This window comes from Ascidia mentula, chromosome 5 (assembly GCF_947561715.1).
Source record: "Ascidia mentula chromosome 5, kaAscMent1.1, whole genome shotgun sequence".
In the NCBI taxonomy this organism is placed as follows: domain Eukaryota; kingdom Metazoa; phylum Chordata; class Ascidiacea; order Phlebobranchia; family Ascidiidae; genus Ascidia; species Ascidia mentula.
In genome coordinates this window covers 12,478,339-12,550,427 of record NC_138570.1, presented here as the reverse complement: position 1 = coordinate 12,550,427, position 72,089 = coordinate 12,478,339, and the positions used below count along the sequence as shown (strand labels likewise).

At 40.2% G+C, this 72,089-nt stretch overlaps 7 protein-coding genes and 1 pseudogene across 8 annotated transcripts; 4 read left to right on the top strand and 4 right to left on the bottom strand.

Moving 5' to 3' along the window:
- Positions 1-2,383: 2,383 nt before the first annotated feature.
- On the top strand, positions 2,384-4,018 carry LOC145902928 (uncharacterized). The gene has a single exon (XM_082991017.1). The coding sequence runs from the start codon at positions 2,384-2,386 to the stop codon at positions 4,016-4,018; it is 1,635 nt and encodes a 544-aa protein (XP_082847143.1).
- Positions 4,019-4,050: 32 nt separating this feature from the next.
- On the top strand, positions 4,051-4,623 carry LOC145902927 (uncharacterized). The gene has a single exon (XM_082991016.1). It carries the CDS (start codon positions 4,051-4,053, stop codon positions 4,621-4,623), a length of 573 nt encoding a protein of 190 aa, XP_082847142.1.
- Positions 4,624-8,322: 3,699 nt separating this feature from the next.
- On the bottom strand, positions 8,323-10,353 carry LOC145902926 (52 kDa repressor of the inhibitor of the protein kinase-like; annotated as a pseudogene).
- A 6,183-nt stretch (positions 10,354-16,536) lies between these two features.
- LOC145902739 (uncharacterized) lies at positions 16,537-32,334 on the top strand. 2 transcript variants are annotated; one of them, XM_082990837.1, is made up of 14 exons: positions 16,537-16,731; positions 17,617-17,737; positions 19,665-19,767; positions 19,824-19,911; positions 20,094-20,188; positions 24,186-24,235; positions 27,022-27,135; positions 27,195-27,376; positions 27,491-27,598; positions 27,657-27,702; positions 28,478-28,533; positions 28,590-28,699; positions 29,812-29,973; positions 32,124-32,334. In XM_082990837.1, exons 1-14 carry the CDS (start codon positions 16,647-16,649, stop codon positions 32,313-32,315), a joined length of 1,512 nt encoding a protein of 503 aa, XP_082846963.1. In that variant the 5' UTR covers positions 16,537-16,646; the 3' UTR covers positions 32,316-32,334. The 2 variants fall into 2 exon arrangements, with proteins under 2 accessions (XP_082846963.1, XP_082846962.1); XM_082990836.1 differs by lacking the exon at positions 16,537-16,731 and having other exon boundaries at positions 16,738-17,737.
- A 1,711-nt stretch (positions 32,335-34,045) lies between these two features.
- LOC145902925 (uncharacterized) lies at positions 34,046-35,950 on the bottom strand. Its single transcript, XM_082991014.1, has one exon. The coding sequence runs from the start codon at positions 35,948-35,950 to the stop codon at positions 34,046-34,048; it is 1,905 nt and encodes a 634-aa protein (XP_082847140.1).
- Positions 35,951-37,786: 1,836 nt separating this feature from the next.
- Positions 37,787-39,778, bottom strand: LOC145902924 (uncharacterized). Its single transcript, XM_082991013.1, has one exon. It carries the CDS (start codon positions 39,776-39,778, stop codon positions 37,787-37,789), a length of 1,992 nt encoding a protein of 663 aa, XP_082847139.1.
- A 1,941-nt stretch (positions 39,779-41,719) lies between these two features.
- On the bottom strand, positions 41,720-42,667 carry LOC145902923 (uncharacterized). Its single transcript, XM_082991012.1, has one exon. It carries the CDS (start codon positions 42,665-42,667, stop codon positions 41,720-41,722), a length of 948 nt encoding a protein of 315 aa, XP_082847138.1.
- An 8,215-nt stretch (positions 42,668-50,882) lies between these two features.
- Positions 50,883-51,656, top strand: LOC145902922 (uncharacterized). The gene has a single exon (XM_082991011.1). It carries the CDS (start codon positions 50,883-50,885, stop codon positions 51,654-51,656), a length of 774 nt encoding a protein of 257 aa, XP_082847137.1.
- Positions 51,657-72,089: the final 20,433 nt, after the last annotated feature.

Genomic DNA, 72,089 nt, shown 5'->3' with positions numbered 1-72,089 from the left:
CTGGGAGCGTAAGATCTTCTTGGAGCTCGACATACAGTATTAAGTTAAAGGAAAGTCGTGTGAAGCTAAACCTTGCTCGATTAGCACGCAAGCAAGATGAAAAAAGAAAATTGGAAGCTAAACGAGAACTAGAAGAAAGAAAATTGGAAGCTGAACGAGAACTAGCTAAACGAAAATTGGAAGCTGAAATCGCTGATCGCGAATCTCAACGGAAGTTAGAATTAGCAGAAGCCGAACTGATCGCATGGGACGAAGTTGGGAGTGTTTGTTCGTTAAAATACGAACCCCGAAAAGACACAGTGTGTCCCAAGAATCCTGAAGAATTATTGATCGAAGATCCTAAACCAAATGAAATAAAGCTCAAGGAATTCGAACGTCCTAGTCGCCAAAAGGTACCACGTGATAACATTTACTCGCCACATGACGGACATACCTCTACGACACAGTTTAGACCTCATTATACGGAGGTTGGTGAACGTTTTCTGCCAAAACCACAAATAACAAAGTTTGATGGCGACCCTATGGACTATTGGTCATTTGCAAATCGATACAAAATTCATATTGTTAGCAGATTGGACTGTTAAGACTTACATACTTGCTGCAACATTGCACGCCGAGTGTCAATGAAAAGCTGAGACACCCTACGTCATCCTCAAACCCTGCAGTCAGCTACGAACTTGCTTGGAAAGAATTGTACGAACGCTATGGTCAACCACATATCATCGCTCGTTGCTGCGAAAGGAAGTTGCAAGAAAGTCCAAAGATTGGACGAAACGACCCTGACGGTTTGGAAAAGTTGGCCGTCCTCCTTAAGAGATGCTGCGTATCATTGGAGGAAATCACTGGTATGTCTACTGTTGATTCCGTCGGTTTTATTGTTGCTATTGCCAGCAAGCTACCTGTGGAGATGCAATATAAATGGGTTTCTGCATCTGTTGCATTGCAAAGGGAAACGGGTAGAGTCGCGCGTTTCGTGGATTTTGCGAATTTCGTTGTAAAGCAGAGTGAGAAAGCCAACTCTATATATGGGAAAGGTCTCTTTCCTTCAGGCCCCGAAAAGAATCAAGGTATCAAACGACAAAAGGCGACGTCATACAACGCCATTTCTTCTACTGGTGCACAGAAATCGGTGCAGAACGAACAACAGTCTACACAACGAAAGAAACCGTGTCCTTGTTGTGCAAAGCCGCATGACCTCGTCGTCTGCTATGCGTTTAAACGAAAATCGCATCGTGAGCGACGACAATTTGTGCGAGCGAAAGGTTTGTGTTTCCGGTGTCTTGAAGTGGGACACATGGTTGTCGATTGTAGCAGTAAGACGGTTTGCCACGAGGAAGGTTGTGGAAGTGCATACCATCATGCGCCACTGCACAATCCGGCGAGACCCCGACCGACGGACGCATCTTCGGAGGACAAAAATGGAAATGACTCGGCTTCTTTGACGCAGGGTAGTTGCTTGAATACCGTGGGCTGTCATGGTAGCAACTCATTGTCCGCTTGGTTAGACATTGTTCCTGTTCGAGTCCGCGTTGGGGACAAGGAAATTGCAACATATGCTCTGCTGGACACTGGTTCGGACAAAACCTTCTGTGAGAAACGGCTGATCGACATGTTGGATGTTGAGGTAGAAGGCGAACCAGTTCGTATGCAGCTCGGGTCGATAAATGGTGCAAAGGAGCTGAACAACATGAAAATCTCCATGTCAGTACTGCCCTTGATGGGAGGAGAGGAGTTCAATTTACCGGAAGTGACGTTACTTGACGAAATCCCTGTTCCGCCTGAGCATGTCCCAAAGTTTGGAACACCTGTTCGTCCCAAGCATCTGAAGGGAGTACATTTACCGCAAATCAAAGGTGGGTCTGTCACATTACTTATTGGTACAGACAACTAATTAGTTCATCGATGTTTGGAGAGTCGGTTCTCTCCTGATCCGGAGTACCCGGACGCTGTCAAAACGCCTCTAGGTTGGTTGCTAAGAGGTTATGCTCCACAGAAAACCTCCTGGGGCTGTAGTTTTCTGTTGCAAGGAATTGAACGTTTTAATTCCTTTAATAACATCGATGACGTCATCGTGACCGATGATGGTGAAACTTACCCCATGCGAAGTGGTGATTTGGGGGATGCCGAATCCTTCCTCCAGTGGCTCCGGAGCAACAGGGAAGCAATGGAGTTTGGATTGAAGTTTTCGGCAGAAGACGTCATTGCATATGACATCATGGCCAAGCAAGTGGAACACAAAGATGGACATTACCAGTTACCGCTGTTGTGGCGAAATTCGGCAGATGTTCTTCCCAATACTTTGAAATTGGCACAGAAACGACTGTCTGGTCTTAGGAAGCGTTTGTCACGTGATGCAAGTTTAAGTCAAAAGTATGTTTAGCAGATGCAAATCCTTTTGGAAAAGGGTTATGCCGAACGGGTACCAGAAGAAGAAATTAGTACTGATGGTCGGAAGTGGTACCTTACTCAACACCCCGTGGTAAACCCAAAGAAGCCGGATAAGCTTCGAATCGTTTTTGACTGTGCCGCAAAGTGCGACGGTAACTCTATCAACGATCACTTGATGAAAGGACCAGACTTAATGAACTCGCTAGTTGGAGTGCTTCTGAGATTCCGCAAAGAAGCGGTGGCTTTGGTTGCGGACATAGAAGCCATGTTCCATCAAGTACGCGTCACGCAGCAGGATCGTGACGCCCTCAGATTCTTGTGGTGGCCAGGAGGCGACACACTGAAGGATCCTGTGCCTCACCGAATGACTGTTCATTTATTTGGCGCGAAGTCGTCCCCAAGCTGCGCCACATTCTGCCTACGTGAAACCGCACGTGAATTTGGGAAGTTTTTTGATCCTCGTGTTGCCGAGGTGGTGAGAAAAAACTTTTATGTGGACGATTGTTTATTATCAATCCCCACAGAAACAATGGGCATTAAAATGGTGGAAAATTTGAGAAGTCTACTGTCCATGGGAGGTTTCAGGCTGGCAAAATGGTTGTCATCGAGTGATGCTGTGATGACCTCTGTTCCTAACGGAGAAAGGTCCAAATTAATCCAGAACATTCCGCTTGGCGGAGAGGTACAGGAACGTGTTCTGGGAATCAGCTGGCGTCTGCCGGAGGACGAGTTTGGATTTAATATCGTCCTGCCGGACAAACCGATTACGCTACGTGGAATGCTCTCCGTGACAAACTCCCTGTTTGACCCCCTTGGACTCGTTGCACCCGTGGTCATAGAAGCCAGATTGATCTACAGGGACGATGTCGTGCCGACCACGGATCAAGCCAGGTGGCGAAAATGGCGAGAAAGCCTCTGTGACCTTTGTGAGGTAAGAATACCTCGTTTTTATCGAATGACCACCAATGCGTCCAAAGTACAGTTACATGTTTTTGCTGACGCTTCGTCAGAAGCACGAGGTTGTGCTTGTTACCTGAGGTCAGTGGATGGCCGCTCGAACGTTACGTGCTCTCTGGTGATGGGCAAATCACTGCTTTCCGGTTCAGGAAGGCAAACCATACCACGACTGGAACTGGTCGCTGCTTTGGATGCAGTAAAAATGTCACGAACAGTGAAGGAGGAACTTGATTACTGGATAGTGAACGCCCGAGCGAATGTTCGTCGGGTTATACGCCATTGCTTCTTTTGCCGACGAAGAAATGCCAAGCCAGGCCAGCAGGTGATGGCTGACCTGCCTCCGTCCAGATTGCAGGTTGTCGAACCACCATTTTCACACGTCGGTGTGGACTATTTTGGACCTTTGCTGTTCAGACAACGCAGATGCGAAATAAAAAGGTACGGATGTCTGTTTACGTGTATGACGACACGTGCTGTTCATTTAGAAGTTGCTGCCGACCTAACTACAGACGCTTTTTTGAATGTCTTGAGGCGATTTCTTGCACGACGTGGTCCAATATCACACATTTACTCGGATAACGGAACCAATTTCGTCGGTGCTAACCGCGTTATGAAGGAAGACGTGGAAAAATGGAACCAAAATTTTGCGACTACTTGCGCCAGCGGAAGGTGAAGTGGTCCTTCAACCCACCAGGAGCAAGCCACATGGGTGGAGTGTGGGAACGGATGATCAGAACCGTCCGAAGAATTATGATGGCGATTTATCCTGAGGGAAAACTAGACGATGACGCCCTACACACGTTGCTGTTGGAGGTGGAGAACATCATAAATTCACGACCTCTAACTGAAGTTTCCCTGGAAGTTGGTGAAGACATGCCCTTGACGCCAAACCACCTATTAAGAATTAACCCATCGGTGGGATTGCCGCCGACGATGACCTACCCGAGCGATTGCTACGCCAGACGCCGATACCGCCTGGTTCAGCATGTTGCTGATGAGTTTTGGCAACAATGGCTGATGGAGTACCCCCGGACAATCATCTCCAGACAAAAATGGCACACCAGGAGAAGTAATTTTTCCAAAGGTGATGTTGTGCTACTCGTCGATGATTCTGCTCCACGATGTCGATGGCCTCTTGGAAAAGTCACCGAACTATTCCATGATAAACACCAGGTGGTGAGGAGCGTTGCAGTGAAGACGGCCGGCGGTTTCCTCAGGAGACCCATCACTAAGCTCTGCGTGGTGATCCCCGTGCAGGAGAATGAGACTGAGTTGTGAATCTTTGTGTCGATGTAAAATTGGTACAATGCCCAATTTTCGGGGGGAGGATGTAGATTCCCAAACCCAATTTCGTTAATTCTTTCACGTTATGTTTGGCACAACTCTCGTTATTTTGTGACAAAGGCTGCGCAGTAGACGTGCGCGTGCAGACCGCATGATTATGTTTTTCATTGCTAGTTGTGTTGCCAGTTATTGTGGTACATATAATAATACTGATTCTATTTGAATAAGGTTTTAGTTGCAAAACGCGAAATAGTTTGTTGACTGCTTTGCAACAATTGAAAAGTTTACTGGATTACTAATGCAACTGAAAGATGTGTTGTCACTACTGATAATTTACGGAATAAGATCGGTCACAAAACAGTTCGGTAAGTGCGATTGAATTTGCCATAGTGTGAATTTGTCTATATATTGAATGTACAATTGTGTTTCTTTAACTAGAAACCGTTCCATTTCTGGCGCGTTGTTGTGCCGGTCGTTCCTGTATCGAATACAAGTGTCTGTTGTGTTTCGCGGGCTCGGCTACCTAGAAGATTGGATGGGACGCGTTTGGGCTAAAGGCCAAAAAACTGATGTGTAGCGTGTAGCGCCGCCGATCCTCAGAAAAAGCACGTTACAATTACGAACCACCTTTCGAAAAGCGGCACATTTGTTTCACTCAGTCTATTAAAGATTTAGTAATTATGAAATAACAAACAAATCTTTGGAAATGAAAGCCAAAGCTAAAATGCTGTTATACATTAGTAAACGTTTCGAACACTAACTGCGTTCATCATCAGTACTACAATGAGTGCATGCAAGAAAAGCGTCGGAGTAAGCGGGAAAAGCAGGATATTACAGTGGCCCGTAAGGGAAACGCACGAAAAAGTTTAAAACACAAACAAAGAAACATTTCACGTCTTTCTGTATTTCGACAAAAACGATGAAAAGCGCAATAAAGGTCGCCTCAGCATGATTTGTACAAGTCAAAATGGCATAATACACAAACATAGAAACATTTACCGTCTTTCCTGTTTTCGACAAAAACGATGAAAAGTGCAATAAAGGTCGCCTTGGCATGATTTGTACAAGTAATAACGACACAATACACAGACAAAGAAACATTTCCCGTCTTTCCTGTTTTCGGTAATTCGACAAAAACGATGAAAAGTGCAATAAAGGTCGCCTTGGCATGATTTGTACAAGTAATAACGACAAAATACACAAACAAAGAAACATTTCCCGTCTTTCCTGTTTTCGACAAAATCGATGAAAAGTGAATAAACATCGCCTTGGCATGATTTGTACAAGTTAAAATGGCATAATACACAAACATAGAAACATTTACCGTCTTTCCTGTTTTCGACAAAAACGATGAAAAGTGCAATAAAGGTCGCCTTGGCATGATTTGTACAAGTAATAACGACACAATACACAGACAAAGAAACATTTCCCGTCTTTCCTGTTTTCGGTAATTCGACAAAAACGATGAAAAGCGCAATAAAGGTCGCCTTGGCATGATTTGTACAAGTAATAACGACACAATACACAAACAAAGAAACATTTCCCGTCTTTCCTGTTTTCGACAAAATCGATGAAAAGTGCAATAAACATCGCCTTGGCATGATTTGTACAAGTTAAAATGGCATAATACACAAACATAGAAACATTTCCCGTCTTTCCTGTTTTTCTGTATTTTGACAAAAACGATGAAAAGCGCAATAAAGGTCGCCTTGGCATGATTTGTACAAGTAATAACGACACAATACACAAACAAAGAAACATTTCCCGTCTTTCCTGTTTTCGACAAAAACGATGAAAAGTGCAATAAAGGTCGCCTTGGCATGATTTGTACAAGTAATAACGACACAATTCACAAACAAAGAAACATTTCCCGTCTTTCCTGTTTTCGACAAAATCGATGAAAAGTGCAATAAACATCGCCTTGGCATGATTTGTACAAGTTATAACGACACAATACACAAACAAAGAAACATTTCCCGTCTTTCCTGTTTTCGACAAAATCGATGAAAAGTGCAATAAACATCGCCTTGGCATGATTTGTACAAGTTAAAATGGCATAATACACAAACAAAGAAACATTTCCCGTCTTTCCTGTTTTTCTGTATTTTGACAAAAACGATGAAAAGTGCAATAAAGATCGCCTTGGCATGATTTGGACAAGTTATAACGGCATAAAACACGACATCTCAATATTTAGACAGGTTGGAAAATTTCACGCTTTTCCCGTTTTTTTTTTAATTCTGCATTTCCCTTTTTTAGAAATGCACAAAATTTCCCTTTTCCCGCTATTCCTGTTTTTCCTGCTTTTAGTGTTGATTTCCTGCTTTTCCCGCTTTTCCGTTTTCTGCTTTTAGTGTAATCCTTTGTGTACCACTTCTACACATTCCTCATAAAGAAAATTTGCAAAAGACTTTCATGTTTCAACTAAAAAGCAGCTCTGCGACAAATAGTTCACAATCAAGTCAGAGTTTAAAGCATTACTGCTATGATATTACAATTCAGAAACGTTAATTAATAACTGAAACAAACATACTACACACACAAAAATTATTAAACTTGTGTTTCATTATTCATTTAATGTAGCCTATACTACATTTAAAATGAGCAAACAAAAGATACAAATGTAGAAATGAGTGTTGTTTGATGTTTGAATTGCGTGTTCAACTGCGATATGCGTTTCCCTGACTCCTAACTCCTCTTCGTAACTAACCAAACTTGTGTTAGTTTGTTTTATTCACCAAAGACGAAAGATATATGTGTAGAATACAACTGAGCCCCATAGTAGAATATACAGACAGCGATTCTACGCTAAAGGCGAACCAAAATGTAGAACAGAATGGTGAAACTACACTAGGCCAAAGCCCAGCGCAGAGTAGGCGATTCCACGATGTGGAATGAATTCGGGCCACAGAAACCAGAGATTTATAGACAATTCATATTAACCAGTTATGCGGCTTGCGTGAGAACCGCGATACATAATTACATGTTACGAGCGATCTCCTGTGTCGTTCCAGAACTGTGGTATTTATCTGGGCGGTACAAAACTGCAAGTCACTCTCATTACGTCACGGCCTAAACATTACACAAACAAGAAAATTGATAGCACAAAAAACACTCTTGATATATCTAAACAGTTACTTTAAGTGAGCCTTACTTATAATCAAATAAATTAATCAATGGCAAAATGAACCAATTTGTTGTAGAAGAGCCATAAATCAAGGGCGTATCCTTTTGTCAAATACCTTTATTAATTTAGGTATCTAATTAAAGGTTCTCTACGATATCAAAACATTTTTTCTTGCGAAAACAAACGAAATCTTTTACGTAGCACGACAGGTGCTTTGACGCACAAGCGTCATTGTTTTGAAACACATTGCATTGTTTGGTAATTAGGGCACATAACTTTTTTGATTTTCCACTGGCCACGTTTTGGTTATGAAACCAGTTTTGTTGCAATAAAAATGTAACAGGTACAATGAGGGACAGCGGTCAACTTCGACAGAAACAGTCAGGGCGTATAAATAACAGGTAAGATGAGGGTCAGCGGTCAACCTCGACAGAAACAGTCAAGGCGTGTAAATAACAGGTACAATGAGGGACAGCGGTCAACCTCGGCAGAAACAGACAATGGCACAATGTTTAACCGCCGAGGTTTTGCCTCAGCAAAAGCCTCAATGACACTTTCGGTTTCCACTAGAATGTCTCTGTGTAGCCTACGGCAAGTAATGCCAGCCCGTTCAGGCGATCCTCAGCCATTGTGTTGCGCAAATAGGTTTTGATGCGCCGTAAGGTGGAAAATGACCTCTCTGCTGTTGCTGTAGTGACAGGAAGAGTTGATATCATCTGTAAATCATTTTATTTATATGTGTGTTGGTGTTTTATTTGTTAATTGTCTTTGTTTTTGTACCTTAAGAGCTGTCTTTAAATTTGGAAAAATATCACCGTCTGCACTCAGATAAGCACCAAGTGCTGTATCAGGCCTTTCAGTTTTTTGTACCCCCTCCCATTTTCTGTGCCAAAGTTGGACTTCGGCGTGAACAATGGCTGGGCTTCCAAGGTCTTGACCATACATTGCCATGAATTCGGTGATGTTCACCTCATTAAGATTTTCTGAAAAATGGTGAATGTTGATAGTTTCTCGCTTGCTTTTGCAACGAAATTCAGATTTGAGTAACTTACCTATAGAAAATACGGAATAAGTCCATGAAATGTTACGACGGTATTAACTGAAGAGGTAAACCTTGCGCAAAGTTCATCATGCATGGATTTGATGAATGGAACTTAGACTTTCTCAATAAAGTATGTTTCTGGTGCCGCGTGGTCCGAATTTCGTTTGCGGCAGGTGGTACAGACAGATTAATACCGTGCTCATTTCCAATCTTTGTCAGTTCAACAAATATTTTGTTGAATTGAACACTTGCGTTTTGGAGCATATCTTGCATTGTATCTTTTACAATACCGACCAGCTTTATGCATTTCACCAAGTCACACGACTTTGCTTGAAGGGCTTGTGAAAGACCGTGAGTAACAGCCAGGCCAACTTCCGCTACCTTAATGGAAACAAATACTGAAGGGCAGCGTAAGTTTGCCTTCAACTCGGCGGCTTTGTCCTTCACAGACGACGGAAAGGTTTCCTCAATGGTGGACAAAGCGTGAAAAATGACTAGGAGAAATTAGTTTACAGAAGACCAGCACAGCGTCGTGTCGTTCGACCCACCGGGTTTCACACAAGATTTTCAGTCTTCTGTGCGAGGATTGAGGCAAAATAGCCTCTATTGCATTTGAAAAAGCAGCTTGCCGTTTGGGCCTTCCTTTAAAAAACACAATGACATTGGACAGGTGTTTCATTACCCGACGCACAAAGTCCACTTTGCTTGAATGAGACAAAACTAGATTCAGCCGATGCGGGGAACAATGGGTGTAAGTGGCCATAGGGTACTGCTGGCGTATGAACGCCTGAGCACCATTCATAGCACCAGACATGGATGCCGCGCCATCATACCCTTGACCTATCAATCCGCATAAATTAATGCGCCAGGAAGCCAGTTGCTGTAGAATGGTGTTGCCAAGACCTCGGCCGGTCAAATCTGTTATGTTAACAAAACCTAAAAAGTCCTCTCTTAGAATTGGAACATCAGCAACATCGTCGACATATCGTGCACTAATTGACATTTGCTCGTTGTCAGAAATATCTGTGGTTTCATCTGGCAATACCGAGAAAAACCCTGCATTATTGACCCTACTAACTATTGCTGAGTTAACATTTTCCCCTATAATGTTTACCAATTCATTTTGTATCAAACTGCTGGTGTACATGGCATTGTGAGCTCCCGTTTCCAAGTGCTGTTTGAGGTCATCATCACCAGAGGCCGCACGAAATCTAAGCAATGTTCGAAAATTTCCCTCATTGCGAGAGGTTTCGAATTGCTGCACATTTTCGAAAGAATCATAGTCTACGGAACCCCGTAAAGATATGTTTTGACGCCCACAAACTTTTATCGCGTCAATGATGGAGGCCAGAACTTTCCGATTTTGGGTTGCCTGGGTCTTTCGACCGACTATCATCAAGTCGTTTACAGATGTGCCAGCCATTTCCAGAAAGGAAGCGGCCTTCGCTGCCGAAAAACCGTGGTAGGATGTCAGGGCATGATTTTTGAAACTGTCTAATGCCTTCTTCTAATTTTGATAAGGGGTATCCACAAAGGAGCCCAAGTGTGTTCCACCAGCTTGATGAGGGGCAAAACAGCAACAAAACTTGCAAAAAGCACCGTCATGAAGATTGCTGTAGGCCAGCCACGGAAATTTTTCCAGCCAAGATGCCTGGAAACTTAATTTTCCCGCTGACTAATTTGGTGCTTTTGGGAAAATTAAACCCCGTTGGCGGCACCCACACGTAACGCAATATAGAAAGCATGGTGCTGTCCACCAACGGCTTTTCAACAATCAGGACACCAACATCAAATGGGTCAGGGCCTGAGTTGCCTGAGTTGTTTGGACGATCGTTTGAACGGTAAGGCTTGGCTTCGCCAACAAAAAATGTATTCAGTCGAGACTGTTTGGTGGGCGGTTCAGAGTTGCTCATGTTATTTGTCGTTTGCAAATCTACCTTGTAGATACACTGATGTCACTGATACAGTTCTGTGCAGTACTGTGTTGTGTTGCCGCCAAAAATACTACAATCACTTGTCTATTGTTTGCAAACAAACGGCATAGTTGCCGCCTGTTTCTCCATATTTTGTTTTGTTTGTTATTTCTTTTGATATGTTGGTTTCGTTTGTTATTTCTTTTGTGTTTTTACTTGTCGCAGAATATAAAGCCGCGTTACAATATTTTTGGACTCTTTATATTGTATAAGTAAATTCTTTCTGCGACCTCGGCAAAATCAAGTCGAGCCCTTTCCCCCGAAACAAGTGCAAAAGTCGTTCATCTAACGCACTTGTTTTGTTTGGAACGTGACGCGAATGACAAATATCAAGTCTGTTCTTCATGTGATGCACTTGTTTTGTTTGGAAACGTGATGCGTTTACGTAAACCGCACTTTATTCGAGCATTACTGCAGATATAAGGAACTGCGTCCTCCAGTCTCAGGTACAATATTTTGTCGAAATATTACAGTTAAAACAAAAATGGAAAATTCCCGAACAAATATTGGACCCCCCCCCATTTTTTGAATTCCTTGATACGCCCCTGGCCATAATATAATCATTAATAGTTTAAAACATGGTTCAGTGCTTCAGTCACACAATCTGCACAAGGTCGAATCAGTACCGATTTATATTATTGCATTTTATCTGTTATTTACTTTAAAATGGTATCATACTATACCGAATTCCTACCATGTAATGCCAGAATTGTATCCATCACGTGCACGCTTTAAATGGGGGAAGAAAAACACATCCGGGACAGCAGAAGACATTCTGTGACCAGCCTGTAGGCGGCGCTGCAACAACAAAATTTTATGCTCTGGCATTCGAATAACATTTAGGTGATGTAATTGATACCTATTTGCATCGTTTTTCTTTTCCAAAAAAATAAACACATTCAAAAATTTGCACTTATTATTAAACACTTCAAAATATAACCACCTATAATCCATCATAATTTGTTTTGAAAAATATCATTACCCACCAGACCTCAATGGCATAAAGGTATGTAATTTTACGACCTGTACTTTAGGCGTGTTTCACAACACATGTTTAAAAAAAAATCTCTTATTAGGCCACAAAAAATTACCAACGTGTAGGAAAAAACACGTTTATGTAACTCGTTTCAAGCACGTCGCATTAACGTTATTTTGGGCACGTTTGGGTAAAAACGTTGACAAAATGTTGTCGATTAAGAAACAACTACTGGATGGCAAAAACATTACCAATACCGCAGGTCCTATAAAACACATCGCGTTTTGAGTTCGCAAAAGGTAGGGAAAAAATTTATTGATACGAAAATGTTACGCGGCGTCGTTAAGGAAACGTTTGGATGAAAAATAATTGTGTTTTCTGTGCTAACAATCAACATCATTCACGTTTACATGAAATCCGATGAAAAATACAAAAAAATCATTGCAACCAAAACCAAAACTATTCGCAACGTTGTGAAAACGTGTGTATACGTTTCTTGTTAGCTGGGAGGAGACGAAGTTGCAGCCGCCGAAGCCACCAGGGTGTTTCATACAGTGACTTCATGCACCTCTACTTTGATGGCTAAGATATTGCAGATTCCATCACTGCAAAAAGGTACTCTTGTGCTCAAACCAAGATTAACGCTATCGTAAATATTGTACTTGCTCCCACGTCTGTTCAGTATGTGCTAAATGATATAGAAGAACATGAAATCAAGTATCTCGGAGTAGCCACTGATGGCAGTAATCACAAATCTACCAAAATTTTTCCTATAGTTATACAATATTTTGACTGGAAAAATGGAAGTCTGCAGTCTAAATTACTTGATGTCAAAGCACTAAAAATGAAACTTCCTTGCAAATGAAATTAAAGAAACACTGAAGAAAACAAAACTGTTTAAGAAATGCATTTCGTTTACTGGTGACAACTGCAACACCAATTTTGTAGGTCTGTGCCGAAGGAAAGGTAACAACGTTTTTACTGCTTTAGTTGGTGTTGGTTGCCCGACACGAATTTTGAATAACTGTTTACACCATGGTGCAAATCAGATCAGTCTTGATGTTGAAAGTATTATCTACAAAACCTTCCAATATTTTTTTATTTACCCTGTTCGGACAGAAGAGTTGAAAGATTTCTGTCTATTTGTGGATATAGAGTACAAGAAACTTCTTTCCCACAGCGTAACCAGATGGCTTTCACAAGTTTATGTTATGTATCTATCACATCTTTTGTATATCTGCTTTAAATTCATCAACATTGGGCTGCTATGAAACTATTCCATCCAGCCTTTTCTGACACTCAGTTGTACATGGGATCAGACAGCTTCTGAAAAGGATCCTGTGAAGGAAGACAGGGACAATTAATACAACTAAACATACTATTTTCACTTCAGTACTCTTACCGTGGTGTTGTTGTGAAGCATTCCAAGAAAATTCAGCCTTAAAATATGGGTTGAAGCAGGCTTTATAGTTAAATCATCTATTATATAAGTAAACTCACACTATAATCAAGGACCAATTTGCAGAAAGCCTTTAAAGGCGTAAACCATCTGCAAATAACTTTTCTCTGCATGCTAAGATCAGAAATATTGATTGCAGAGTCTGAATTTACAGCCTGTCAGCCCGAGACAGTTAACTTAAGCTGACAAGCCCATGTAAATTCGTCGTTTTCGCGCGTCGAATTTGAAAATTTACGAGTCGGCTTGGCCATGTAAATACAGGGTTAAGTCCGACGAACCAGAACCAGACTTTTACTCTTTAATGCGTCACAAAAGTTTCAATGAGAATGAAAAAATGCTTTACCGTCTGATTGGCCGAAGTAAACAAGGATAGAGGAACATGTAGGAGGAGGAAGATCAATAGAGGCCTAACTTGCCTAGCATAACAGGTTATACGGAAAGTCATGTTGTTTTTTCAAATTTTCTGATCAAATATGACGAATGGAATGTGCACCTTACATCGTAGGCTGTTTACGCTGTGGACGCAAAGTCGTCTCGTTGGAATATGAGCTATGAGTGCCCAAAATTCCCATTGGCATCTTGTTTTACGTGCCATGGCCTACATTGAGGCATTTTTTTAAAAAATCGGCGGTTCGGAACATTTTTTAATTTGTAATCAAACAAGTCTCTGCTGGTTCTTTAAAGTGTATATGCCACGGCCACGACAATTTTGCGTAAAACTAAAGGTACGTCTACAACAAACATATATCCAAAGTTTTACGGTTCTACGTCAACTAAAAACTATAGAAAATTGCACGAAAATTAACGGCGACCAAAAATCGTAAACCTTTTGCGCTGAGGAGAAAAGGACATCACACAAGGCGCTCGCGTCGAAAAAATGCATTGTATAGATAGGAGGAGGCGCCTTTTTTGCAGATATCGAATAGTTGCAAACATAGGAGAATCCACAGATTACGTTACCTTAAAGGTCAGGACAGGGTTTTGCATCACACAAAAATTTGTCATTGTGACGTCACGTATCAAAGGCTTATTTGTCCCAAATTAGCGGAAGATCATAGGGTATAGCAGAAACGACATAACTGTGAGTGGACAAAACGACAATGCTAAACTAACGGTTTGTCTCTGTCGTGTTTTCAAAAGTTCATGTATCACGTAAGCGATCATAAATGCTGTAACAACAAGAACACCCTGTCCCAGTAACTGTTTTATTATTACACAACTAAATAAGACATAATAGGTCGAACAGCAGCCATCTGTCTTCAGCTTAAATTAACATCAAAATCCGTTTATTGCACTTGTTCCCTTTTTGTCCCCTGTTTAATGCAATATTATGCTCAAACCAGTTTTACAATGTTTTCCATTCCTACGCATAAGGCTTGCTGCCAGCACTCGCGCACGACCGAAGCGCCTTCTATGACATCAAGCAACAATATCTCGCTTTCGCACGATTTCGTTCGCAGCGGCAAAAGTGCGACTTTGATCAGCTGTATCTCAGAAACCAGTCGTCGTATCAAGCTACTTTTTTCGCCAAAAATGTTCTAAAGTTATGAACATCTCTTAGTTTGATTATTGACATGTTTTATTTTTACCTGTTATATGCACTTTAAGCTAGTCACTAGCCTACCTATGCTCCAAACTGTACGTAGGTCGGCCATTCAGCACTATTGTATTGTTGCGTCATATACACGCATCGCTTGTTCAAAACATTTCGCTGGAATCAGTCAGCAATTGAGTTTAAAGAAACTCTTTGCTTGTGTCAGGAGGTATTGCAGCGAAATAGTTTCTCCGCAGTATAAAGAAATGTTGTATCTTATAGCATTGAAATAGTTCGTTGTTATGTTTAGACAGAAACGGCCATGCTTTCGTTGAGGGAAAACTTTAAGGTAGACAATTGGATGAACTGTGCGTGCAGTCACTTCCTTCGAAAATGAGCTATGAGTGGCCAATATACGCATTGGCATCTATTTCTACGTGCCCAGGGCTACATTTGACGCAATTTAAAAAAAATCGTCGGTTCGGAACATTTTAATAATTTTGATCAAACATGTCGACTTGAATGTGCACCTTCCGTCCTAGGAGTACGTTGTGCACGTAAAGTCGTTTTGTTGGAATATGAGCTATAAGTCCCCAAAATACGCGTTGGCATCTTGTTCTACGTTTCCTGGGGTACATTTGAGGCATTTTTCAAAAAAATCGTCGGTTCGAAACTTTTTCATAATTTTGATCAAACATGTCGACTTAAATGTGCACCTTCCGTCCTAGGCGTACGTTGTGGCCGTAAAGTCGTTTCGTTGGAATATGAGCTATAAGTGCCCAAAATACGCGTTGGCATCTTGTTCTACGTGTCCTGGGCTACATTTGAGGCAATTTTTTTCAACGAAAATCGTCGGTTCGGAACATTTTCAAATTTGTAATCAAACAAGTCTCTGCTGGTTCTTTAATCTTGTCACTTTGCTGCAAACTGTAGGCTACAGTAGATCATTTAGCACTATTGTATTGTTGCATCATAAACACGCATCGCTTCTTCAAAACATTTTCCTGGAATCCCAGTGTACAATTGAGTTTAAAGAAACTCTTTGCTTGTGTCAGGAGGTTTCAAGAAATGTTGTATCTTATTGCATGGAAATAGTTCGTTGTTAAGTTTAGACAGAAACAGCCGTGCTTACGTCAAGGGAAAACTTAAAAGTAGATAAATGGAGTTTTTGTGCGTGCAGTCACGTCGTTAAAATATGAGCTAGGAGTGACATTCATGCTAACTTACAAGCGCTCCGTCTACCTCATCAAGATGTTCGACAACAATCTTGTCATCACATTCGTCATTTTTGAATTAGTCTTCCTTTTACCTGAACCCAAAATTAACTGCCTTCTCTCTGGTTATGTATTCCGTTTTATCAAGTATCATCAAACCGGACCAAGAGAGACCGAACTAAGAAAGAGAGACCAACAGACCAAGAGTCAAGTAAAAAATACGCATCGGCATCTTGTTCTACCAGCCCTGGGCTACATTTGAGGCAATTTTTGAAAAAATTCGTCACTTTGAAACATTTTAAATTTTTGATGAAACATGTCGACTAGAATGTGCTCGTTGCATCCGCCGTGCGCTGTATGTCATATTCCATCTGATCGGTCGTAAAGTTGTATCTTTGGAATATTCCATTAATTGGTATTTAAAACTGATTTTGTATCGCTATTTAGGGCTGTATTGAGTTTGGGATGTTGTCGTTTTGCAATATGTAATTGTGTGTAGTAGTGCGTGCCGAAATTTTGAATTTTACAAATTTTATTTCGCCGAAATCATAACAGTGTTTTGTCGACTGGAAAAGTTTCGTCGACTCGGCCTTGTGCATTTCACATTTCATCGAAGAAAAATAATAATGTTATAGGTCATCATTTGCAAACCTAATTGTTTTGACATTTGGTTTTAGTTAAATACTGGTCAAATGTTTGCATGTTGGTGGGCTTACAGGCATTTCTTGTCAAAAATGTCAAGTGGGCTACATGGAGAGGTTTTAGTGGATAGTACAGGTAAGTATATGGTGTATGATGGACATGTTTATACCTTAAATAGGCACTAAGGAAAAATTCAGTTATTTTTTTGCTTGTTTTGCCAGAAGTGTATGAGCCATATAGGCATAGTTTATGTGCGTAGGCTATATAGTTAGTATTCCGCTAGTTTGACATTTTCAACTACAATACTGCGCAAGATTATTTGTTTTCATGGTATTTATTGGGGCAATGGTTTCATTGTCAATATTCCTCACATTTCCTATTTCACACAAATGCTGTAAGAAGTATATACAACTGAGTTTGGAAAAAATGCCGAGCACGTAGGATTTAGCACTTTTATGAAAATTTACCGGCAATCGACGCATTAAAAATTATCTAATGCATTAACATATGTAAAATGTTGTTGCGTCACGAATTGCGATAATTATGTCTAAAGCAATGCAAGGGTTGACTGCATTTTACACCACTGCAATTTCCTTGCTGAAAAGCAATCAGACATTATATCCTAAATCGCTTGAGTTCTTGCTTCCCAACCTGGGGTTTGCCAAACCCTTTAAAGGGACCTGTGGAATGGTTGCAATTGTTCCATGAACACACTTTAGAATTAATGCTGCCTGCTTAGGCATTGTTAATAGTAAGTTTTATTAACTTCTTCTGGTCAAAGTTTAAGACGTAAATGCTCACTGTTTGCAATGTGTTGAACAAATAAACTAATTGGTTTACACAAAAGAAATTGCATGCCATTGCAACAACATCATGGAAAACAAATATATTTTGGTCTTGGATTTAACAAAAAATTACACTTAATTTTTGGCAAATGTTTTGTGTTTGGAAACAATGACCAGTTTAAGTACGATGCAATATTAGCTGATGGGCTAATGTTGATCATTTTTTGCTTGAAAGAAGTACAGATGGACCAAATGGAAGCAATGGAAATTCAAATGAAAAGGCGGCTTCTGGATTTAAAAAAGCGTTATCAGCAAAAACAGCATGAACTGAATAAACTACAACAAAAAAATCGTTGGTAAGTATACGTATGCTTTAAAGTACCCATGCAGTCAAGTGTGTCTGGTGGTGAACACGACAATACCATTTTTTTTTAAATATTTATGTATCTTTGTGGTATAAAATGCAGGGCACTGAGCATGATGTAATACTTGCTCTTCAGTTAACCAAAAATGCATTATGGGGTGTACGACAGTTAAACTGCTAAGGAAGATTTGTTTCAGGCATTATTTACTGAAACTAAATTTTTTGTGTTGGTGTACACATGTTAACTTTACTTAATGTGTACAATACCTCCATAAAAGCGATTCTAACAAAGATATCTTGGTTCGATGACTTTTTGCAAGAATTTCAGTGCTTTTATCCCACAACTAACACAAGTTGTTAGTGGGAGATCTATGCTTTTTATAAATATTTTTACCTCCATAAACAGAAACTCCATAGAACATAAAAATGCAGAGATAGAAGCAAAAGGAATATTAAAATGTAAAAAGAAACACTAGTTTTTGCCACCCAGAAGTTTAATAAAACAAAGAATTTGATATTTTTTTTAACTTGTGATAATACTTACAACCATAGACAATGTCGAAAATATATCCATAAATATGACATAATGATTTTTTACAATCATTATTGGTCAAAAAAGGATTTTGAATGTCATTTACTCTTTTAAATTTTTGATGGAAATTCAATTGAGTTAGAATCTGGTTAGTGTGACATATTTAAAAAATCTCACTGGTCATGTAAGTTGCAAGTTCTAGTCATCAGTTGTTTTTGTCCATATCTAGGGATGAGAGGATTTTAATCCCAAACTATTCGAATCCAAATTTTAACTTGAACAGAATAGTAAGATTCAGTTGAAAATGTTTCTGTAAGCTTTATTACCTTACTTGGTCATTTTTTTTTATTTGTCTATACTTGTAACCATTAAAAATTATCACTCACATGCTGACAATCTGTATTTTATATTTCAGTAAAAAAATTCTGACAAATGTCCGAAATGCCAGTAAAAATTTCGGTCTTTTTGATTTTTTTCAGACATTAAACAGGTATATTCAACATTGAAAACAATTAATATATTGCAGTAATTTACACACCATAACAAACCCCATTGTTTTGAAACATATCTCAGCAAGTATTACGCGACAATGGATATCCCGTTACCATTGCATATCATCAGCTGATGAGACCTCTAAAACAAAGCGCCATGAATCACGGTAATGGCGTACAAAGCATTGCAAGGCAAAGCACACGCATATTTTGCACTCGCTGTAATTTCCTTGTTGAAATGGCTTGTATTTTTACTGACATTTCATAAAATAAAAAAAAACAGCTGACAATATGTACAATTGACTTAGTAAGAATCTTTTGTTCCCGAATTGTTAACATGTCAAAAGTTGTTCCATCACACAAGGCAACCACAGGCCTTACAGTTATTTGCTAATTCTTGTCCACACTCCAAATACGCACAATTAAAAGTAAGCTTGTGTTCAACTTCAAGAACGCACTTTTCTGCAATAAAGACTTGAAATAAAGCAATGAAGAATGCCACACAATCGAACAATACTTTTCACCATGTGACATTGGCAAACAAAACTGTTTTCAATAAACAGTGGAAACAGCACTTGTACGAAGGTTTGTGAGCAGTGGTCCCCAAAATGTTTGGACTTATGACACCCTACTCATTGCGCTTAAAGGCCCGTTCTAGAATAATTTACTTTGGTGGAATTTGGGTTATATTGAGTTTCATTTCATTAAAATGTTTTTTTCCCTTATCTTCATGTATTGCTCAGCATACTTACTCACAGGTGATTGACTCACCAGCTGAGTTATTGTCAAAGAAAAAAAAACATATTAGTGTGTGCTTTGTACTGACATGTTTCACATGGTCAGTATAATGTTTCTGGAACAAAATAACCATTATGTTACAGTTTCTTTTTTTGCAGCGTACAACATGACAACTCCATACCTGGGCTAAGAAAATGTTGCATGAAAATTCGAAAACGTGACCTCAAATCAAACACCTTTTGTGTTAACACATCAACGAAGGTGAATTTTATAATTAACTTCATTGCTTCAACTTTACTGTATGTTTTGTGTGTAAGGTTAAGAAGAGTAAGGAAGTTGATATCAAAATTGTGAAAGGTGGTCCCAATTCTGGCATGGAACGGATCCCTTCACCATCACTTGAGGGTACAATATAAACATAGTATTATTAATGATAAACTTACCTTCTTGCAATATTGTAAATAATTTAAGTGCCATATTTATATGTAACATAAAAGTAATGCATTTAAAATGCAAAATATCAGACATAATTTTAGGTTAAACTGCGATTTGACAATCATATCTATTTGTATGGATTTGTTGTGTAGATGATCCTCATTCTCTGGGCAGTAAAAAGAGGAAGCACAAGAAACCTCAAAAGGTCAATCTTCATCATTCTGAAGTCCCCTTCAATATCTTGCCGGTTTGTTTTGTAGTAGTAGTGTCATATACAAAGTTCACAAAAGACTATCACAAATGATTTTTGAATCACTATTCTTACACAAAACATATTGCCATTCATAGAGTTGTAACTGTCTTTGTTGGCATTGTGAAAATTTAGTGCTTCAATAGTACATTCATACACTAAATCATGTTTTGTTTAACAAACTTAATTCAAAACAATTTTTTTGCGATGTACAATGTTAAAACAAATTCTAAATTATACATGAGAACATGCGCAACAGAAAAGTTGAACACTAATAATAATGGATTGACTTTTAATTCTGAGAATAATCAGATGATAGCATAAGTTTTTGCCAAAACATTTACATTTAAACCGACACAATACATGTCAATGTTTTCAGCACTATGGGCCAGTCTGTTTTTATTCTCAAAACAAGTTGAACATGTGGATAGGTAAAATTTGACTAACATGTTTGTGGCAACGATATATTTCCAATAAAACTTGTTTCACATACTAAACACTTTGTTGCAAGACCTGATTTCAAAAAAAAAATTATATTTTTTTTTTTTGAAAAATTGCTGAAAAATTTAGATGGTTTATTTCTCCCAAATTGCCTAAAACTGAAAAATTAAGTGTTCACCTTTTAAAACAAATTTACAGTGGTGGCCATGATAGAGAATTTGTTTGCATATGATAATTCGTTTTTAGTCAGTGTAAGTGTAACACGTATAAGTTTACATAGTGTAAGGGAAAATAATAATCATCTAAAGCGGTGTGGTCCAATTAAATTTTGTCGTGGGCCAAAGCAAACCGTTAATTTATCCTGCTGGTCAGTGTTACTATAAAAGATCTTGATTACATGTACATGTTGTTTGCTTTTACACAAATAACACAACATAATCTTTATTTGCTTGAACAAATTTGACCGAGCTATTTCTTAATAAAAGTGGTCATGTCCACAAGAATTTTGGTTGTGGTTATGCGATGACCGTTGTCATAGGCGTATCCAGGGGGGGGGGTCAGGACACCCCCCCTTTGGTGAAATATTTTGGTCTGGTTTTATAGCTAAACAAATGCCACTGTATTTTTTTGTCTAAATCCGCATGAAAACCAGAAATTTTCTTTAAAGTTGACCTAAAAACCGCATCGTGCTTGCATTCGCCATTGTTACCAAACCGGGAACATTGTTACCAAACACTTGGCATCGTTTTTTAGTGGTCACGTTGTTGTTTGTAAGCGGTTTACTTGCATGAAAGTCATTTAGTTTAGTTGTTAAACACGTTGCCAATATTATGCATGTTCGAAACAACTGTTAGTGCTCGCAAAGGTGCAAGGAGGAATATAAGGCTACTGCTTATAGTTCTAAAATAGTTCTAATTTGTTTGTTTTCTTGATAGTTTAAGCCCACGTTTGATCCCTTTTGGTTACAAATATATTCAAGCCTTTCTTTGAAAGTAGTAGTAATAAAACTACGGCGCAAGCCCTACTGCAAATACTCGCATGGAGTGTTCCATAGCCTTACACAATTGCGCAAGCCTGGAAGCCACCGTTTATGTGGCGATTGGTGCGAACACTGGCATTCGTATTTTGCGATTCTCGACCACAATTAACCTTTGTTTACACCTGAAAATCAGAGAATTCCCCAAAAAAATTTGACCCCCCCTTTAAAAAATCCTGGATATGCCTATGACCGTTGTACAAAATTATTTCCAAGACAGGTTACAATTCGTGGGCCAACGAAAATTAGATCCACAGACCACATGTCATGATTTGGCTAAGCACAAATGGTTTCATTCATGTTTTGGTCCAAAAATGGGTTATGTTTCCATGTCACATATGTATAGTGCAACTGTTTTTTACCCTCTACTGATCATGTCATGGGGTTTGCGAAAGTGTAAAATTCTGTGTTGCAGAGTGTTCTTCAGCAGTGTTAATTATTTATTTTCCAATATTGTGCATTGTACAATAACCATGGTTCAACCTTAAAAACGATTTGGCAAGTGCTTCTTCACAAGGGTAATGTAAAATGCAGTATGTTCAACCATTCAAATGTACTTTGACTCCCAGAACCCTTTTATTAGCTACCTGATATCTGATCTGATACAGTTATCTAGATGTAAAAAATCTTTTGTGTCCACCATTTTGAACTAGCATTTCATTTGCTTTATCAATGCATACACCAGCACTCTTGTCTGCTTTCTAGGCTAAATTTGTGTACAAAACTTACCATTAAAAAGGCACATTTCAATACTTTATGAGAAAAGCATATTCAATCTACTTGCACATTAAAAAACAGACCTTTTTTTTTAAACAGACCTGTATTCACCAAAAAACAAGTTATTAAGTCTGTGAGTAACTGAGGACATTCATTCAATACACAATGCTTATGTGCAGGGTTTCGATTTATGCCTTTTTTACCATTCTAAGTGTTCGACACATACCTGTATTCACTACCACGAACAGACCAACGCTATTGTTATCTGCAAAAGTCCACAAATTGAATTACTATTATAACTTAATTAAGCCTAACATATCGGTCATGCCAATCTTGCAACATTCACTTCAATCTTACTAGTTTTCTTTTTTCGAAGATTGGACGGCAACGATTTTCCTAAAACATAGTTGTCAATTTTTTGCGTTTGATTCAAAGACGTTGGTGCCAGTGTAAGTCGTTTAATGTCAAACCGTAAACAATTATTTGGGGAGAAATTTGTATTTTGAGTCTCTATCAAACAACAGCATTTAACTGAACGGTTACGTAGTGTTGAAAACTTAATGCCAATACCGTTTTGGATCCCCACCCAAAATAAATTTTTCTGTTTAGATGGCTAAATAAAAAAAAATTTTTGGACCAAATCCTTGCAAAAAGCAGCCAGCACTTGCTTTAACGTTCAGCAAATAAGCACGTTCAGGGTTTGAATTAGCAGTTCGCAAATTGCGAACAGTTTTTGGGTTGTTGCGACTAGTTTTTGAGATTATTGCGATGCAACACACAGCAGATTATAAGGCGCCGCATCCTTTATCTATTCATTCGTACATGCGACGAGCGCTGATGCAAACAACGTTGTTAACGTTTATTGGCAATCTGATTTTTTTTTGTGTCATTTGCCTGTCATTGACATGATGTTTTTAGCAATGACACAAAATATAAAAGCCGTTTGGGACACAATGTCCTAAAGGAAATTGACTGGTAATTATTCGAGCGTCTCATCGCTAGGCGAAAAAAAGTGTTGCCCGGGAGGTCGCTTTTATGATTCCCGGCAAATCGTTTTCGAGCGGCCGATAAAACCCAGCAGGATGGGGATTTGCGACTATTATGCAATAGAGCAATGTCAGCGACTATTTTCTTTCAATCCTCGTATTTTGTCGAACATGGAGCATGGAGCATTGTTATGAAACAAGTACCATTTTTCGTTCAATCGGACCTTAAAAGAGACATAGCAGCTTACAACTTGCAAGGTTTTGAATTGTTTTGTCGTTATTTCAACATGTATTCTAAACTTATGTCAGTACAAGAATAATCGAAATAAGCCTTGGTGGTTCTCATGCGTTAGTTACCAGATACGACATTTTTGCTATTCGACAAGCACAACAATTTTTCTCAAGATGTTCGACACACAAAAAAAATCGCTGCCCTGCTTATGTGCATTAGGCCACCTTATTTTTATGGCCAAAAAATCAGCCGTTTGTGTCAAGTACTTGTCCTGTCTCACTTCTATATTTTGTCACCGTGTCAAAAAACATCGACAAAATTCGCGACATGGAAACGTACAACGTAGTACAATTAAGCTACATGACCCACCATTTCCGAACCTATGCATAAATGAATCACTCAAACTTATAAAAATTGGCTCTCACGAGGTAAAATCTGTGTCTCCTTAACAAATTACTTCGGAACAAACCTGTAAAACAGGGATAAGCAAAAACAATGTAAGTAAAATAAAAATAACCCACACAATTGTTGCTGTTTGAAAAAAAAACATGTATTTTCCTTTACACAAGATTATCTTTTTAGGAATTTATTGAAGAGTTGGACCAAATAAATGTACCACCAATGCTTGAAATGTAAGTACTTCATATATTGAAATAGTAATGTGAGTTAAAAGGATCATGGGGATCAATTCCATCCATGTTTTCCGGATAAGTGGGAATCATGGGGCTTGAGCTTGTCTCTCTGTACACACTACTTGCTCTACTGACTGATTTAAGGGAGCTCCCTGGTTAGAGTGGGTATATTGTGACCAAGTAACACTTGTGTACATAAGCGAAACTTCTTGGGCAACTTTACTGTGATATATATATATATATAGATATATATAGGGGTTTTCCCCCTACTGTAATCAGACAAAGCCAGAACAAAATGGAATACCATGCCAAAAGACTAAAAAAGACCTTAAAATGTTTGTTTTTAATGAAGCTTGGTTTATGTGTTAATTACTGTGACACAGTCACACACCAAATTTTCGCCCAATCCGACAAGTGGTTTCGGAGTAACGCTCCCCAAACTTACAGTGTTTGGGTAAGGGAGTGGTATACCTTCTGTTTTTAAACACTTGTATCTCAAAAAATCTAAACATTTTTTGATAAAATTAGTATTCTTTGAATTGAACCGATTTTAAATCTGTGAATAGTTTTTATTTTTTCGTGTTCCAATTGCAATGACGTTTTCATTTTATTAAGACCCCAAATTTGACTTTGCCGTGCACATGATCTGTGGTCAGTGGCAGATCTAGAAAAAAATGAGGATGGTGTCTGAGTTTGGTCACCCCAATTATTGCGTTTGGCTTAGACTAAAACATGCCAATTATCGAGTTTGGCTTGGGCTAAAATGTATCAGGCGATTAAAAACAATCCTTAGCGCCAGACTATCTCCATCTTAGTTGATTGAAATTGGATTCAGAACAATATAGGAATCAGAAAGTTGTCGCGAGGGAGGCTTATCTGGAGAATGTCTGATTGGAAATGACATAAGTTTATACAATGAGGGATTCTCCGTCTGTAGAATATTTCGGCTTCTACATCGAGTGATACAGGTTGTTGACATTAGGAGTCTGACACAGAGTAATCGTCTGCTGTTGTTTTGCAGCAACAGTCCTTTAAATAGGTGCCTGCGTCTCAAGACATTGGCCAATTTGTCGAGGATTTGCATCTTTTACACGATAAAGAAAACTTGTTTTTTATACAGGATTAGAAGGCTATGAATTCCCAAAATGTTTCGCGTGGTAAAAGGGAAACCACAATTTCAAAGCACAAGGGCAGATTGCTTTCGGAGATACCCTTTGATATGGTACAGTCCAATTAAGAAAGGACTGTTTTGTCAGTTTTGTGTGCTATTTGCTCCTAGTACTGTGCATGGTTGTAAATTAGGCAAATTTGTCAAACTTCCATTTGGCGTAACAAAACAGGAAATTTGCAAAGCACTAAGCATGTTCGAGAAACACAGTAAGGACTTTTATCATATTTTCTCAATGGATAAAGGAAAGGATTTTGTAAATGCTTTTGCATCAAGTCGTGGTGATGTTGTTTAGCAGATGGAAGTTCGTTCCAATGAAATGGACAAGATACGCCCGCGAATTTTTGACAACCGTTGTGTCATCCATTGGGTTGTGCGGTGCACAGTGTTTTCCTTTTCGTGGCCGCCATGATGACAGACGTTTGGACTCTCACATCACCAATTCCAGTTCAAATGAAGGCAACTTTCATAAGCTATTAAAATACCGCGAGAATGGTGGGGATTCAATAATATCGGAATGTCAAAATAAAAGCTCCAAGTAACGCCATATATACAAGCAAGACAGTACAGAACGAGTTGGTTGATATATGTGGGGACCTAATTAGAGAAAAATTTTTGCAATATGTCAACAAGGCAGTTTATTTTTCAATCATAGTGGACGAAACTACAGATGATGCGGGATATGAGCAGTTATCACTTGGTGTGCGATATGTCAGCCAAAAAACAGAAAACCTGCTTCTGTCTGACTGTACTGCCAACTAGGTTTTTCTTCGGTTTCATAGTGAAAGAGCTGTGTGGTGAGGCTTTGACAAACACTATACTAACAAATTTGTCTGGTTGGAGGACCGCAGACTGTGGTTTATCAGCGGTTGAACTTTTAGGTCGACCTTTCAACTAAAACATATCAAAAAGTTAATGGACATGAACGACGCAGTAATATAACATGCAATGGCATGATTGGCAAGATCGCCCTACTGCACAGGTCCTTGCTTGGCGATTACATCTAACGTATCGCGATCATGAGGTTTTCGGGCTTGGCAGCCCAGGCAATGCAGCCTAGCTTGATCAGCCACTTTTTCCTGACAAGTCGGAGCTAGATTTGGATCACGTCGTGGAGACTTGTCAGGAAAAAGTGGCTGATCCAGCTAGACTGCATTGCCTGGGCTGCCAAGCCCGAAAACCTCATGATGGACAAGAAAGATTCGTGTTTTTAACTGTTTGTTGGCAAAACATTGAGATTGCATGTTGACCTATATAGCATAACATTCTGTAGTGTTCAGACAATACCATGAACTGAAAAAATAGGACTTGAAACAATATAGTTGCACTAACTCTCGACACTAAAATACTGAATAGCGATGGAAATGTTTTAAACCAGCGTAGGCAGTCCAGTCTGGATATTTTGCAGGTTAGATGGGCCTTCTCTGGAAAATAGGAAACACTGCTACACTATTGAAATTATAATTGACCCTGCATATTTTCAAACCAAAGCCGAATTTGGCAACTTTTATATCATAAAGAGTTTGCTTATACATTGCATCTCCTTCTCATCATCATTACTTTTCACAGCAATTTGTTGGTGATAAAAATTTATGGCTTATTATGTAATTTTTTGCAGGCCTAGTGTCAAGCTTAATGGCAAAGATTTGGTAGATGGAATGAAGATACTAATGTATCAAGAAGGAAATGTGTTTTCAGCCGGTACTTTAACACAGATTCACCCACCTGATCTGTATGAATGTCTTGTATTACTTTTTTATGTCTTTTTATTAGTCAGTATTTTTTTTTAAGGTATGGAGTGTTAGTAAACGGTGATCGACATAAAAACAGGCCAATTATTTTGTGTCAGGAAGAAGTTACAGTCAACTGTGTCCTAGAAAAAACTCTTCCAAACATTATATGTGTTAACACTCGAATAGCTGCCTACTGGTCAGGAAAGATGCACTGCTTATATCCTGGCAACATTGTATCTGGTGATGTTACATGTAGCAATGTTTTGTTTTCAATAATAATTATTTAACATACATGGGTAAAAGTTTGCTTTATCAATGCAGCAAACATTGGTAATTTCTATTTTTTCTGCAAAGAAATTTTCGCGGGACAAGTGCATGTGGACTTTGATGATGGAGACTCTGCTTTTATTCCTGTATCGCAGATTCGTTTATTGCCTAATGACTTCGCCCCCTCTTTAAAAAGTATGCCACATTAGTGTTGCTGAAGTAATGCTTAGAAACAATGCAAATATATTTTTAGGAACTCAGCGGTCACTGCACAAAGTGATTGATGGAGGATTGCCAATGTGAGTACCTTGTAAATGTAGTTTTACTGAATTTAAATGTATTAGAATGTGGCTGTCTGCAATTGGATTTAAGTTTCTTACCACAATTTTTGGATCACGTCGTGGATACTTTTGTTGACTTTTATTTCCATTGGTTAAGTCAGACAGGTTTAGTACTCTACAAAAATATTTTTCACTAAAATAAGCATCGCCATTTAAAATAAGACAACTCCACAATTCAAATTATGAAATAAGATACTGATTTCATAATTTAAATTGTGGGTTGTCTTATTTTTATTGCATTGGCCTGCTTCACAAACCAAAAATTAAATAAACAAAGAAAGGTAGCCTATTAATGACGAACAACAACCAAAATTATCTGGATTTCAGTGCTTCCACTGAGCATACATGCACTAAATCATGTTTCTGTTTGTGGTTATTCATAACAAGTTCTTACAGTTCAATACTTGTTTAACTGTATGCTCTATAGTATTGTAACATTGTAATCACTCCATCGACGAACCTTCACCATTGCGCACACATGATGTAGCGAAAAAAAATATTTATCTTACAATGCTTCTTGGGTAATCAGTGTGCAAGGATGGAATCATATGGTTTAGTGCGTATTAATCTGGAAATTTTCAAGATATCTTAGCTGTTTAATTATTTTTGTTTATTTTCAATATATTACTACCTAAACATTGTCAGGCTTGCAACATTGCACTAATTTTACTTTTTAAAAAAAAAGAATTGGTGTATTTAAAATTATGTAAAAACTACACTTGGGTATTTGCAGAAAAGGGACCAAGGACATTGAAATTACAAGTATCAAAAGAAATGTATGTGACCAAGGTATGTTTAAGTTTAATTGGTAATTAAGAAACAAAACATTAAATTTGAATTTTTAGAGCTTAAGCAGTGGAATTGGTTTGGTGCTAGTTGTCAAAATGATGACCATAATTTAAAGACAAAAAAAGTCTTTTATAAATCCATCGTTAAGCAACATGAAGTTATAAATGTAAGTGTTTGTATTTGTGTGTGACCAACCTTTTTATATTCTCGGCTAATGTGGTAAAAGCTTGAAATATAGTAAGCCTACTAATGCTTAAAGTTATGTGCCTTATATTATTTTTGCTTGTTGTTAATGTTTGCAAGTAACAAAAGATAATGAATTTGAAATATGAATTTGTCAGTTTTGCCATTGTAAACACTTCTCAGTTTCTAATTACCTGAAACAATCAGCAACTTTACACCCTACAACTGGAACTGTGCAGCATTCAAATGTATTCTTAAAGCAGCCTGTTTTTATTCAAGCATGTCACTTTATATGTTTGCAACAGATTTTGGCATGCCATGCTTGGGAAAATCCACTTGGTTATATACATATGCGTCGATTTTTTAACGTTTTGTAAAATATTAACGGTGACTTTTTCAGGTTTTAGAAACACGCAAAAAACATTTCGTCAGTCGTATCGCCCTAAACATAGGTAAACGACGCAAATTCCGTCTCGTGTCCCTTTGTTTTTACACCGAATCATGTTGTTGTAGCACTAAGTTTTAAACACGTTAATTCCGGACCCCCTTACTGAAAGCGGCACATTTTTGTTTCACTCGGTCAATTGCAGATGAATAATTATGAACTAACAAACAAATCTATTAGGCTACACTGCCGATTCTCAGCATTACGTTACAACAACTGCTGCGCTGCGCAATAATCCACGAGACATTTGTGTTTGTGACGGTAATAATACAGGTCAACTACCTAAGGCATAGTATAATGTGTGTGGTTTTTCTGACAATACTTTTTAATTTAAACGAAATCCAGGGGTGACAATACATGCGTTGTCACCCCTGTTTGTTTGTGAGGGGTGACTTGCCACCCCTAAATCGACGCCTTTAGGTATATAAATGCATTTCAGCATTGATCTAATAACTTAGCAAATGTATGTATATATGCACTTTTGCAGTGCAAGTATCAACAATTTTCCATTAGCACCTTATGCACCCGAAGAAACATACGTATATGTAATAAACCAGCAAAGTATTTTGCAAGGAAACTTTTACTTATTTGAGTTGTGTTTTAATATGGTGACAAGAACTATTAAAGCATTTCTGGGTGATTTGTTGCAGTGTGGGGATTGTGTTGTATTTCTTTCTTCTGGTCGACCAAATCTTCCATATATTGGCTTGATTGAATCCATGTGGGAATCCTGGGCAAAAACGATGGTGGTTCAAGTTCGTTGGTTTTATCATCCAGAAGAGATGCTTGGCAAAGAAAAACCCCACAATAAAGTAAATCATAAATATAGCAGCATTTTTATTGCATAAAGTCGTTAAGAAAAGAACTAAGCAAAAAGAAAATTTGGTATTTGGACGAAATCTGGCCTGTTTTTTTTTTTTAATCCTGCCCACTGGAAGTTGGCAAAAAATAGGGATGATTAAGTTCCCAAAAAGTTTTTAAGAACATTAGCATAACAGGAGAGCCACCAGAATGATCTCATTTCTAATAGGATTTTATAGAGAGGGGTTGGGTACAACACTGAATTTCAAATTGGATAAGGTTTTTTTTCGAAAAAAAAATTTTTGCAACCTGTTTGGTTTTAATATTGTCTGACCAAGGGCGAAATACCCCTTGGGGAGAGCTTTAAGTAATTGTCCTACAACTAATTTTGGCCTGAACGTGGAAACAAGAGGGCCTAACATAAACAATTACGCTACCAGGCATAATATTCAACACCTCAAAGCTCTTCAGGCAAATAATTATTAGTTTGGTCGACGTTTCCGTCGTTATGCAATAGACCTTCGTCAGGACAAGTAAGCAAGATTCCAACACGACAATAAATAGTAACGCGTGAAAAAGGAAAAATGATAAATTAAGGTATAATTCTCTTGAATTGATTTTTAGCTAGATCCCTGTTACGACCGCTTGTGCGCAGCCTGGTCCTGCGCCGTTCGGCCCTGTAGATAAAACGCGCCCACCCAATTATCCATCAACACAACCCACTCCGGGTTTGAATGGTTGTGTTGTGCACATTGAGCGTAGCGGTTTTTCTGTAAACCACAACATTCATATGAAGCAGATTGTTACGTCACAGTACCAGTAATACTAACAACGTACATCGAAAATATGTCCCTACCACAGTTTCCAAATTGTATCTACGTTAATCAGTTACATTTAAAATATACAAGATTCGCAAATTATGTCACCGAGTTACAACACAAATAAACGTACCAACTGTGGGGTGACCCAGGTTCGTACTAGCCCACGGCTAGTGGTTCCACCAAAGTTCCAAATTTACATACATTATTATATTTTACCCTTGTTCAACTAGAAACCGGATAAAAGTTAGTTAGCTCTTAACAGCATAACAATTTCACCCTACAAACATGTCGTCCTAAAGACAGCCACATGCGCGGATGAATTCGAAACACTTTACTGGTTAAAGGTGAACCTGAAGAAGCGTTAATTCTCGCTGTAACAATCCCCTTGAACAGTTTGATGCTTTTTTTGACTAGTTTTTTGACAACACCCAGCAACAAACCACTACCTGACTGAGGAGGTAAAAAAACACACAAAAACTGCCCCAAACAAAAATCCTGGCAACAACACATGTGTCTTCGCTTATTCAACCCTAAATTTTACCTTCATGCATTACCGGTTGCTTTGTTACGTGCTGCATTTCTTTCTGACAAAGAAATACATGACGGGCATGGCATATATATTTTGTGAAATATTTTTGTCAGTTTTGATAGCTGAACAAACGCCACTGTAATTTTTTGTCAAAATTCCCTTGAAAATCAAAAACTTTAGTAAAAGTTGACCCGAAAACCGCACTAGCCATTGTATACAAACATATTGCATTGTTAATAAAAGGCCACCGCATGCAAAATAATTTTTATTTGTATGATTTCTTGATAACGTAAGCCCACATTTAATATTTTTCAGGTAACAAATATATTCAAGCCTTTCTTTCAAATTCGTGGTATTAAAACTACGGCGCAAGTACTACCGCAAAAACTCGTTTCGAGTGTTTCATAGCGTTACGCAATTACGCAAACCAGGAAGCCACCGTTTATGTGATGATTTGCGTAAACACGGGCGTTCGTATTCTAATGCTAGACCACAAATATACAGCGGAAAATAGGGGAATTTCCAAAAAAATTTGACCGCCTTTAAAAATCCTGGATACGCCTATGATGACGGGCATTCCCTGCGAGCAAAACTTTTTTTAATAGAAATCTAATATGTGGCCTCAAGAACACTGCAAATACTGCAGTAATTAAATTCAATCTTATTGCTAATTTCTTTGCATTTTAAATGCGCCTTTCGTGTCACAAATAATTATGTTTTCTGCAGCTCACTGTAAAAAGATTATGGGCTACCTTACATCGTTTGACATGCAAGCAAGTTTGTAACATATGTATAACTGTTTAAATTTCAGAATGCACTTTATAAGTCAACTCATATTGACGACAATGACGTACAAACGATTTCCCATATTTGTTATGTCCTATCTTACGAAGAATACAAAAAAAGAAGAAAACTGGATCAAGAACATATGTATTATTACTGTGCTGGCACTTATGATCCTTTATCTGGTGTAGTAACACATAACACTGAGGAATGCACTTAAATACATTTGTATTCATATATGTTAGCTCTTGTATAGCTGTCCTGGTATCAGCACGGTGCAGTGATACAGTGAAAGGTGACACAGTTGTGAAAGTATAATATGAGATTTGTGACAAACATTTATATGACAAGGTATTGGATAATAGACGCTATTCGGCCGTCGACATTTCTTTTCATGTAAACGTTTCCTGTTCAACAAAATAAATTTAAAAACATTGTTGAATTCCAAATTGCTGGCTTCAGTTCAATGGCATTTGGAAATTCATTGAAACGTTTTTGTTTTTAAATAATACAGCAAACAGTTTTAAAAAGAAACAAAGCCCTGGGGCGACTGATTTTTCAGCAATTAACTAAGTGGCCATTTTGTACGAGCTATATGGCAATTAAACCAAAAATATCCTGGTTTTAAGGTAGCCTACTCTGCAATAATGCACCTGCCGAAAAATTATTGCACCTGCATGGGACAGTACACCGCAGGCCCCATACCAGTATTAAATATACTTAAAAAGGCCCAAAGCGTTTAACTAGATTATGACCGAGAGTTAAAACCAAAGTCATTGTAATCACGCGTTCAACGCATGTCCAAGTTGTGATGTCCAACAAAACGACATGGGAAAAAAGAAGAACTCATTTCCGGTTTAGGTCAATTCCTGACCGGACAATTTAATAGGAAAAACCTGCCGAGCTAGTGGCAGGTGAAAAAATTGTAGCCGGTAGAAGCAGCCACATTATAGTTGTGTTATTAACACGTAATTTGGGCAATATAGGTAACTTAGGCAACCAAACTAACTACGTAAATCAAGTTAAAATAATTACAGGCATTTCTTTGGCAAATAATAAATAAGGTTAATTTAAACACAAGTACTTCTTTCGCAAATGATAAATAAAGCTAAAATAAACATAACTACTTTTAGTTATTCTGAAAACAAAGTCTACCTATACTTAAATAACCTATTAGGGCACTTAGTTAATTAAGCTATATAAATAACTGACGTAATCGACCAAATCGGTCAACTTCAGGTTGCATTCAAGTTGCGCAACAACTCCAAATAAGGTATCAATACGTGTGGCCAACCGCAGACTATACAAGCAGAGCGACTAGCGCCTGCAAAATCAGTGTGTTTTAACTGTTGCTGTGTAAGGGTCTAGGCTGTTGGTTTTGCTTTAGTACACTGTATAGGAGCCCCAATTGTACTGTACTGTACTTGGATTTATTCGTTGGATTATATCAATAAATGGATTTATGAACAACTTTGGACTGTATGTTGCTAACGCTGCCAGGCATACTATTTAGTAATGAAAAGCTCGTCTGGCAAAAGAAAAACTTGTTTGTTCGACGTTTCGGTTGTTATACAACGAACCTTCATCAGGATAATGAAGTAAAAAACGCCCACACGGCGATAAATAGTCACGCGCGCATAAAGCAAAAGGCAAAAAAGGGGGCGAAAGAAACAACACAAGCTAAGAAGCGGGGAGGGGAGAACACCATTAATAGAAAATGCGCGCCAACCGGACGATACCGAGGTCTAAAGCATAGCGCCTCGAGGTGCGCAAGACCATCACGTTCAACCAGGGGGCATGTCGTGCAGACCGTTTATCAAATTGCGATAAACGGGTGGAAAGAAGGTTTCCCTCTTATCATTAAGTGCGAACCCATGTGCGTTTATATGAACAGACTCGATGAACATTCTCTTGTACCTGTCCTTTTCCCGGTCCAAAATTACTGTGTCCTCAAACGATGTACACCTTCTTACACCCTGGAATGCGGTATATTACCCCTCTAGCATCTAACGCACCACCAGCGCGATCTTTAGGATGCGATACCAAGGAGCGTAGTGTAACCGCAGGACGCTCGTACACCAGGATGGAAAAGTCCTCCAGCAGTCTCTTTAAGGTCTCTGAAAGTCCTGGAAAATATGGGAGAACAACCACACCCGCGGTGGGACTTTTGTTGCACTTAGGCAGGGATGCAGGATTTTGGCGCAGAAAGGAGCTTGGGTAACCATTTCTTAAAAGAGCATCCCGCACACTACCCACCTCTTGTTCTCGGGCCTTTTTCTCTGTAACAAGATTGTCCGCTCTGGTGTATAGTGCACGCACTACAGCCCGCTTGTGGGATATAGGGTGCGCTGACCGGAAGGATAGATACCTGTCAGAATGTGTCGGTTTTCGGTAAACACTCGTGCGGAGCGACCCACGGTTTTCCCTTTGAACAGAAACATCTAAAAACGATAAAATCCCACCATGCTCAACCTCCATGGTGAACTTAATGCTCGCTTCGATCGAGTTGAGGTGCTCTAGCAGCGATTCCACGTAGTCGCGATGCACAACCACAAACGTATCGTCCACGTAACGTCGCCACAAGCGTGGGGGACTCAAAAACGTTGACAACGCTCTTTGCTCCACGGATTCCATAACTATGTTGGCGACCACAACTGAAAGCGGAGACCCCATGGCTGTACCAAATATTTGCTTATAAAATTCACCTTTGAACGACAAATAGGTGGCGTCCAGACAAAGTTGAATGCATTCCACGATCTCCGGTAGTGGCCACGAACAACGCGCCTCCAATGTTTCATCTCTCTGCAGTCTTTCTGCCGCCACTTCCACCGCCAACTTCACCGGTACGTTTGTGAAGAGAGAGACGACATCAAATGATACCATTACCTCCTCGTGGTCCACGCGCAATTCTTTCATCTGTGCTGCAAAATGAATAGAATTCCGGACAGCCTCATCCGTTGCACCCACAAGGGGGGCCAAAATACGGGCCACATGTTTAGCAAGATTATACGTTGGAGATCCTACGAACGACACAATAGGCCTAAGTGGAACCCCAGGTTTATGAATCTTTGGAAGACCATAAAGACACGGCGTCCGCCCATCCGTGCTATGCAACTCGAAAAACTCCCTTATTGATAACACTTGCTTATCCCTGTGTAAGCGACCAACCATTGCATTAACCTTTCGTTCGACCACGTGACAGGGATCCCTCTTCACCTTGCGGTAGGTCTTTTCGTCAGCCAACATTAACTTAAGCTTGTTCTCGTAATCCGATCTATTCATAACCACCGTCACATTTCCTTTGTCCGCGGGGAGTATCACAATGTCATTATTATGGCGTAACTGCTTGATAGCTGCGAATTCATCCCTTGACAAATTAGGCTGCGCCCGTTGATGGCTCTTGATGCAGTTAACCACTTTGCTCTGCAACATAGATTTTATGTGGGCCGGCTGGTGCGCAATTCCTTTCTCTACAGACGCTACGATTTGCCTCCAGGGTACACTTGACTGCGCGACGGCGAAGTTCAACCCCAAGGAAAGGACTTCCGATTGTTGGGGCGAAAGTGGGCTACTGGAAAGATTCATTACCCACTTTTTGCTAATGGTTGTGACACCCTGTCGATTCGATCCGTTTTTACATAACTTCGACAAGCGTAGCGCACCCTCTTGCTTGACGCTCTCGTATACATTGCCGCTACCAGCCTCGACGTAGTCTGATACTCTTTCCCACAATTCACTTCGTACGGCTTCTCGCAGATTAGTGCGTAACAGTGCCATGTCCACTGCGTTCTTATTGACCACACGGTGAGAAGATCTTATTCGCAATCCCAAGAACTTGAATCCAACATTGCGCATTATCTTCCTGCCTTCCCACGACTGTATCGGACACCGAAAGCGAGGACAAGCTGGCAACACCTTTTCCCTTAGACACGCGTGATTGAAGTGCAAATGCGCTCTATGCCGTGCGTTGGCCATTGCCAGGCGCACATACCTCCTTAACTGACGTAATACGAAGGACCCATGCGCGTCTCTGACCTCTTTAAATAGTATGTTGCTAACGCTGCCAGGCATACTATTTAGTAATGAAAAGCTCGTCTGGCAAAAGAAAAACTTGTTTATTCGACGTTTCGGTTGTTATACAACGAACCTTCATCAGGATAATGAAGTAAAAAACGCCCACACGGCGATAAATAGTCACGCGCGCATAAAGCAAAAGGCAAAAAAGGCAAAAAAGGGGGCGAAAGAAACAACACAAGCTAAGAAGCGGGGAGGGGGGAACACCATTAATAGAAAATGCGCGCCAACCGGACGATACCGAGGTCTAAAGCATAGCGCCTCGAGGTGCGCAAGACCATCACGTTCAACCAGGGGGCATGTCGTGCAGACCGTTTATCAAATTGCGATAAACGGGTGGAAAGAAGGTTTCCCTCTTATCATTAAGTGCGAACCCATGTGCGTTTATATGAACAGACTCGATGAACACTCTCTTGTACCTGTCCTTTTCCCGGTCCAAAATTACTGTGTCCTCAAAATTAACCGTAATTAACAGATACACTTTGCTGGTAAAATGTTAGCACATACCCAGAATATGTTGAAAATTACTTCGGTTTCAATGATGTGAACAGTGAATCTGTTCGTATGAAGCACCATTCATATTGTGGGGGTAACAAATATAGCTCAGAGTTAAATAAGTAATTTTTTTAAATAGTCATGAACACGTAAAGTGCAGTAACATTTGATTTGAGCAATTGCAAGCATATATTATTCAGCCAAATTGATATTGGGAAAAATATAGCTAATGCAAAAATGCCATGATAAATGAAGAAAAATCATCAAAGCTCTGTGGTAAAATCAACACCAAATGTGTTGCGGACTGTTCATCCAGAGAATTCATGCTCTTAAACCAACTTTTTGAGTTAATTAAATGCCTGTGCTTAAAGAACTGGCCACACAAATTCATGCACATACAGCATTGAAAAAATGTTGTTTTGTCACTAGGTGGCGATAAGTGACTGGAGATGCTTCAAAACATTTCCATGTTCCTCAAAATACATAAACTTACAAATTTAAGCATGAATTTTATACACATTGCGCAGTTTACAAAATGGCAAATTTCCCTTAAGGCCCCCATATCAGTATTTAATCCCCTGTAACGTGCTTTTTCAACGGATCGGCGGCGTTACACGCTACACAGCAGTTTTGGCCTTTATCCCAAATGTGTTAAAAACGCGTCCCAGTTCTCCTATGTAGTGGCCAAGCCCGCAGAACACAACAGACACTTGTATTCAATACAACGAAAATGACCAGCACAACACCAACGGAACAGGAACGGTTTCTATAAACAAGAAAGAAATATAATTTTATACAGCATACGGTTTGCAGACATTCTAGTACACTCAAAAAACTGTTCTGCGACCGATCTATAAGCAAACACAGGCTGCCCGTTGCGAAATCACATTCACAAGCTGCATCAATCAGATGCCGGCAAAACGGATCTAGTGTAAAACTTCCAAATGTCACACAGTTTTCAGAGTTAAACACAGTTATCAGACGTAAACACTACCCACGCTTTGTTCAAATAAAATCAGGTTAAAGCACATGACAAAAAACTGGCAACACAAGTACAAGCAAACCTAACCACGCGGTCTGCACGCGCACAGCTACTGCGCAGCCTTTGTTATGAGTGTTGCGTCAAACATAGAAATCACAACAATAACGAAAAGGTTTGCCAACATCCCGTTGATGTTCCTTTAGACGTGTTCGTAGGGCGCGACCCGTCTCACCAATGTACACCTTCTTGCACCCTGGAATGCGGTATATTACCCCTCTAGCATCTAACGCACCACCAGCGCGATCTTTAGGATGCGATACCAAGGAGCGTAGTGTAACCGCAGGACGCTCGTACACCAGGATGGAAAAGTCCTCCAGCAGTCTCTTTAAGGTCTCTGAAAGTCCTGGAAAATATGGGAGAACAACCACACCCGCGGTGGGACTTTTGTTGCACTTAGGCAGGGATGCAGGATTTTGGCGCAGAAAGGAGCTTGGGTAACCATTTCTTAAAAGAGCATCCCGCACACTACCCACCTCTTGTTCTCGGGCCTTTTTCTCTGTAACAAGATTGTCCGCTCTGGTGTATAGTGCACGCACTACAGCCCGCTTGTGGGATATAGGGTGCGCTGACCGGAAGGATAGATACCTGTCAGAATGTGTCGGTTTTCGGTAAACACTCGTGCGGAGCGACCCACGGTTTTCCCTTTGAACAGAAACATCTAAAAACGATAAAATCCCACCATGCTCAACCTCCATGGTGAACTTAATGCTCGCTTCGATCGAGTTGAGGTGCTCTAGCAGCGATTCCACGTAGTCGCGATGCACAACCACAAACGTATCGTCCACGTAACGTCGCCACAAGCGTGGGGGACTCAAAAACGTTGACAACGCTCTTTGCTCCACGGATTCCATAACTATGTTGGCGACCACAACTGAAAGCGGAGACCCCATGGCTGTACCAAATATTTGCTTATAAAATTCACCTTTGAACGACAAATAGGTGGCGTCCAGACAAAGTTGAATGCATTCCACGATCTCCGGTAGTGGCCACGAACAACGCGCCTCCAATGTTTCATCTCTCTGCAGTCTTTCTGCCGCCACTTCCACCGCCAACTTCACCGGTACGTTTGTGAAGAGAGAGACGACATCAAATGATACCATTACCTCCTCGTGGTCCACGCGCAATTCTTTCATCTGTGCTGCAAAATGAATAGAATTCCGGACGGCCTCATCCGTTGCACCCACAAGGGGGGCCAAAATACGGGCCACATGTTTAGCAAGATTATACGTTGGAGATCCTACGAACGACACAATAGGCCTAAGTGGAACCCCAGGTTTATGAATCTTTGGAAGACCATAAAGACACGGCGTCCGCCCATCCGTGCTATGCAACTCGAAAAACTCCCTTATTGATAACACTTGCTTATCCCTGTGTAAGCGACCAACCATTGCATTAACCTTTCGTTCGACCACGTGACAGGGATCCCTCTTCACCTTGCGGTAGGTCTTTTCGTCAGCCAACATTAACTTAAGCTTGTTCTCGTAATCCGATCTATTCATAACCACCGTCACATTTCCTTTGTCCGCGGGGAGTATCACAATGTCATTATTATGGCGTAACTGCTTGATAGCTGCGAATTCATCCCTTGACAAATTAGGCTGCGCCCGTTGATGGCTCTTGATGCAGTTAACCACTTTGCTCTGCAACATAGATTTTATGTGGGCCGGCTGGTGCGCAATTCCTTTCTCTACAGACGCTACGATTTGCCTCCAGGGTACACTTGACTGCGCGACGGCGAAGTTCAACCCCAAGGAAAGGACTTCCGATTGTTGGGGCGAAAGTGGGCTACTGGAAAGATTCATTACCCACTTTTTGCTAATGGTTGTGACACCCTGTCGATTCGATCCGTTTTTACATAACTTCGACAAGCGTAGCGCACCCTCTTGCTTGACGCTCTCGTATACATTGCCGCTACCAGCCTCGACGTAGTCTGATACTCTTTCCCACAATTCACTTCGTACGGCTTCTCGCAGATTAGTGCGTAACAGTGCCATGTCCACTGCGTTCTTATTGACCACACGGTGAGAAGATCTTATTCGCAATCCCAAGAACTTGAATCCAACATTGCGCATTATCTTCCTGCCTTCCCACAAGTGTATCGGACACCGAAAGCGAAGACAAGCTGGCAACACCTTTTCCCTTAGACACGCGTGATTGAAGTGCAAATGCGCTCTATGCCGTGCGTTGGCCATTGCCAGGCGCACATACCTCCTTAACTGACGTAATACGAAGGACCCATGCGCGTCTCTGACCTCTTTAAATAGTATGTTGCTAACGCTGCCAGGCATACTATTTAGTAATGAAAAGCTCGTCTGGCAAAAGAAAAACTTGTTTGTTCGACGTTTCGGTTGTTATACAACGAACCTTCATCAGGATAATGAAGTAAAAAACGCCCACACGGCGATAAATAGTCACGCGCGCATAAAGCAAAAGGCAAAAAAGGCAAAAAGGGGGCGAAAGAAACAACACAAGCTAAGAAGCGTGGAGGGGGGAACACCATTAATAGAAAATGCGCGCCAACCGGACGATACCGAGGTCTAAAGCATAGCGCCTCGAGGTGCGCAAGACCATCACGTTCAACCAGGGGGCATGTCGTGCAGACCGTTTATCAAATTGCGATAAACGGGTGGAAAGAAGGTTTCCCTCTTATCATTAAGTGCGAACCCATGTGCGTTTATATGAACAGACTCGATGAACACTCTCTTGTACCTGTCCTTTTCCCGGTCCAAAATTACTGTGTCCTCAAAATTAACCGTAATTAACAGATACACTTTGCTGGTAAAATGTTAGCACATACCCAGAATATGTTGAAAATTACTTCGGTTTCAATGATGTGAACAGTGAATCTGTTCGTATGAAGCACCATTCATATTGTGGGGGTAACAAATATAGCTCAGAGTTAAATAAGTAATTTTTTTAAATAGTCATGAACACGTAAAGTGCAGTAACATTTGATTTGAGCAATTGCAAGCATATATTATTCAGCCAAATTGATATTGGGAAAAATATAGCTAATGCAAAAATGCCATGATAAATGAAGAAAAATCATCAAAGCTCTGTGGTAAAATCAACACCAAATGTGTTGCGGACTGTTCATCCAGAGAATTCATGCTCTTAAACCAACTTTTTGAGTTAATTAAATGCCTGTGCTTAAAGAACTGGCCACACAAATTCATGCACATACAGCATTGAAAAAATGTTGTTTTGTCACTAGGTGGCGATAAGTGACTGGAGATGCTTCAAAACATTTCCATGTTCCTCAAAATACATAAACTTACAAATTTAAGCATGAATTTTATACACATAGCGCAGTTTACAAAATGGCAAATTTCCCTTAAGGCCCCCATATCAGTATTTAATCCCCTGTAACGTGCTTTTTCAACGGATCGGCGGCGTTACACGCTACACAGCAGTTTTGGCCTTTATCCCAAATGTGTTAAAAACGCGTCCCAGTTCTCCTATGTAGTGGCCAAGCCCGCAGAACACAACAGACACTTGTATTCAATACAACGAAAATGACCAGCACAACACCAACGGAACAGGAACGGTTTCTATAAACAAGAAAGAAATATAATTTTATACAGTATACGGTTTGCAGACATTCTAGTACACTCAAAAAACTGTTCTGCGACCGATCTATAAGCAAACACAGGCTGCCCGTTGCGAAATCACATTCACAAGCTGCATCAATCAGATGCCGGCAAAACGGGTCTAGTGTAAAACTTCCAAACGTCACACAGTTTTCAGAGTTAAACACAGTTATCAGACGTAAACACTACCCACGCTTTGTTCAAATAAAATCAGGTTAAAGCACATGACAAAAAACTGGCAACACAAGTACAAGCAAACCTAACCACGCGGTCTGCACGCGCACAGCTACTGCGCAGCCTTTGTTATGAGTGTTGCGTCAAACATAGCAATCACAACAATAACGAAAAGAAAAAATCAATTTTGGTTTGGGAATCTACATCCTCCCCCCAAATTGGGAAACCAATTTCACAGCGAACAAAGATTCACAACTCAGTCTCATTCTCTTGCGCGGGGATCACCACGCAGAGTTTAGTGATGGGTCTCCTGAGGAAACCGGCGGCCGTCTTCACTCCAACGCTCCTCACCACCTGGTGTTTATCATGGAATAGTTCGGTGACTTTTCCGAGAGGCCATCGACATCGTGGAGCAGAATCATCAACGAGTAGCACAACACCACCTTTGGAAAAAATACTTCTCCGGGTTTGCCATTTTTGTCTGGAGATGATTGTCCGGAGGTACTCCATCAGCCATCGTTGCCAAAACTCATCGGCAACATGCTGAACCAGGCGGTATCGGCGTCTGGCGTAGCAATCGCTCGGGTAGGTCATCGTCGGCGGCAATCCCACCGATGGGTTAATTCTTAATAGGTGGTTTGGCGTCAAGGGTATGTCTTCACCAACTTCCAGGGAGACTTCAGTTAAAGGTCGTGAATTTATGATGTTCTCCACCTCCAACAGCAACGTGTGTAGGGCGTCATCGTCTAGTTTTCCCTCAGGATAAATCGCCATCATAATTCTTTGGGCGGTTCTGATCATCCGTTCCCACACTACACCCATGTGGCTCGCTCCTGGTGGGTTGAACGACCACTTCACCTTCCGCTGGCGCAAATCGTCGCAGATCTGATTTTGGTTCCATTTTTCCACGTCTTCCTTCATAACGCGGTTAGTACCGACGAAATTGGTTCCGTTATCCGAGTAAATGTGTGATATTGGACCACGTCGTGCAAGAAATCGCCTCAAGACGTTCAAAAAGGCGTCTGTAGTTAGGTCGGCAGCAACTTCTAAATGAACAGCACGACACGTAAACAGACATCCGTACCTTTCAATTTCGCATCTGCGTTGTCTGATCTGCATAGGTCCGAAATAGTCCACACCGACGTGTGAGAATGGTGGTTTGTCAACCTGCAATCTGGACGGAGGCAGGTCAGCCATCAGCTGCTGGCCTGGCTTGGCATTTCTTCGTCGGCAAAACAAGCAATGGCTTATAACCCGACGAACAGTCGCTCGGGCGTTCACTATCCAGTAATGCTGGCACAACAAACTCAATGTGTAGTTGATACCAGCATGTCCTGCACTTCTTGGGCAATTAATTCCGTTAGGCGACAATCATTGGGCAGAATCGCCGGATGCCTTGTTTCGTAGCTCAACCTCGCGTTGTCGAGTCTGCCGCCAACACGAAGTATGTCGTCCTTCAATATAGGATTGAGCCTATAGAGCGCATATTTTGGCAGCAGTTCAACCGTGGGTAGCGATGCAAGCCAGTCAGCAAAGTTCTGACGCTGCACAAACTTGACGAGTTCTGACTCAGCAATTTTTAATTCGTCAACGGATATAGGCGAGTGTGACACGGCACCTCTTTCTTTTTCGCTTTACAGGACAAGTAGCGTTTAAACCTGAGCAACCATGCAGTTGCCAACTTCTAACGATATAGTGACGAAAAATAGCCAATCAAACGATCAGTACCTTTTTCTTCAAGCGTTGATTCTTTCCAAGTCAAAGCTTTTGTAGACCTCAGCAGTAGTTGGTTTCTTGGTGAAACGATTTGGCCACTAGTCGGGTGTTTTTCGTAGGAACTCAGGTCCGGTTAACCACATTCCACTGCACAGTGCATTGGCAGTAACACCGCGAGACGCTGCATCCGCCGGGTTCTCGTCGGTTGGTACGTGCATCCAGTCATTGACACATGAGTGATTCAAAATCTGTGTAATTCTATTTCGCGAAAATATTGGAAAGTTCTTGCTGTCGGCGTGCAAACTCTGCAGCACGATGGATGAAGAGACAAGGACAGTCTTCTAAATCAAGTTCCTCCTTCACTGTTCGTGACATTTTTACTGCATCCACAGCAGCCTCCAGTTCCAGTCGTGGTATGGTTTGCCTTCCTGAACCGGAAAGCAGTGATTTGCCCATCACCAGAGAGCACGTAACGTTCGGGCGGTCATCTACTGACCTCAGGTAACAAGCACAACCCCGTGCTTCTGACGAAGCGTCAGCAAAAACGTGTAACTGTACTTTGGACGCATTGGTGGTCATTCGATAAAAACGAGGTATTCTTACCTCACAAAGGTCACAGAGGCTTTCTCGCCATTTTCGCCACCTGGCTTGATCCGTGGTCGACACGACATCGTCCCATCCATTCTTCCGTTGACACACGTCCCTGTAGATCAATCTGGCTTCTCGGACCACGGGTGCAACGAGTCCCAGGGGGTCAAACAGGGAGTTTGTCACAGAGAGCATTCCACGACATTTAAATCGGTTTGTAATGCAGGACGACATTAAATCCAAACTCGTCCTCCGGCAGACGCCAGCTGATTCCCAGAACACGTTCCTGTACCTCTCCGCCAAGCGAAACATTCTGGATTGATTTGGACCTTTCTCCGTTAGGAACAGAGGTCATCACAGCGTCACTCGATGACAACCAATTTGTCAGCCTGAAACCTCCCGTGGACAGTACACTTCTTAAATTTTCCACCATTTTAATTCCTATTGCTTCTGTGGTGATTAATAATAAACAATCGTCCACATAAAAGTTTTTTTTCTCACAACCTCGGCGACCGAGGATAAAAAAACTTCCCAAATTCACGTGCAATTTCACGTAGGTAGACTGTGGCGCAGCTTGGGGTCGACTTCGCGCCAAATAAATGAACAGTCATTCGGTGCGGCACAGGATCCTTCAGTGTGTCGACTCCTGGCCACCACAAGAATCTGAAGGCGTCACGATCCTGCTGCGTGACGCGTACTTGATGGTACATGGCTTCTATGTCCGCAACCAAAGCCACGGCTTCTTTGCGGAATCTCAGAAGCACTCCAACCAACGAGTTCATCAAGTCTGGTTCTTTCAGCAAGTGATCGTTGATAGAGTTACCGTCGCACTTTGCGGCACAGTTAAAAACGATTCGAAGCTTATCCGACTTCTTTGGGTTGACCACGGGGTGGTGAGGAAGGTACCACTTCCGACCGTCAGTACTAATTTCTTCTTCTGGTACCCGTTCGGCATAACATCTGCTGAACATACTTTTGACTTAAACTTGCATCACGTGACAAACGCTTCCTAAGACCAGACAGTTTCTGTGCCAATTTCAAAGTGTTGGGAAGAACATCTGCCGAAATTCGCCACAACAGTGGTAACTGGTAATGTCCATCTTTGTGTTCCACTTGCTAGGCCATGCAGTCATATAAATATATATAATCCAAACTCCATTGCTTCTCTGTTGCTCCGGAGCCATTGGAGGAAAGATTCATCCCCAAAATCACCAATTCGCATGGGGTAAGTTTCGCCATCATCGGTCACGATGACGTCATCGAAGTTATTTAAGGTATTGAAACGTTCAATTCCTTGCAACAGAAAACTACAGCCCCTGGAGGTTTTTTGTAGAGCATAACCTCTTAGCAAAAACTACGGCGCAAGCACAATACGGCAAAACCTCGCATCGAGTGTCCCATAACGTTACACAATTGCGCAAGCCAGAAAGCCACCCTTTATATGACGATTGGCGCGAACACCGGCGTTCGTATTTTGCGATTCTCGCCCACAATTAACCTTAGTTGATACCTGAAATCGGAGAATTCCTTAAAAAATTTGGACCCCCCGTTTAAAAATTCCTGGATACGCCCCTGAATGTGACAGACCCACCTTTGCGGTAAGTGTACTCCCTGCAGGTGCTTGGGACGAACAGGTGTTCCAAACTTTTGGACATGCTCAGGCGGGACAGGGATTTCGTCAAGTAGCGTCACTTCCGGTAAATTGAACTCCTCTCCCATCAAGGGCAGTACTGACATGGAGATTTTCACAGTGTTCAGCTCTTACTGCTGCAATCGGCAACCAGGTGTCTCACTTCAAGACACCGGAAACACAAACCTTTCGCTCTGACAAATTGTCGTCGCTGACGATGCGATTTTCGTTTAAACGCATAGCAGACGTCGAGGTCATGCGGCATTGCACAACAAGGACACTTTCGTTGTGTAGACTGTTGTTCATTCTGCACCGATTTCTGTGAACTAGTAGAAGCAACGGCGTTGCATGACGTCGCCTTTTGTCGTTTGATACCTTGATTCTTTTCAGGGCCTGAAGGAAAGAGACCTTTCCCGTATATCGAGTTGGCTTCCTCACTCTGCTTTACAACGAAATTCGCAAAATCCGCAAAACGCGCGACTCTACCCGTTTCCCTTTGCAATGCAACAGAAACCCATTTACATTGCATCTCCACAGGTAGCTTGCTAGCAATAGCAACAATAAAACTGACGGAATCTACGGTAGACATACCAGTGATTTCCTCCAATGATACGCAGTATCTCTTAAGGAGGACGACCAACTTTTCCAAACCGTCGGGGTCGTTTCGTCCAATCTTCGGACTTTCTTGCAACTTCCTTTCGCAGCAACGAGCGATGATATGTGGTTGACCATAGCGTTCGTACAATTCTTTCCAGCAAGTTCGTAGCTGATTGCAGGATTTGAGGATGACGTATGGTGCCTCAGCTTTTCATTGACACTCGGCGTGCAATGTTGCAGCAAGTATGTAAGTCTTAAATCATCACAGTCCAATCTGCTAGCAATATGAATTTTGTATCGATTTGCAAAAACCTCCGTATAATGAGGTTTAAAGTGTGTCGTGGAGGTATGTCCGTTATGTGGCGAATAAATGTTATCACGTGGTACCTTTTGGCGACTAGGACGTTCGAATTCCTTGAACTTTATTTCATTTGGTTTAGGATCTTGGATCACTATATCTTCAGGATTCTTGGGACACACTGTGTTTTTTTTTTGGGTTCGTATTTTAACGAACAAACACTAGCAACTTCTTCCCATGCGTTCAGTTCGGCTTCTGCTAGTTATAACTTCCGCTGAGATTCGCGATCAGCGATTTCAGCTTCCAATTTTCGTTTATCCAGTTCTCGTTCAAGAGTGAACTCGGCTTGTTTTAATTCCTCTTCTTTTCGTTCTTCATCTTGCTTGCGTGCTAAACGAGCAAGATTTAGCTTCACACGACTTTCCTTTAACTTAATACTGTATGTCGAGCTCCGAGAAGATCTTACGCTCCCAGTGTGAATAGTGGATTCACATCGTTTCGACGTTCTACTTGCGGGCAGTGAACGACTTCCAGCTTCCGAGACAGGCAACGGCGTTAGAATGTCTCGCAGCCACTGCCTGACGCGAATGTCGAACTCGTTCTTGCCTCGAACACAATCCCTTTTTCGAGACACACTTCCCGGCATCGTGGCCTCATCGGACATATCTTCACACAGGTTCATAACCTCGGTGTAGCTTGCTTCTACGGCAAGCAACGCTTCTTGAAGTTTTTCCTTTTCGCGGTTGAGCATTACCCTCTCAGCATCGAGGTAATCATCTTGTCACTGTTTTAATGCACATCCAAGCCGTTTTCTCTTCTTGTTTGGATCGGCGGCGTTACACGCTATTCAGCAGTTTGGGCCAAATGTGTTAAAAACGCGTCCCAGTTCTCCTAGGTAGTGGCCAAGCCCGCAGAACACAACAAACACTTGCATTCAATACAACGAAAATGACCAGCACAACACCAACGGAACAGGAACGGTTTTTATAAACAAGAAAGAAATACAATTGTATACAGTAAACGGTTTGCAGACATTCTAGTACACTCACCAAACAGTTTTGCGACCGATCTATAAGCAGGCACAGGCTGCCCGTTGCGAAATCACATTCACAAGCTGCATCAATCAGATGCCGGCAAAACTTCCAAATGTCACACAGTTTTCAGAGATAAACACAGTTATCAGACGTAAACACTACCCACGCCTTATTCAAATTGGGAATCCTTATTCAAATAGAATCAGGTTAAAGCACATGACAAAAAACTGGAAACACGACAACAAGCAAACCTAACCACGCGGTCTGCACGCGCAGCCTGTGTTATGAGTGTTGAGTCAAACATAGAAATCACAACAATAACGAAAATAAATAATAAATTTTGGTTTGGGAATCTACACCTCAAATCAAGTTTTAAGGCTATCAGCATTATTACCCATACTGAGTGATTTTTTTGCCCACAACAATTCTTGTGGTCGGTGACCCATGAAAATCTACTGGTACTATTCAAAGAGTAAAAAAATTGATTGCAGCTGCATCGGACAAGACACGGCGGGTCTGGTGTACTTTTAGCACCACACCTAATATCTCAGCTATCCCTAGCACTACAAACCTGTCATTACCTATGACGTAACGAAATTTACAAGAGTTCGAAGTTTTCCTCTCTATGCGCGCTACGCCCGTCAACGAACTGCAATAGCATACTCCGTAAGGTACAACACCCACAAAACAAAAGTGTTGTTTGATGAAAATTTAAATGTCTCACAAGTAACCTGCATTGCGTCGTGCCACTATTACTGATTTGTGAAATGCCTTCTTAAAGCAAACACGCCAAAGTAGACCGTAGTTATTACGAAAAAAGCACAACAAACGTACAACATGTACTCTTTTCACCACGACAAATTGTCAGGATCTTAGAGCAAAAATCACTGGTCCAATAGAGTCCAGTGTGGCATCATCAGAAAGGTGTAACCCTCTACTTTACACCAAAGTTAAGTTTAAAGATATATTTCGATTGTGCGACACCTAGTGTCGTTTAGAACAAGGACAATTTACGAAACATTGTGACGTCACAAGCAAACTACCAATCGAATCGAAACTTGCATCGATCGAAAGACATGTCCTTTGTGACAAAGCGTATCAAATTTCAGCTTGCAGCAACCCTACTTTTGAGTTGGGCTCCAATCAAAGACCCCCACCTAATTCGCTCGTATATACGCAAAAAGGCCGAAACCGTACATGTGTACTTTTAGCACCGCGTCAAAAGTAGGGACCCCATAGGGTAGGTTGATGCATTGTGTGGAAGGTCTATCCTTCTACTTTCCCATCCACCAAACTTTAAGTTCCTACTGTGTTTGTGCGACACCTAGTGTCGTTTAGAACAAGGACGATTTACGAAACATTGTGACGTTACAAGCAAACTACCAATCGAATCGAAACTTGCATCGATCAAAATACATGTCCTTTGTGACAAAGCGTATCAAATTTAAGCTTGCAGCAACCCTACTTTTGAGTTGGGCTCCCATCAAAGACCCCCACCTAATTCGCTCGTATGCACGCAAAAAGGCCGAAACCGTGCATGTGTACTTTTAGCACCGCGTCAAAAGTAGGGACCCCATAGGGTAGGTTGATGCATTGTGTGGAAGGTCTATCCTTCTACTTTCCCATCCACCAAACTTTAAGTTCCTACTGTGTTTGTGCGACACCTAGTGTCGTTTAGAACAAGAACGATTTACGAAACATTGTGACGTTACAAGCAAACTACCAATCGAATCGAAACTTGCATCGATCAAAATACATGTCCTTTATGACAAAGCGTATCAAATTTCAGCTTGCAGCAACCTTTACTTTTGAGTTGGGACCCCATCAAAGACCCCCACCTAATTCGCTCGTATACATGCAAAAAGGAGGACTGACTCGTGGGGGAAAATATTCATTTCGGTGGAGTTAATTTACCCAGCTCCACAAAGTTATCTGTTCTGTTCAATTACGAGCTTAAAGTTTATGGACTGTTTTGAGGATTTGATGAGGTGTTGGGGGAATGTTCTTTAAAAAGCGGGGTTTATTGTGGATTCTGTTACACGTTTTCTGAATGTTATGGGGCAGAGAGGTATTTAGATGTTATAGTTTGCAGTGGTGTCAAAATAGGTGGTGGTCATGTTAAGAAGTGCGTTGAGGGTGTTTTTAGCCGGGGGTAATAAAGGCTGAAAAGAAGGGCAGTTGTAAAATAGGCGTGTAAATATTCCAAAAGGGTATATGCAAAAGTGACCGTGAGGGTCTTAATCTAATGGAAGGGAGGACTGTTAGCAAGGGGAGAATTTTATGGCACGGGGGTTGGCGATTCTGAAGGGCAACGAGAAGGTTCAGATCTCCCTGCCTGACGCCTCTCCTGACCGGAAATTCCATCGTTGCAAAACCTTGACTATGGCCCGGAAATTGGCGGAAGAGTGAAAAGCAGAAAGGTAATGAAGGGGAAAGCGCCTAAGGACCTATATGGGTATTAGATAGAAGAAATCCTATGTTCAAGGCCCTCAGCTGTAATGCATCTAGCGACTGTTCCGCTTGTTTCCCAATGACCGTTGGTGGGTCTTGTGACTTACATAGGGACCTAAAATTCTTCAAAGTTAAAAAAAAAATTTGCTCCTGGATGAGACTGTACAGATCAAGGACTTGTTGGGCCTCCGGGAAGATCATATGACTAACAGGGGGGTATAACCAGCCCTGGGGGAGGGCTTTGACTGTTTTTCAGCAACTAAATTTGATGCAATCGCATACAGAAGAGTTGGAACTTACAAAAAAATGCAAATGAGTGGGTAGTTGAACGATTCATTTCTCTGCAAAATCCAGTTTTTTTGTTGTTGCTCTATTAACCAAAATACTGAGTAACCAGGGGGGCAAATGACCCTAGGGTGGTGGCTAAACCATTGTTTCGGAGACTAATTTTGATCAAAATTTGTAGATATGAAATGGATCTTTTATAAAATCACAAATGATTGGACACTTAAGCGATTCATTTTTCCACAAATACAGCCTGATTTTTTTGCTCCATTTTCAACATAAATTTCAGTAGCACCCACCAGCAAGTTACTACCTAATTGGAATAGCCCAAAACCCCACTAAAACTGCCCCAAACACCCCAAAATTCGCCATGACAACAGCACGCACATGTGCGCTCATTCAACCGTAAATTTAACTTAATTGCGTGCTTTGCTTGGTGATGCATGAATTTCCATTGTGACACAGGTCTGTTCACTCTTCAGTTGGTTCTACATCGAGTTCCCTGCGAAGTGAAATACATCGCAGTAGAGTTAAGGTAAAAATTGCTCGTCTGGCTCACCAGCTTTAATGAGCCTTCAGTTTCGTATGAAAAAGACCCTGCCTATAATGTCGCCACCCTTTACCTACTACCCGAGAACCGTACCGTAGCACAAGCGCGAACGTGAAGTCTAGACTCGTTGGTAAAACCCAGAGGTGGAGGAGCGTTACTTACCTAGACCTGTCATTAAAAAGTTTGACGGTGATCCACTGAACTATTGGTCGTTTGTTCGTCAATTCGACACGTATATTGCAAAAAGAGCTCCAAATGACGATATGCGTCTGCTGTTCCTGCAAAAGCATTGTGAAAATCATGTTTGCGAAAGGTTGGATCGATTTAACTCTAAGGAGCCAAAAGAAGAGTACAAGCAGGCATGGCAGACATTACACCAGGAGTTTGGTCAGCCCCACGTGATAGCAGATCGGTGTGAGCAACATTTAAAGGGCACCCCCGACGTTAAGGAACGTGACCCAGATGGTCTAATGAGACTGTCTGTTTTAATGGATAAGTGCTGCACATCACTGCACGAAATCAAGTTTGCTTCTAGCGTTGATTCAATGGACGTAATGCTAAACATTGTTAAAAAGCTCCCTTTGAACATGCAGGATAGCTGGATTATAAAGGCCTCAGAAATTGAGAAACAAACAGGCCGCATAAGTGAAAAGAGTCAACATGCGAACTCGATTTTCGGAAAAGCCTTGCATTCAGCCGAAGGTGGGACCAAGTCAAGCCATCGCCGGACGAAGGTCAGTGCACACAACGCAACAGTCACCCCATCTACAATAAGCTGTGTGCTATGCTCGCTGGCTCACGAACTTGAGTTTTGTCCTAAGTTTAAAGGGAAGTCATATGCTGAACGACGTGCATTTGTACGCACCAAGGAACTGTGTTTTAAGTGTCTAAGACGGGGGCATGTGGCTGGGAACTGCGAGTCTACAATCACGTGTGGTGTACTTGTGGAGGGACGTTTCATCACACTATGCTGCACAATACAAATTCGCGAACGAGACAAAATGATTACTTCGAGGAGAGTTCGTCGAGCGCAGTGATACATCCACAAGAGTACAGCGCGAGTGCCTCTAACGTATACTTGAATGCGGTACCGGTTACAGTGCGTGCTGGAAACAGGGCCGTTAATACCTGTGGAATTCAAGTCCTTTCTCAATTCCACCTTACAGTTCTTTAACTGGTTGCATAAGGTCGGTCAAGTTTTAATATTCACGTTTATTCCAGTATTCTCGAAATAAATTTCTAAGTTGCGATTTTAAAAGATTTTGACCACACCTGTTTAAAAAGAATATTAAAGCACATACAGGCTCATTACACCGGCCTCAACATTACACCAGCCTCAACATTACACCGGCCGAAACGTGGGGATCATAAGATAGCAGGTGCTTATTACGTCACAAGACGTCGACAACAAAAATCACTGTAGTGGCGGGAAATAATTATTTTGTACTGGGGAGCTTATTGTCCGTAACATACCGGCCTCAAATAACGAACGTGGGAACGAAGTTATTTCACACAACAATGGACAATAAGGAAACACAGGTATATATACACAATTATCAAGCGGCCTCGAGTAGTTACAGCTTGCGCACATCACGCGTGTAAACAGCTCTTGCAGTGCGTACGCGAACACGTCTAACAGCTCCTTCACCGTCAGGGTATACCTCTTCAATAAGGCCCTTCTTCCAAGCGCCCAGTGGGTTCATCTCGTCCACGACCAAAACCAGGTCGCCCACTTCAAAGTTTGCGTATGGAACGAATGATACGCTCCCATATTCCACCCTGGTGACTTGCAAGCGGGGTGTTGAAATGCCAATTAGTTCTTTGCTGGCTCAGATGATTGTGTATGTGAGTTTGATTCCAATTGGTAATGCCATTACCAAGCTCACGTTCCGCCCCGACAAAGTTGGTACCGTTGTCGCTGAACACGTCAGAAGGCGAACCTCTTCGACTGGAAAACCTTCGAAAAGCGTTGATGAACGAGGAAGTGTCTAGCGAGTGGGCGACCTCTATATGTACAGCCCTCGTGCACATGCAAGTGAAAACACAACCATAACGTTTCACTTGGCTCCTTCCCACCTTTACCAGAAAAGGCCCCATGTAGTCAACCCCCACGTTAGTGAATGGCGGGTTTCCAGGGCTAATCCGTTCTTTTGGCAAGGCACCCACGATTAGCGACCCTGCCTTAGCGTGCCGCAGCTTGCAGCTCATACACTGACGCACGACGCGCCGTACTGCTGAATGTCCCTTTACTATCCAATACTTCTCGCGCACTGACGCGAGCACATGTAGAGTTCCGCTATGTCCTTCGGAGCGGTGATAATATTCTATGATTAAATCTGTTACATGGTGGCGATGGGGCAGAATTACCTGATGTTTCTGTTGTAAATCCAAGTCTGATTTACGTAACCCTTCCTCCAACATGAATTATTCCGTTGACGACACAAGGGTAGAGCTTGCACAGCGACGACGTGTAGCTCGTTGCACAATGGTGTTTAATTCCTTCTTCAAAACTTTTACAGTTCACCAGATTCGCTAGATCGCTTGCAGGAAAAGCTTCTCGTTGCAACAATTGCAGGATATTTCTCGTGGCCAGATCCAACTCTTCAACTGTTAGACCAACCGAACAAAATTTCGGATTCTCAGTGAAAACTGCAGCTCCTCGTCCGTATGTCCACAGCAGACAATTCCTGAACAGGTTTAACCAGGCAACTTAATTTTTTAAGGTAACCCACGAGGAGAAATGTTGCAACAGGCTCTGTAAGGGCATTTGGTTAGCGGTCACATTCACAGCACAAACAGTGTGTGTTTATGATTCGAGGTCTGCATCCAGCACGGGAAGGACATGCGGTTGATCTGGCCTAAATTTCCGACCTTTCCACAGGAATTCTGGTCCCCTAAACCACGTTCTGGGCTTTTCAAATTCGCTGGGCATCAACCCGCGCGAAGCAATGTCCGCGGGATTATCCTTACTTCCCACATGTCGCCACTGCGACAGTATCGAGTGCTCGTGAATAACAGCGAGTCGATTCGCAACAAAGGTCTGAAAGCGGCGTGAAGAATTGTGAATGTAGTGCAACACCGTGGTGGAATCAGACCAAAACCACACAGCATTGTCTACGTCATAGTCCAATTCATGAATAATCATTGTTCCCGATTTGACAGCAGTTACTGCGGCCACTAATTCCAGCCGAGGTATCGTGACCGGCTTCAGAGGTGTCACTTGTGATTTTCCTACCACCAATGAGCAGTGTATATCCCTGCTTGAGTCCTTAAAACGTAGGTAACAAACGGCGTTTGAAGCAACGCGGAATTGACGCGTCTTTTCACAAAGGCACATGGTCCGGCCAGACATTCCAATGTTCGACCACACTGGGGAAGTGGGTCGTCCCAAATAAGTTGTTGGTTGCACAGATTCTGCATCAGCCTTTTCATGGGAAGAACAAATGGTTAAATAAACCCCAGTTGGTCATAGACCTGACTGGTCATCGACAACATACCACGGCGAGTATAAAGTTTTTCCTTTATATTCACACGAATTCCAAAACAGTCTTTGGGCATGTCCCACTGAACACCCAACGCTCTTTCCATCGGCAAGTTCGATAAATCCATGTTCAACACCGCACCTGAGCGGTCGTCCTGGTCTACAGATTCAAGCACAACAGATGAGTTGCTGAGAAATTTCTTCACGCAAAATGGCACTTACATCCTTGATAAGCTCAGTGGCCAGGGCAACTGTTGGCACTGACTTACGACAGTCGTCTACATAAAACCTCTTTAAAACAGTCTCAACAACATGTGTCGAAAACAAGTCCTTCTTATCCAACGCTGCTTTTCTTAGCGCAAAGCTTGCACAACTCGGCGAAGAGGTGGCACCAAACAAATGCACAAGCATTTGGTAGTCCACAGGGGGCCGTTTTAAATCCCTATCAGGCCACCATAGAAATCGTAGCGAATCACATTATTTTGGAACAACCTTCACCTGATGAAACATGCCCTTGATGACGGCCGCAAAGGCCCACAAGACTATTGGTAAGGTCTGGCCCTTGCAACAGCTTGTCGTTCAAAGAGGATCCCCTGTGAGAAGCAGCACAGTCGAAAACAATTCGAAATTTGCTACCCGTAGCATGATGTGGTATGTACCATGTTTGCTCTGTACATGGTAGACAGTCCGTGGGTATTCTCCGCGCAAACCCTTGTTTTAAGTAATCCTCTATTTTTTCTTTGTACTTCTCAAAAAACTGGGTATCTTTCTTAAAACGCCGCTTGAGATGTAGCAAGCGTTGCTGTGCCGAAATTCAATTGTATGGCAGCTTCGGTTCGGGCGACTTCCATGGTAACCCAATCTGGTAATGTCCATCCACTTTGATGACACTCTTCTCCATGATGGAAATAGCGCGTTTGTCATCAAAAGACAGTCCCGGGCCCTTGATGGCCTTTCTCCTCAAACTCATTACTGAAAAGTTGATCCAACTGGCGATGTAGCTTCGTGTCTGAATGCATGAAGTTGACACAGGCTTTTTGGCTGCGATGTTCTCTTCCTGGGCCGAACAAGCACCAACCCAACCCAGTGCGTATAGCAACGGGGTCGCCCTGTGTGCCACGCACAACATCGCGTTGGTTTTGCGCCTCATACACATCGGCTGCAACAAGCAGGCCAATGCCTGGACAATCAATTACAGGAAATTCAAGGTCGCGGATGTGCTGATACCGCTTAACATCATTTACTGTGGGAACGCTACCCTGTAAGTTCGGCAACTTGGGCACGACCATGACATTTTCCATAAAAAATCGTTCGTTCTCCTTTAAACCCTGCACTGATAACTAAACTTTATTACTGCGCAATGTCTGCGTTCCATTTACGGTGGTTATCGTTATGTTGTCCTCCACACCACGAAATCCCAACTTTTCTTCCAAGACCTTAGAGCAAAGTGAAGTATCCGATCCGTCATCCAGAAATGCATGGGTAAAGCAAGGTTCTGAATTCGTACCAAATACAGTCACCGGCACCACTTTCAGACGCACAGAGCTAGCTCGTAGCGTGGCAGCAGACGTTCCAGACACGCCGGCCCATGCCCTTCCACCGGTTAACTTGTGCGTAGACCAGATGGACCAGTAGGATGTGTCCAATGTAGTAGTGTGTGGTGCCTTTTTCCACAATCCTCTACTCGACACACCTGATTCAATGTGCACTCGGACGCAAAATGATCGGGACGAAAGCAATTGTAACACAACTTGTTACGACGTACCAATGCGTGGCGTTCTTTGAGCCTCGCATTTCCACAAAAAATGAAAATCTTTGCAATCGGGGCAGGTTTGAGTGGGTCGGAGGGAGTCGTGATTCACAAAAGTCTCCGCTGATACACCGTTGGTTACCGTTGAGTAGGTAGTTGCAACTCGCTAGGGCAGCTTTCCTTTCATGCTCGCTTGACCTTTTGACTTACGTTCGTCGACGGAAACAAACCTCATCATTGGCGAAAGACTATTCTCTGCCAACAGCTCAAGAAGATCCAACAAGGTTTGACTGGCCGATTTCGCAAACGGAGTTGCAAACGTTGAACAACGGCCTCAATGGTTTGTGGCAAATCAAGTGTGTACTGACAGTTCCACTGACTAAACAGCTTATAACGCACAGAGGCCTGTGCTCGACGGGAACGCAAACCTCAAAAGTCGTTGTCTTTAAGTGGCGGCCGACAGGACAATCTGTCCATATGTGCTCTAACAACAAGGTCTAATCTCCTATGTCTCATGTGGAGTATATACAATGACTCCGTGTATCCTAATTCGGGAGTCATGGTTTTGCATTCCAAAATGTTAGTCAGGGCGTATTCAACGCAAAATTCACAGAGGTATCCCAACTTCTCGGATCAGATAGATAAGGCTTGCAACTGCAAAAGCAATACTGGAGTACTAGTGTTTTCCACTGTATAACAAAACCTGTACTGAAAAAAAATATTTTTTATCAAAATATATTGCAAAATGCCGCAAAAGCAATACTGGAGTATTAGTGTTTTCCAAGGTATAATAAAACTTGTATGGAAAAAAATATTTTTTATCGAAAAGTCATATACTGCTGAATGGACAAGTGCTGAAATTGCACAGTTACATACGTTGTGCAACCGCAAAAGCAATACTGGAGTACCAATGTTTTCCTATGTATTATAAAACTTGTACATTAAAAAAATAATTTTTAGCGAATAGTCATTTACTGCAAAATGGACAAGAGCTGAAATCGCACAGTTACATACGCTGTGCAACCGCAAAAGAAATACTGGAGTATTGGTGTTTTCCACTGTATTATAAAACTTGTACTAAAAAAAAGAATTTTTTGTCGAAAAGTCATATACTGCTAAATGGACAAGTGCTGAAATCGCACAGTTACATACGCTGTGCAACCGTAAAAGAAATACTGGAGTATTGGTGTTTTCCACTGTATAACAAAACTTGAACTGAAAAAAATTATTTTTTATCGAAAAGTCATATACTGCTAAATGGACAAGTGCTGAAATCGCACAGTTACATACGTAGCGCAACCGTTAAAGCAATACTGGAGTACCAGTGTTTTCCACTGTATAATAAAACTTCTATTGAAAAAAATATTTTTTATCGAAAAGTCATATACTGCAAAATGGAAAATTGCTGAAATTGCACAGTTACATACGTTGCGAAATCGCAAAAGCAATACTGCTAGTATTGGTGTTTTCCACTGTCTAATAAAACTTGTATTGAAAAAAATATTTTTTATCGAAAAGTCATATACTGCTGAATGGACAAATGCTGAAATCGCACAGTTACATACGTTGCGCAACCGTTAAAGCAATACTGGAGTACCAGTGTTTTCCACTGTATAACAAAACTTGTACTGAAAAAAAATATTTTTTATCGAAAAGTCATATACTGCAAAATGGACAAGTCCTGAAACTGCACAGTTACATACGTTGCGTAACCGCAAAAGCAATACTGGAGAATTGGTGTTTTCCATTGTCTAATAAAACTTGTAATGAAAAAACAATATTTTTATTCGAAAAGTCATTTATTGCTGAATGGACAAGTGCTAAAACTGCACAGTTACATACGTTGCGCAACCGCAAAAGCAATACTGGAGAATTGGTGTTTTCCATTGTCTAATAAAACTTGTAATGAAAAAACAATATTTTTGTTCGAAAAGTCATTTATTGCTGAATGGACAAGTGCTGAAATCGCACAGTTACATACGTTGCGCAACCGCAAAAGCAATACTGGAGTATTGGTGTTTTCCATTGTCTAATAAAACTTGTAATGAAAAAACAATATTTTTATTCGAAAAGTCATTTATTGCTGAATGGACAAGTGCTAAAACTGCACAGTTACATACGTTGCGCAACCGCAAAAGCAATGCTGGAGTATTGGTGTTTTCCACTGCATAATAAAACTTGTACTGAAAAAAAATATTTTATCGAAAAGTCATATACTGCAAAATGGACAAGTGCTAAAACTGCACAGTTACATACGCTGTGCAAGCGCAAAAGCAATACTGGAGTATTGGCGTTTTCCACTGTATAATAAAACTTGTACTGAAAAAAAATATTTTATCGAAAAGTCATATACTGCTAAATGGACAAGTGCTGAATTCGCACAGTTACATACGTTGCGCAACCGCAAAAGAAATACTTGAGTACTAATGTTTTCAACTGTATAATAAAATTTGTACAGAAAAAAAATATTTTTTATTGGATAGTCATATACTGCAAAATGGAAAAGTGCTGAAATTGCACAGTTACATACGTTGCGCACCCGCAAAAGCAAAACTGGAGTATTGGTGTTTTCCACTGTATAATAAAACTTGAACTAAAAAAAATATTTTTTATCGAAACGTCATATACTGCTAAATGGACAAGTGCTGAAATCGCACAGTTACATACGTTGTGCAACCGTTAAAGCAATACTGGAGTACCAGTGTTTTCCAATGAATAATAAAACTTGTACATTAAAAAAATAATTTTCAGCGAATAGTCATTTACTGCAAAATGGACAAGAGCTGAAATCGAACAGTTACATACGCTGTGCAACCGCAAAAGAAATACTGGAGTATTGGTGTTTTCCACTGTATTATAAAACTTTTACTAAAAAAAAGAGTTTTTTGTCGAAAAGTCATATACTGCTAAATGGACAAGTGCTGAAATCGCACAGTTACATACGCTGTGCAACCGTAAAAGAAATACTGGAGTATTGGTGTTTACCACTGTATAACAAAACTTGTACTGAAAAAAAATAATTTTTATCGAAAAGTCATATACTGCTAAATGGACAAGTGCTGAAATCGCACAGTTACATACGTAGCGCAACCGTTAAAGCAATACTGGAGTACCAGTGTTTTCCACTGTATAATAAAACTTGTATTGAAAAAAATATTTTTTATCGAAAAGTCATATACTGCTGAATGGACAAGTGCTGAAACTGCACAGTTACATACGTTGCGTAACCGCAAAAGCAATACTGGAGAATTGGTGTTTTCCACTGTCTAATAAAACTTAAACTGAAAAAAATATTTTTTATCGAAAAGTCATATACTGCTGAATGGACAAGTGCTGAAACTGCACAGTTACATACGTTGTGCAACCGCAAAAGCAATACTGGAGAATTGGTGTTTTTCACTGTCTAATAAAACTTGTACTGAAAAAACAATATTTTTATTCGAAAAGTCACTTATTGCTGAATGGACAAGTGCTGAAACTGCACAGTTACATACGCTGTGCAACCGCCAAAGCAATACTGGAGTATTGGTGTTTTCCACTGTATAATAAAACTTGTACTGAAGAAAAATATTTTTTTATCGAAAAGTCATATACTGCTGAATGGACAAGTGCTGAAATCGCACAGTTACATACGTTGCGCAACCGCAAAAGCAATACTGGAGTACTAATGTTTTCAACTCTATAATAAAATTTGTACAGAAAAAAAATATTTTTTATTGGATAGTCATATACTGCAAAATGAAAAGTGCTGAAATTGCACAGTTACATACGTTGCGCACCCGCAAAAGCAATACTGGAGTATTGGTGTATTCCACTGTATAATAAAACTTGTACTAAAAAAAATATGTTTTATCGAAACGTCATATACTGCTGAATGGACAAGTGCTGAAACTGCACAGTTACATATGCTGCGCAACCGCAAAAGCAATGCTGGAGTATTGGTGTTTTCCACTGCATAATAAAACTTGTACTGAAAAAAAATATTTTATCGAAAAGTCATATACTGCAAAATGGACCAGTGCTAAAACTGCACAGTTACATACGCTGTGCAAGCGCAAAAGCAATACTGGAGTATTGGCGTTTTCCACTGTATAATAAAACTTGTACTGAAAAAAAATATTTTATCGAAAAGTCATATACTGCTAAATGGACAAGTGCTGAAATCGCACAGTTACATACCTTGCGCAACCGCAAAAGTAATACTGGAGTATTGGTGTATTCCACTGTATAATAAAACTTGTACTAAAAAAACATATTTTTTATCGAAACGTCATATACTGCTGAATGGACAAGTGCTGAAACTGCACAATTTCATACGCTGTGCAACCGCAAAAGCAATACTGGAGTATTGGTGTTTTCCACTGTATAATAAAACTTGTACTGAAAAAAAATATTTTTTATCGAAAAGTCATATACTGCAAAATGGAAAAGTGCTGAAATTCCACAGGTACATACGCTGTGCAACCGCAGAAGCAATACTTGAGTACCAGAGTTTTGAACTGTATAATAAAACTTAAACTGAAAAAAATATTTTTTTATCGAAAAGTCATATACTGCTGAATGGACAAGTGCTGAAACTGCACAGTTACATACGTTGCGCAACCGCAAAAGCAATACTGGAGAATTGGTGTTTTTCACTGTCTAATAAAACTTGTACTGAAAAAACAATATTTTTATTCGAAAAGTCACTTATTGCTGAATGGACAAGTGCTGAAACTGCACAGTTACATACGCTGTGCAACCGCAAAAGCAATACTGGAGTATTGGTGTTTTCCACTGTATAATAAAACTTGTACTGAAGAAAAATATTTTTTATCGAAAAGTCATATACTGCTGAATGGACAAGTGCTGAAATCGCACAGTTACATACGTTGCGCACCCGCAAAAGCAATACTGGAGTATTGGTGTTTTCTTCTGTATAATACAACTTGTACTGAAAAAAGAAATTTTTGTTGTTGAAAAGTCATTTACTGCAAAATGGACATGAGCTGAAATTGCACAGTTACATACGTTGCGCACCCGCAAAAGCAATACTGGAGTTTTGGTGTATTCCACTGTATAATAAAACTTGTACTAAAAAAAATATTTTTTATCGAGACGTCATATACTGCTGAATGGACAAGTGCTGAAACTGCGCAGTTACATAAGCTGTGCAACCGCAAAAGCAATACTGGAGTACCAGTGTTTTCCACTGTATAATACAACTTGTAGTGAATATTTTTTTTTTTTTATCGAAAAGTCATTTACTAAACTGAAATCGCACAGTTGCATACGTTGCGCAACCGCAAAAGCAATACTGGAGTACTAATGTTTTTGTTACATCGTAAATTAGTGTTTTGTGCACTGTCTCCCCAAATTGTAAATTTCTGTATAAACAGCGCCTTCATGTGGATAATTTCGCGCCTCGTGTTCGACAAGTTTGCTGACAACGGCTGTAGTTTCGTGTGTCTAGTTATCTGTCGTCGTTTGTTTTGCAGGAATATTAAGTAAATTGTTCCTAAAATATTAAGTGACCTGTTCCTTGTTGCTGTTTTCCATTAAAGTCTGCTAGTAATTCGTATCCAAGTTGTTTTGGTAAGTGTTGTTTTATTTGCCTGTGTGTCTTTGTCAACATTATGTCAATATCCATTGTCTTGTATTGTTAAACCTTTTGTTGTGACAATATGTCTGGTCTAAAGTGTACTTTGTTTGTTACTTGCATTTTGACCTGATTGCTCGTCAACAAATAACTGTTTTAAAGTCCTGGTCAAAACGTTTCGGTAAGAATGTTATATTGTTGAAACCGTCATTTTTCTATGGGCTTCTCTAAAACACGCAATCTACGCAATCTTCGCAATCTATACACAACCCAGGCTAACGTTTTGCTGAATTATATCTTTTCATAGGCCCATAGGAAATAAACTAAATATCTATAAACCATAGATCTACCGCCATCTTTCGGCCAACACACGCAATCTACGTTACTCCGAACCAACGCAATCTATTCGAAAATGGCGGGGGCATTAATTCAATTGAGCTGTGACTTTGTGGCATCGTGAAAATTAAACTGATTCATGTGAACCACGCAATACGTAGAATGAACATTTAACGTTATTTTTCGATCTGTTTGCAGACCACGGCCACGCCGTATCACTTACTTTTTCCCAATTAACCAACGCAATCCTGTGTTGTATGAGGCTTCTATTGAATAGCCTATAGGCTTACAAAACAAACGTCAAGTTAATTTTATTTGCACTACAGATTGTATAGTTAACCAATTTATTTTGTATGCCACATTGAATTGATTTTATTGCTACGTTTAGTTCTATTTAACTGTTCAATTGTTTTTATTTTGATAAATTGTGCTTTAAACACAACAGACCATGGTCGTGCAAACGTTTGGAAATTGATTTCATGCACAGAAGGGAATGTCCATCCAAACTCTTGAAGAGAAATTTGACAAGTGGTCATAAAGACTCCACACAAAACAAATGTTTCAGCATCCAGAAAACGAAAAAATAAATAACACCAAAGACAATATTTACAAAATATGGTAGACACTGATAGTAGCATAACATATTTACATGGATGTTGGATACTTTTTTTCTGTCCACATTTCTTTCCTGCTGTTGGTTTGGGTTTTTTAATTAATAGTGAGCCATAAGATGATGTAACAGTGGGGGTACAGCTTTCCCTTTGTTGATATTTGTAAAAATTGTCCATGTGTTTTTTCTTTTCATTATTTGTTTTTTTATTCCATTGACTAAGAGTGACTTTAAATGACTTGTGTGAATGAAGTATATACGATCCTGTACCGTACATAGCGCGTTTCACATCTATGTACATAACATAGACAATGTCATGTAAAATTCGAACAAGACTGGGCAATTTTTGTTTTTTCCATTCGGAATAAATTTTTAATATAAAATTGGCTGATTCATTGTTGTTGTTGGTCCAAAACTTTCCAGTTTGCATTTTGTGTGGCCATACATGATCCCTGATTTTTTTTAAAATCCTATTTTGCATGTATGTCAATGCCTTGGGACAGTTATTGTTGCAAAAAACTGAAATTTAATATGCCTTGTTTCTGAATGACATGTCATCTGGTGATTCTGAAAGTGAGGCTGTCAAATTTTCCAATGTTGTTCTTTGTTTGGTCGCAACTCCTATTTTATCCCGAAGGTATCGTGTGATATTTTGTTTAAGGTGGTTGTAGCACAAAACATGTTTTGCAACTGGAAAGTTGTTTTTGAAAGCTTGGTGCAGAGCAATTTCGTCATCAGATCCAAAAGTTAGGAAAACAGAACTGCCAAGTATGGAACGAAGATGAGAGAAGAAAGTTGAATAACTTTGAAGAGTGGAATTCAAGTGAAGGTAGGTTGGGCCAAAAAATATGGGGTGGTCATTTGTTTTGTTTGATATTACAGAAAGATTTTTCAATACAATTGCTGTCACGTAAATGTTACCTAAATTGTATGTTTTGTCAATTCCTAAGATTGTCTTTCCACTAAAACAGAATCTTTTATCATTTCCTCTGTGTAGAGAATTGCTGAAAATGAGTGAGATTTAGAGCACCTGACAACCTGGACAAAGGAATGAGACTGGAGCATATTTATGACATGGAGATATTCGTCTGCTACATTTGTTCCGGGATTTAAATGACCTTGTTTTTGAGTATACTTTAAATTATGGAATTGCTGTTTATTTCTGGGTTGGGATGTTGTTGGTCCATCTGCCTCTTCTATCATTGCTTTAATGTACGCTTTTTTTGGTGGTAATGTTTTAATGTAACTTGCCATGCGTTTTTTGGTTTCAGCGTTTGTTCTAACATATATTGTTTCTGTTGATTTTCTGTTTCCATGAGGTATTCATATATTGCAATGGAAGGAGTCTTGTTTTCAATCCAGGTTATTTTTCTTAAATATGAGTTGTCCTTTTTAAGCTTCGTATAGTAACTGGTCATTGTTATTATGTTATTTTCTTCAGGTTGTGGTAAAATTAATTTGTATTGGGGTTGACCATTTTAATAAAATTTGGTAAAGTACTCTGCTTTCTTCTTGTAAATTACCATTAAACTTGATTTAAGAAAATATATTTTGGTGTTTGACCCGGCTAACCATGCTCCACAATCATCACAATATTGTGAAGGTTAGTTGCTTTTTCTTCTTTTTGTATTATTGGAGTTGTCTACTAAATAATGTACATTTTCTTTTGTTCCAACTGGCACATTTCTTATTCCTGTGACTGCTTTGTTTAGGATGTCCAATTTGTTTCTGGCTGTTATAAATGCTTTGTTTGGTAATTCTACACCTGGATTTGGCGAACTGCATTCTGTGCATACTTCCGACTGTTTTTCTGATTCTGATGAATGGTTTGGACCACAGACATCAGTCTGTTCGGCTAATTCTGGTGAGTGGACTGGGCTGTTCATGCCTGTCTGTTCGGCAGTTTTAGAGAACTCGTCTGGACTATTGAATGTTGTATGTATAGGTGCTTTTGGTGACTGGACTGGACTATTGATATCTGTCTGTTAACATGATTCAGTCGACCGGACTGGACTAAGGACATCTAGCTGTTTGGGAGATTGGACAGGACTGAAGATATATGTCTGTTCACATGATTCAGTCGACTGGACTGGACGCAGATTGCGCAGATTGCGTAGATTGCGTAGATTGCGTAGATTGCGTAGATTGCGCAGATTGCGCAGATTGTGCAGATTGTGCAGATTGCGTAGATTGCGTAGATTGCGTAGATTGCGTAGATTGCGCAGATTGCGCAGATTGCGCAGATTGTGCAGATTGCGTAGATTGCGTGTTTTAGAGAAGCCCGTAAACCACCTGTAAATTTAGACAAGGTTTCCCGCCGTCAAGTCATTAGAAAAAACTCATTACGCAGTTAGGGTTAGGAGAAAGCCAAGCCTCCTAGCCTGCCCTGCCTGCTTGTTGTTCATCCAACCATGACGAAGCAGCGCATCAGCTTCGCTTTGTAATATTTAAAAAAACATTTTAGTTAGCTTGCAAACTCAACAAATATTATGATAAAAATCACTGACAATAATTTGCCCTCCAAAACTGCAGGTGTCACAACCTTACGGCAAAACTCACCAAGACAGGTACAACCAAATTACCTCAAAATAAAATAAAATCAACTTCATGCTTCTATGCCCACCTTATGACAAAACAATATGATATGTGTTACGCAATTATACGCAGAAAAACTCCCGCCGCCGAAACTCACCTTCACGCACAGTATTACACTTCAAAATTATTTTGGGCAGGGGAAAATTATGCAAACTTAAGCACGGCGCACCATTCGTAAACCGAACGTATAAGTTTGGCGTACGTCTGAATAAGTGCTGATTGGCCGTGCCAAGCTTAAACGCACTAAAACGAGCTTAAACCAAGCTAGGCCCATACTAAAGGGGTAGATAATTTTTGACTGGGATACTGCAAAATGGCTGTTATAAATGCTTTGTTTGGTAATTCTACACCTGGATTTGGCGAACTGCATTCTGTGCATACTTCCGACTGTTTTTCTGATTCTGATGAATGGTTTGGACCACAGACATCAGTCTGTTCGGCTAATTCTGGTGAGTGGACTGGGCTGTTCATGCCTGTCTGTTCGGCAGTTTTAGAGAACTCGTCTGGACTATTGAATGTTGTATGTATAGGTGCTTTTGGTGACTGGACTGGACTATTGATATCTGTCTGTTAACATGATTCAGTCGACCGGACTGGACTAAGGACATCTAGCTGTTTGGGAGATTGGACAGGACTGAAGATATATGTCTGTTCACATGATTCAGTCGACTGGACTGGACGCAGATTGCGCAGATTGCGTAGATTGCGTAGATTGCGTAGATTGCGTAGATTGCGCAGATTGCGCAGATTGTGCAGATTGTGCAGATTGCGTAGATTGCGTAGATTGCGTAGATTGCGTAGATTGCGCAGATTGCGCAGATTGCGCAGATTGTGCAGATTGCGTAGATTGCGTGTTTTAGAGAAGCCCGTAAACCACCTGTAAATTTAGACAAGGTTTCCCGCCGTCAAGTCATTAGAAAAAACTCATTACGCAGTTAGGGTTAGGAGAAAGCCAAGCCTCCTAGCCTGCCCTGCCTGCTTGTTGTTCATCCAACCATGACGAAGCAGCGCATCAGCTTCGCTTTGTAATATTTAAAAAAACATTTTAGTTAGCTTGCAAACTCAACAAATATTATGATAAAAATCACTGACAATAATTTGCCCTCCAAAACTGCAGGTGTCACAACCTTACGGCAAAACTCACCAAGACAGGTACAACCAAATTACCTCAAAATAAAATAAAATCAACTTCATGCTTCTATGCCCACCTTATGACAAAACAATATGATATGTGTTACGCAATTATACGCAGAAAAACTCCCGCCGCCGAAACTCACCTTCACGCACAGTATTACACTTCAAAATTATTTTGGGCAGGGGAAAATTATGCAAACTTAAGCACGGCGCACCATTCGTAAACCGAACGTATAAGTTTGGCGTACGTCTGAATAAGTGCTGATTGGCCGTGCCAAGCTTAAACGCACTAAAACGAGCTTAAACCAAGCTAGGCCCATACTAAAGGGGTAGATAATTTTTGACTGGGATACTGCAAAATGGACAAGTGCTGAAATCGCATAGTTACATACGTTGTGCAACCGCAAAAGCAATACTGGAGTATCAGCGTTTTCCATTGTATAATAAAGCTTGTACTGAAATAAAATATTTTTTATCGAAAAGTCATATACTGCAAAATGGACAAGTGCTGAAATCGCATAGTTACATACGTTGTGCAACCGCAAAAGCAATACAGGAGTACCAGCGTTTTCCACTGTATAATAAAGCTTGTACTGAAAAAAAATATTTTTTATTGAAAAGTCATATACTGCAAAATGGACAAGTGCTGAAATCGCAGAGCTACATACGGTGTGCAACCGCAAAAGCAATACTGGAGTATCAGCGTTTTCCATTGTATAATAAAGCTTGTACTGAAAAAAAATATTTTTTATCGAAAAGTCATATACTGCAAAATGGACAAGTGCTGAAATCGCATAGTTACATACGTTGTGCAACCGCAAAAGCAATGCTGGAGTACCAGCGTTTACCACTGTATAATAAAGCTTCTACAGAAAAAAAATATTTTTTATCGAAAAGTCATTTACTGCAAAATGGACAAGTGATGAAAACGTACAGTTACATACGTTATGCAACCGCAAAAGCAATACTGGAGTATCAGCGTTTTCCACTGTATAATAAAGCTTCTACTGAAAAAAAATATTTTTTCACGAAAAGTCATATACTGCAAAATGGACAAGTGCTGAAATCGCATAGTTACATACGTTGTGCAACAGCAAAAGCAATACAGGAGTACCAGCGTTTTCCACTGTATCATAAAGCTTGTACTGAAAAAAAATGTTTTTTATCGAAAAGTCATATACTGCAAAATGGACAAGTGCTGGAATCGCATAGTTACATACGTTGTGCAACCGCAAAAGCAATACTGGAGTATTGGCGTTTTCCACTGTATAATAAAACTTGTACTGAAAAAAAATATTTTATCGAAAAGTCATATACTGCTAAATGGACAAGTGCTGAATTCGCACAGTTACATACGTTGCGCAACCGCAAAAGAAATACTTGAGTACTAATGTTTTCAACTGTATAATAAAATTTGTACAGAAAAAAAATATTTTTTATTGGATAGTCATATACTGCAAAATGGAAAAGTGCTGAAATTGCACAGTTACATACGTTGCGCACCCGCAAAAGCAAAACTGGAGTATTGGTGTTTTCCACTGTATAATAAAACTTGAACTAAAAAAAATATTTTTTATCGAAACGTCATATACTGCTAAATGGACAAGTGCTGAAATCGCACAGTTACATACGTTGTGCAACCGTTAAAGCAATACTGGAGTACCAGTGTTTTCCAATGAATAATAAAACTTGTACATTAAAAAAATAATTTTCAGCGAATAGTCATTTACTGCAAAATGGACAAGAGCTGAAATCGAACAGTTACATACGCTGTGCAACCGCAAAAGAAATACTGGAGTATTGGTGTTTTCCACTGTATTATAAAACTTTTACTAAAAAAAAGAGTTTTTTGTCGAAAAGTCATATACTGCTAAATGGACAAGTGCTGAAATCGCACAGTTACATACGCTGTGCAACCGTAAAAGAAATACTGGAGTATTGGTGTTTACCACTGTATAACAAAACTTGTACTGAAAAAAAATAATTTTTATCGAAAAGTCATATACTGCTGAATGGACAAGTGCTGAAATCGCACAGTTACATACGTTGCGCACCCGCAAAAGCAATACTGGAGTATTGGTGTTTTCTTCTGTATAATACAACTTGTACTGAAAAAAGAAATTTTTTTTGTTGAAAAGTCATTTACTGCAAAATGGACATGAGCTGAAATTGCACAGTTACATACGTTGCGCACCCGCAAAAGCAATACTGGAGTATTGGTGTATTCCACTGTATAATAAAACTTGTACTAAAAAAAATATTTTTTATCGAGACGTCATATACTGCTGAATGGACAAGTGCTGAAACTGCGCAGTTACATAAGCTGTGCAACCGCAAAAGCAATACTGGAGTACCAGTGTTTTCCACTGTATAATACAACTTGTAGTGAATATTTTTTTTTTTTTATCGAAAAGTCATTTACTAAACTGAAATCGCACAGTTGCATACGTTGCGCAACCGCAAAAGCAATACTGGAGTACTAATGTTTTTGTTACATCGTAAATTAGTGTTTTGTGCACTGTCTCCCCAAATTGTAAATTTCTGTATAAACAGCGCCTTCATGTGGATAATTTCGCGCCTCGTGTTCGACAAGTTTGCTGACAACGGCTGTAGTTTCGTGTGTCTAGTTATCTGTCGTCGTTTGTTTTGCAGGAATATTAAGTAAATTGTTCCTAAAATATTAAGTGACCTGTTCCTTGTTGCTGTTTTCCATTAAAGTCTGCTAGTAATTCGTATCCAAGTTGTTTTGGTAAGTGTTGTTTTATTTGCCTGTGTGTCTTTGTCAACATTATGTCAATATCCATTGTCTTGTATTGTTAAACCTTTTGTTGTGACAATATGTCTGGTCTAAAGTGTACTTTGTTTGTTACTTGCATTTTGACCTGATTGCTCGTCAACAAATAACTGTTTTAAAGTCCTGGTCAAAACGTTTCGGTAAGAATGTTATATTGTTGAAACCGTCATTTTTCTATGGGCTTCTCTAAAACACGCAATCTACGCAATCTTCGCAATCTATACACAACCCAGGCTAACGTTTTGCTGAATTATATCTTTTCATAGGCCCATAGGAAATAAACTAAATATCTATAAACCATAGATCTACCGCCATCTTTCGGCCAACACACGCAATCTACGTTACTCCGAACCAACGCAATCTATTCGAAAATGGCGGGGGCATTAATTCAATTGAGCTGTGACTTTGTGGCATCGTGAAAATTAAACTGATTCATGTGAACCACGCAATACGTAGAATGAACATTTAACGTTATTTTTCGATCTGTTTGCAGACCACGGCCACGCCGTATCACTTACTTTTTCCCAATTAACCAACGCAATCCTGTGTTGTATGAGGCTTCTATTGAATAGCCTATAGGCTTACAAAACAAACGTCAAGTTAATTTTATTTGCACTACAGATTGTATAGTTAACCAATTTATTTTGTATGCCACATTGAATTGATTTTATTGCTACGTTTAGTTCTATTTAACTGTTCAATTGTTTTTATTTTGATAAATTGTGCTTTAAACACAACAGACCATGGTCGTGCAAACGTTTGGAAATTGATTTCATGCACAGAAGGGAATGTCCATCCAAACTCTTGAAGAGAAATTTGACAAGTGGTCATAAAGACTCCACACAAAACAAATGTTTCAGCATCCAGAAAACGAAAAAATAAATAACACCAAAGACAATATTTACAAAATATGGTAGACACTGATAGTAGCATAACATATTTACATGGATGTTGGATACTTTTTTTCTGTCCACATTTCTTTCCTGCTGTTGGTTTGGGTTTTTTAATTAATAGTGAGCCATAAGATGATGTAACAGTGGGGGTACAGCTTTCCCTTTGTTGATATTTGTAAAAATTGTCCATGTGTTTTTTCTTTTCATTATTTGTTTTTTTATTCCATTGACTAAGAGTGACTTTAAATGACTTGTGTGAATGAAGTATATACGATCCTGTACCGTACATAGCGCGTTTCACATCTATGTACATAACATAGACAATGTCATGTAAAATTCGAACAAGACTGGGCAATTTTTGTTTTTTCCATTCGGAATAAATTTTTAATATAAAATTGGCTGATTCATTGTTGTTGTTGGTCCAAAACTTTCCAGTTTGCATTTTGTGTGGCCATACATGATCCCTGATTTTTTTTAAAATCCTATTTTGCATGTATGTCAATGCCTTGGGACAGTTATTGTTGCAAAAAACTGAAATTTAATATGCCTTGTTTCTGAATGACATGTCATCTGGTGATTCTGAAAGTGAGGCTGTCAAATTTTCCAATGTTGTTCTTTGTTTGGTCGCAACTCCTATTTTATCCCGAAGGCATCGTGTGATATTTTGTTTAAGGTGGTTGTAGCACAAAACATGTTTTGCAACTGGAAAGTTGTTTTTGAAAGCTTGGTGCAGAGCAATTTCGTCATCAGATCCAAAAGTTAGGAAAACAGAACTGCCAAGTATGGAACGAAGATGAGAGAAGAAAGTTGAATAACTTTGAAGAGTGGAATTCAAGTGAAGGTAGGTTGGGCCAAAAAATATGGGGTGGTCATTTGTTTTGTTTGATATTACAGAAAGATTTTTCAATACAATTGCTGTCACGTAAATGTTACCTAAATTGTATGTTTTGTCAATTCCTAAGATTGTCTTTCCACTAAAACAGAATCTTTTATCATTTCCTCTGTGTAGAGAATTGCTGAAAATGAGTGAGATTTAGAGCACCTGACAACCTGGACAAAGGAATGAGACTGGAGCATATTTATGACATGGAGATATTCGTCTGCTACATTTGTTCCGGGATTTAAATGACCTTGTTTTTGAGTATACTTTAAATTATGGAATTGCTGTTTATTTCTGGGTTGGGATGTTGTTGGTCCATCTGCCTCTTCTATCATTGCTTTAATGTACGCTTTTTTTGGTGGTAATGTTTTAATGTAACTTGCCATGCGTTTTTTGGTTTCAGCGTTTGTTCTAACATATATTGTTTCTGTTGATTTTCTGTTTCCATGAGGTATTCATATATTGCAATGGAAGGAGTCTTGTTTTCAATCCAGGTTATTTTTCTTAAATATGAGTTGTCCTTTTTAAGCTTCGTATAGTAACTGGTCATTGTTATTATGTTATTTTCTTCAGGTTGTGGTAAAATTAATTTGTATTGGGGTTGACCATTTTAATAAAATTTGGTAAAGTACTCTGCTTTCTTCTTGTAAATTACCATTAAACTTGATTTAAGAAAATATATTTTGGTGTTTGACCCGGCTAACCATGCTCCACAATCATCACAATATTGTGAAGGTTAGTTGCTTTTTCTTCTTTTTGTATTATTGGAGTTGTCTACTAAATAATGTACATTTTCTTTTGTTCCAACTGGCACATTTCTTATTCCTGTGACTGCTTTGTTTAGGATGTCCAATTTGTTTCTGGCTGTTATAAATGCTTTGTTTGGTAATTCTACACCTGGATTTGGCGAACTGCATTCTGTGCATACTTCCGACTGTTTTTCTGATTCTGATGAATGGTTTGGACCACAGACATCAGTCTGTTCGGCTAATTCTGGTGAGTGGACTGGGCTGTTCATGCCTGTCTGTTCGGCAGTTTTAGAGAACTCGTCTGGACTATTGAATGTTGTATGTATAGGTGCTTTTGGTGACTGGACTGGACTATTGATATCTGTCTGTTAACATGATTCAGTCGACCGGACTGGACTAAGGACATCTAGCTGTTTGGGAGATTGGACAGGACTGAAGATATATGTCTGTTCACATGATTCAGTCGACTGGACTGGACGCAGATTGCGCAGATTGCGTAGATTGCGTAGATTGCGTAGATTGCGTAGATTGCGTAGATTGCGCAGATTGCGCAGATTGTGCAGATTGTGCAGATTGCGTAGATTGCGTAGATTGCGTAGATTGCGTAGATTGCGCAGATTGCGCAGATTGCGCAGATTGTGCAGATTGCGTAGATTGCGTGTTTTAGAGA

Excerpts from the sequence above, each read along its gene's own strand:
- LOC145902928 (XM_082991017.1), top strand. The coding sequence starts at position 2,384 with ATGCAAATCCTTTTGGAAAAGGGTTATGCCGAACGGGTACCAGAAGAA.
- LOC145902927 (XM_082991016.1), top strand. The coding sequence starts at position 4,051 with ATGGGTGGAGTGTGGGAACGGATGATCAGAACCGTCCGAAGAATTATG.
- LOC145902739 (XM_082990836.1), top strand. The coding sequence starts at position 17,451 with ATGCCATTGCAACAACATCATGGAAAACAAATATATTTTGGTCTTGGA. Across the intron at positions 19,912-20,093 it reads CCCTTCACCATCACTTGAGG|ATGATCCTCATTCTCTGGGC; the intron begins GTACAATATAAA and ends TTTGTTGTGTAG. Across the intron at positions 27,599-27,656 it reads CTTCGCCCCCTCTTTAAAAA|GAACTCAGCGGTCACTGCAC; the intron begins GTATGCCACATT and ends ATATATTTTTAG.
- LOC145902925 (XM_082991014.1), bottom strand. The coding sequence starts at position 35,950 with ATGCGCAATGTTGGATTCAAGTTCTTGGGATTGCGAATAAGATCTTCT.
- LOC145902924 (XM_082991013.1), bottom strand. The coding sequence starts at position 39,778 with ATGCGCAATGTTGGATTCAAGTTCTTGGGATTGCGAATAAGATCTTCT.
- LOC145902923 (XM_082991012.1), bottom strand. The coding sequence starts at position 42,667 with ATGGCTGACCTGCCTCCGTCCAGATTGCAGGTTGACAAACCACCATTC.
- LOC145902922 (XM_082991011.1), top strand. The coding sequence starts at position 50,883 with ATGCGTCTGCTGTTCCTGCAAAAGCATTGTGAAAATCATGTTTGCGAA.